We start from the raw sequence: 72,089 nt of genomic DNA, 5'->3' as shown, positions 1-72,089 counted from the left end.
TATATATACATTCTCAAACTCCAAACAAGAAGATGGAATATATAGCAAACCTGAACCCCATCCTTGATTCCAAATAGCCGGATATGTGCTTTGTCATCTACTAGTTTCTGGCCTTGGTAGCTTAAGCAAAAATGACCCCATACATGAGACCTGCACACAAATTTGGTGGCACCCGAATGGGATTTTATATACTAAATATGGCCTGAGAATATTGCTGCAGAGATTATTTGTTTTTTGAGTGTGGTTTCACAAAGAGTGTTTGGAAAAAGACAATGGATATTTGTTTGAATTCTAACCCACCAATTGAATGGGAAAATGTGGTGGATTAGGATATTAATAAATGGAAAGGGAGTAATCTACAAGCTGTTATTAGTAAGCTCTCATGGGGGAGCTACAGCCTACCATGCATATTTGGATTTAAAGAAACAAAATTGTCTTTGGTGAACAAGTCAAGTCTAAAATAAGTATTGTCTAGTCCATCAAGTCTAAACTAAAAACGCATGTAGCTGCTAAAGAAAGGTTCATTCATTCTGTTTTAGGCTTTATGCTGTTATTGGGTTAAAGCTGATTGAATTATTGTAGCTGTAGCTGTGTTCTTATTAGTTGATGTATTTTTTTTTTCTTTGTATCCACAACTGTGATTGTATACTAATATGCCTTTGGACTATGACTTCTGTAACTGAGTTTGATACTATGTTCTAATAAAAGTTCCTGCTTGCTTTCAAAAGAAAACCCTTAATCATACAGTTTATGCCTGGAATATTGAAGAAATTAGAAAAGAAACCGAAAAGGAAAAAGGAATTTAGTCAAGGTTTTGTCATATAGTTTGGTTTAATTAGTATAAAGCTCAATAGAATTTATTTCCACAAAAATCTACTAGTGACATTTACCATATATATCCATATGCATAACAAATTTTTTTTTTTAATGCTTAATTGCTTCATCCTATTTTGGTTCCCAAAAAATTTATTAAAAAAAAATGTCTAATATATAGCTGACAATTCAATACTTACCATGAAATTTCTCCATCCGCCATAAACTGACCAGTAAAAACCTCTTCCACCGCCTCTTTCAGATCCGCTATTGTTGCCTTCCTCCCAACTTGCACCCCTGCTTGACATTAATTAAAAAATTTCCTATTTGTAATCACATCCAAATTAACAAACTTACGCATATATATATATATATATATGTATTTTGCACATTAACAACAATTAATATCTACGAAGGCATTTCTATATACATGTACGTACCTGCCTGCATGCATGCAATATTACACAATTCATGCACATATATATACATATATACACAACAGTATTGAATAGGAGAAAGTATATATACCAAAGCATGAGCCATCCAATTTGAGAATTGAGAGGTTGAGAGGCTCTTGAGGTAACCTTTTGTATGTTAATGTACTTTTCCACACGTTTAGCAATTGACCACGACGAGCTTTGGGCGAGTAGTCTTTTTGCGATGTTCTGGGCAAGTAGTCATCATCATGAGGACCTGTAGCTGATCCCATATGTATATGTATTGCCAATTAATAAAGCCTCTAACCCCTACCCTAAATGGGTTTAAGGTTAGGGCCTTTTGATAATTATGTATATTCTGCACAGGTTCTATATATGGGGTTAAAGTAAAATCCAGAAGAGGTCAAAGTGTTAGAGATACATTCTTTCTTAGTTGGTCGGTTAGGCTTTGAAGACGGAGACAGTTATTTAATTATGTTCAACAAAGGACTAAATTAACGACGTAGTTTAGGTATATCTTCTTTATTTAATTTCTTAAACAAAAATGATTATATATACACATATATATAGCTATCATATGATCGACGGACAAAATATTTTTTAGTTAGTGAAATTATTATTGTTATTATATATGTGTACTATTCATATACTTTTGATGTGCACAATATATATTCCCTAGAGTCCTAGACCCTCTTTTTTTTTCCTTAAATTAATGGGACAAGATAAGAATTCATCAAAATAACAATACGTAAGGCTACACTAAAAAAATACATGCCAGGCCACACTGCCTTAAAAAAAGGGAAAGAAAAAAGTTAATATATATATATACACACTCACACACGATTTCTGTACCTTTGATGTGTACATATTCTCTGACCTTTTTTTTTTTTTTTTTGGTAAACGACCTTCTTTTTCTTAATAGGACAAGATAAGAATTCATCAAAAATAACAAGTTGGTTATTTTGACGCAAGCTAGCTACATGCCATTGCCAGGTATCATCATTGCCTTAAAAAAAGGAGAAAAGACAAGTTTTTTTTTAAGAGAGAAAAAGAACAAATATGTGTAGTTAGAGATCGGTCAGATGGGAAATTAGCACTCCTCACCTAGTCCTCTTCTATTGGGTTAAGGCTTTTGTTAAGTGGCCTTAAAAAAAGGAGAAAAGACAATTTTTTTTTTAAGAGAGAAAAAGAACAAATATGTGTAGTTAGAGATCGGTTAAATGGGAAATTAGCACTCCTCACCTAGTCCTCTTCTATTGGGTTAAGGCTTTTGTTAAGTGGATGGAAGAAAGAAGATAAGGAAGGAAAGAAAAACAAAAAAAAAAAAAAAGACTCCATAGTCCAGAGTGAAATCTCAGACCCATATCCATGAAATTTTGTCTTTTCAATTTGTAGGTAGTAGTAAGATCCACACACATGATCACCTAAGGTGTCTATAAGAAAGATAAATTAGTTTGGTTCCAAACAAGTTTGGAGCCTTAAGTTTCAACTTACAATATAGAAAAACTATAAGTGTTTTTATCATGTGCAATGTACATGGCTCACTTAATTATACTAAACCAAACTAATCAAGTGAGTTATGTATTTTTCACATGACAAGAACACATATCATCTTCTTATTAAGGGTTGAAGTCTAAGGCTCCAAAAATGTTTAGTGCCAAACATTTTCTCTATAAAAATCAACAAACATATCACTAACTTATTTTAGTCTACCTAACAAGGCTTTTTGTCTCTTTTTTTTTTTTTTTTTTTCTCTAGCAATGTTGGAAATAAGGTACCAATTTTAACATTTTCTTTTTTCTTTATTATAAACAAATTTATATATTATTGAATCATTGATTTTGTATTATAAGATTTTTGTTTTTGTTGGGATATTGTTTTGTTAAATACTTTAAAAATATTATTCAATTTTTGCTAAAAATTAGTTTGATTTGATGGGATAAATTTATTTATAATTTCAAGTATATTTTTATTAACGAAACAAGTTTTATTAAAAAAAATTGTAATAGTTGTAGGCAAATCAACAAAAAGTAAAATTTTATAGAGTAGGGCGGGTTTTCACAGGCCCCAAGGGGTGGGGATGGGCAAGAAAATTTTTCCCGTCATATGGGGCAAGGCGAGGAAGAGGTAAGACAAAACTATGTGGGACAGGAGCGAAGATCTCATCCTTCAGACCCGCCCCGCCTACCTAACAAGGCTTTTTGTCTCTTTTTTTTTTTTTTTTTTTCTCTCTAGCAAGGTTGGAAATAAGGTACCAATTTTAACATTTTCTTTTTTCTTTATTATAAACAAATTTATATATTATTGAATCATTGATTTTGTATTATAAGATTTTTGTTTTTGTTGGGATATTGTTTTGTTAAATACTTTAATAATATTATTCAATTTTTGCTAAAAATTAGTTTGATTTAATGGGATAAATTTATTTGTAATTTCAAGTATATTTTTATTAACGAAACAAGTTTTATTAAAAAAAATTGTAATAGTTGTAGGCAAATCAACAAAAAGTAAAATTTTATAGGGTAGGGCGGGTTTTCACGGGCCCCAAGGGATGGGGATAGGCAAGAAATTTTTTCCTGTCATATGGGGCAAGGCGAGGAAGGGGTAAGACAAAACTATGTGGGACAGGAGCGAAGATCCCATCCTTCAGACCCGCCCCGCCCCATTGCCATCCCTACCTATAATACGGCTTACTATATATCAATTCTCATTAATTATTTGTTCAATTATTAAATCTAGGTAAATAATTAATTAATTCCATATATGCAATGTATCATGAATAGTCAAGCATATAATAACATCAAATGAACAACTCATACAGTTTATCAAAAAAAAAACCCAGCTCCCCACTTCTACTAGCAACTATAAACTCTTGCCTTACGTTCCACACCTTCAAATGTTATGTTGAACAATGGAGTGATTTTACTTATGTAGATATATAATTTAAATAGTCTCTTATTGGATTGATATTGTACAAAAAGTACATTCACTCAAAAGAATAAGAGTTTAATTAGTTAAGACTCATGCATACTAAAAAAATTCCAACCATATTTAAGAATTTTAAAGCCATGCTTTAGAGAGAGAGAGAGAGAGAGAGAGAGAGAGAGAGAGAGAGAGAGATGAGATTTCTACTTTTAGAAACTTATTCGGAGTGTGTCCCATACATGTGTCTCTAAAGTAGAAAAGGCAATATATGCTGTAGGGATAAATGGAAAAAGGAAGTCAGTGAGTGAAAAAGTTTAGAAAGTTCTTTAGGAAAGAACTTTTTTGCCAAAGAACTAGATGCACATAGTAGGATCCCATCTTATTTAAAAATATTAAACCAATATATATGTAAGTTAGAGTTCAAGAATACACCACTGATTCCAGTACCTTTAGTGATGTTTGGGCACTAGGTTTCGAACCTCATCATCAGCATTCAGCACCCTCCCCCTATTTACCTAGCAAAATTTTAAAAAAATAAAATAAAAGAAGAAGAAGAAGAGTTCAACTCAATGTTATATCAACCACGTTCACTATATTGTGGGATACCCTCAAATTAACCTGAATACTCTAGATAAAAACAAATACTTTAAGAAGAGAGATATTACATATATTAATGCAATTGACATACATAAAATTGTGGCATGTATGTAAATATATATATATATATAAGGGATAAAACTAGAAGCATAAATATTTTGGTCCGATTATAAAGACAAAACATGCAACATCATGCAAAAAGTAAAAAACTGGATATCAGTTAAAACATGTGTTCAAGAGAAACTGAGTTGTTGAGTGGGAAAGCAAATGAAAAAACTCATACAGAAAGTGATATTGGCGCGGCTCAATCTGAGATCGTCTTTTACGACACTTTCACACGTAAATCCGTCATCGGATTGAACCTCACCAACATCGCTTTCCTTGCTTCCCAATCAACCATCAACTTCCCCTCTTATATACTATAAAGAAAAGCATATATAAAAAAGCAAAAGTTCCTCCACCATATATGAATGCTACAGGAAACAGATGACGAAACTCAAGCCTGCACATGTGGAGGACTGAAGAGTGTACAGTGACCTTTTTGGCTTTCAATATCTTGCAGGGCCTGGTACCGATTACCAACCAGAAAGGAAAAAAGGTGCTTGACTAAATAATAACAGTTATGGTCCCATTTTCCACCAAAGGCAATAATATGATAATTTTGGGTACCCATTGTAGGGGAAAAGAGGCTACCTGGTGGAACAGGTGGAGATAGTGGTTGTAGATGGTATACGTAATTATTGGTGAAGTGGGATCTGCAAATCATGATCTATATTTTGCGAATCCAGTCATTATCAATGCATTTTTATTGCATTTGTAAATTTTTTTAGCTTTAATTAACAAGTATGCTAAAAATAGAAAATTAGTGGAAAATTTACTAACAGATAAAAAGTTTTATAGTTCTATAATATAATACTATATCCCAAGTGGGGTCTTACAATCGTATTTGTATTTCCATAAATCAAGCGAGGGATAGGAAGATGAAAAGCGCGTAAGGAAGAGATGATTTGACGCACATATGCGTTACATGTAGGTTGAAGTTACTAAAGATATGAAACAATAGTAAGACTAAAAAACCACTTAGATTTTTATATTTATTTTTTATCTATATCCATGGTGAACTATTTAAATAATAGTTGTACTACTAGTCATGAATCACTGAATGTTTCTACAACAGTACTAATGATATTGATTGAAATGAAGTGTTTCAACTAGGAACCTAGAAGTTAGGGTTTAAAAAAAAAGAAAAAAAAAAGAGCTTAAATGTGTGATATATAAGCAAAAATAGAATGACCATTATCAATGCATGCATGTTAAACTAAACAAACAACTATATTTTGATAGAAAAAGTGTAGCTAAGAGTGATCGTGGAGTCATGGTTATGAAGAAATACATTGAGAGAGAGAGACAGAAACAGAGAGAGAGGAAAGGTAAGAGTGGAATGTGGAGAGGAAGGGGTGGAGAGGCAGAGAATGTATACTGGTGAGCTAGGTTGTGCCTCGGGATGGGAAGGTGAAGGTGGTGAGTGGAATGATGTCAAGAGGGAGCATCACTTACTTTAGGGTTTGTCATGCTTAGTTTGTACTCAATAAAATCAAACTCCACCTTCTTGCGCATGCACCTGAAATATTCTCCACCAAAAAAACCCCAAACAACTCCTTTTGATTGTACCTCTAGCCTTTTTCTATTGTTATTTTAACCCATCCTCTCACCTTTTTAATTATATCATGCCTTGCATCTATGCTACAGAGAATAACATAGTTGGCTTATATGTGTGCCTTGTATCAGCACACTTGTCAAACAAATTGCCATCCACGCTTTTAATATCGTATCTAAAATGAAACCATAATTTATCTAACACTTGAAAGTATGCTATTTAGGTAAACAAAGTCGTTGATTTTCAATCTTTGCTTGCATGGTACACAAAGTAATTATCCTAGTCTAAACTAAAGCATCAAAAATATGCCTTCTAGTGTAGGACAAAATAGTAGGTTTTTGAGGGCGTAATACACCCCCCACGCCGTGTATATGTTGTTAACCTAAATTTGTTCTTATTTTTCCATGCTGCCCAAACAAGTTGTAGATATTAGTAACATTTAACAATCAATACGTATAGTACTAGAAGACTAAAAGTGTAGAAGCAAATTAAAGATGGTCAAATAGTATGTGTGAGAGAGAGAGAGAGAGAGAGAGGGAGAGAGAAAAGAATCTTGGGAACATGAGTGCAGAATGTCAGCGAAGGGGATTTTGTCTGGAAAGAAGTTTGGGAATGGAAGAAGGGTACGTACAAAGTTGATAGCTTTAAGACACACACACACATTTTAGCACTAAGCAAATGGGCAAAATAGCCAACAACCCAAAGCGGGGACACCGGCGCTAAAGGAGTTCTGCCTTGGGCCTGCATTAGGAGACACTTTCCTTGGGTTTTGCTTACCCTTTTCCCTTCACTCTCTATTCTTTCTTTCATTTTTTTTTTATATATAAAATAAAATAAAAAAAGCCACCCACTTATTATTCTCTTTGGAGATTTTGGGAAGTGCAAAAGAAACTTTTAATAAAAGGGCTTAAAAAAATTAATCTGCTGAGTCTATTTCTTTCTCTCTCTCACTCATGATTTGAGGCGATAAGTTCGCGTGCCACTACCCAAATAAACAGATTCCTTCACGCCTTAAACCATTGCACTTCTTATTCTTCTTTACACACCAGATCCTAGGACTTTTTCTCTCCCAATTTAGACTAATAGACTGAGAGGAGGTCAAAAGCTAAGCTAAAGCTTTAGCTAGCTAGCTCTATACTATACTTCTTTGGCTTTCTGTGTTGGTGCCTGCTTTGCTTGCTTTACCTCTAATTATAACATTGTCCCTCCATCCCATGTGTGTTGTTGCAGTAGAAATTTGCATAGTGTGTAAATATATGAGTTCCAAGGCCCGGTTGCTGCTGGCTTGGTCTTTGAGAGACTTGATTGAAGAGGTGGACATAAAGACACCCATGTTTCTACTCATAACTGAGATTTTAAGAAAACTTTTGCGGGCCATATTGGCCTTTTCTTTAATTTAAAAAGTGAACACACTTTCTTAAGTGTTACTCTAATTCAAGGGAATATTTGAATCACTTTATTAATTGACTTCCTCCTTTATTTTTATTTTTTTCTTCTTTGGCCCGTATGTTCCTCCTTTGTTTAATTAGATTGAATATTGTTATTGCTGTCCGGAACTTGAAATTTTACTTTTGTTAACTTTTTTTTCCCCTCATTGTTCGACAAATAATAGACACCATCTTGGAAATTTGGGTTGGTGGGGTTGCAATCTCTCTTTTCTCACACACATTTTGGCATGAAATGAGGGTGAATAAAATGTAAGATATTTTAAACTTTTTTTTAGGGGTGAAGGTATGTTTCAACCATGCATGGCATTTAGGCCAAACTCACTTGTCTGCTTGTGGAGACAAGAAAGACACTCTCTTCACAAACTCCAGTTTCTCTCTCTCTTTCTCTGTCATTACTATTATGCCCTGTGTTTGTATGTGTTTGTATGTGTGAGACTTCTCTGCTCACACATGCAGTAGGCTTGCCTCCTAGTAACTCCCAATATATTTTCTCAGTAATGAGTGAAATGGAAGAAGCTTTTCACTTTTTGACAGGTTGAACCAATAATGCCAGACCAAGAAAATAAATCCACTAGGCCACAGACCACAAGTGTTAGTGGTACATAGGTTCACCAATTACTATACGTAAAACCTTATGGGGGTAAAGGGGACACAAACTTCCCCTGAACTGTCCTCTGTCACTTGGCAGAACCTAACTTAACTGAAAGATCAGATTCCAGTCCATTTCCCTTTGTTGAATAACATCATAATGTCTGGAGCTTTAGGCAGCGTGTGCTTACATACCACAACAAACCATAAAGTAAAAGAAATATGCTAAAGTTAATTACTACAAATTTTATCACATAAAAATAGGTGAGGAATAACAGCTTCAAAAACACCCATTACCGACATTTGGTGTAAAGGAAAATGACTTATAATAAAGCTGAGTGAATTCTTGCTCAAAGCTGTAATGCAAGACAATAGCCTAATTATGCATATTCGTTCATATCATATCGCGCATTTCAGATCTCATTCATTTCACACGACCCATTGCAAGCATGTCCACAATCATACTGCCAGTGTCCTCTTCTTTTTTTCCCCCATAGATCTTTTTATCCCATCAAATAATTATACATTATGATTACCATTGCCATAATCACATTCTCACCCTCTCAAAGTTCTCGTCTTGTCTAAATCATTTATGTGCTAGAATCTTCAGATTTTATTTTCAGCCGACCCTTTCCCAGCCATGTGGGTAAAGGGCACATTAATACCTGGAGTAAAATATTTACCAAATTCCTACACATTACAGAGGGAGGACCGTAATTTTCAACAATAATAATTAAAAAGAAGAAAGGAAAGGGCTGGATTTTTCAATTTCATTTCACTAATAAAGACAAGTTGGGAAGTTTTGTTCATATCAACCTAATCCTACCCTCTTTTCTTTAATCTAAAATGTAGATTGCGCCTTGAAATACGACTCCAAAATCTTCCAACAATTCCAATCTAGTTGATAATTTTGTCAAATAAGATAGTTGCTTCATTTGACTCTCATTGGGAGGAAGAAATCTAGTATGTGAAATTTGAAACAAGTGTCAGTTACAAACAAAAATCACAGAGTCAAAGTAAACTCACCAAAATTATTTGTAATATAGCAGTGCACATGCATATTTGAATGGGAGGCAGTGTACATTTAATTTTAAATAGGAGGGGTGGCTCAAGGGTTTAACTCAGTACTAGAAAAAAACTATCAAAACGTTGGGCTGAACAGGTTAATCACAAATGAGATCAAGTTTGCAGAATGGAAAATAGAATTTCAAATTTCAGTAAGATCAAGAATTGCCATCTAGAACTGATTTCTAAAATGAATAGAACCTGAAAGCTTTGCCACTTCCAATATTTTTAAAGTTTTCTCTGAATCTCAATTAATCAAATCAGAAAATGGAAAATGAATTCAAATGCCATTTTAATCTGCCAATCCCCTGTAAGGAGATAACACCCAAAAAAGGCCCCTGTTGTTTCTCTTGAAAATTCAAACAGGAACCCATTAATGCAAATGAAATTTTTATATGTTTCATCATGCTCTATAGGAACCTTTTTATTATTATATCAAAATTTGCAGCTGAGCAGAAACACTGAGCCATTGAGCAATTTACCTCCATTAAAAGGGAAAACTTTCATGCAGCAGCTTAATATACTTATTTTCCTTGGAGTTTATAATACGCATATAAACAGGATCCAAGAAAACCAAGTGACTGGCCAAGAACATTGAACTGGCAGCAAAAGTGACAAATTCAACATGAGAAAATAAGATTGAGAATGGCATATGTTAAGGGCACTGTGAGACCAAAAAAAAATAGTTGAAGTTTATGCTCACAAAATCAAATGGAAGCCCGCCAAATAGTACCCAGCCAAGCCCAATAGTAAGAAGATCCTATAACAGGTAACAGCAGAATTAGAGTCAACAAAATAAGCATCACGAAGAGCTGTGGCAAGGGCACAAAAATTGACAAATATTTAGGATATGCCCCAGAGGTTTGCAAGCCAAGGACAATAATGACCCTATAGGCTATAACCATTAATGTAATTCATAAAACCAGAAATTTAGTTTGCAGAAATATTTTGCTATTATATTAAAATAAAAAAACTTAATAATACTATCAATATTACTGAGTCATTATGGGTTCTAAAGCAACAAATTGAACCAACAGCTACAGGAGCACATCAACCAAAATGCTTGTGATTTGTTTCCATGAAGCTATTGAATGTTCTGGAAACCAAAATAGGGCCTAAAATACAAATCTGATCTAATGTGTGCCATATGTGTTGGGCCCCCCTAAGCAATTTCTTGTATCAGACGGTCCAACTGATAGAGTCAGGCTCATCTAGTCTGTGGCATTTGGGACCCATGAGGGCATGTACTTTATTGACCAAGAGCATATGGCTGGCGAACATAAATTAGATATTCATGATACTAATTTAAATTCTAGACAATTATTTACTTCAACTCAGAATTTGCGAAATAAATTTAGATTAAGAATGACAAGATGTCAAAGAGGTTTGTCGATCAAACAGTTATAATTATCTGAGCAGTTGACTTCATGTTTAAAATGAAACAATCACAAGGTAGCCAAAGACTTGGTCAAAAATCAATAGTATTGCACCAATTTCCAAGAAAAGAGCAGTAATGTTAACATAATAACATCAAGATTAAGAGAGCTCATGTCTGCTTGTTTAAAGGGTAACATGAAGTTGGAAACAGACATTACATACCTTCAAATTACCACAAATTGTCTGAGTGAGAGCTGAATTGAGAGTTGTATTCAAAAATACACAATAGTTTATCAAGAAAGCCAAAATACAGGAAAGAAGAATCACAACCTGCAAAATTCCAATGCAGAAATTTTGAAATCAGACCAAAAATCATTCATTGATGCTATGGCACTCGTATAGTGCTCTGGGGTTACTAAAGTCTGCATTGGTATCTGACTAAAGTGTGAAAGAGGCAGATAGAGCATATATAAAAATAAGAAATTAGGTCTTCATGGAACCAATATGACTTTGTGCACTGAAGTTATAGTCTAGATAGTTTAAGAGGAACTACATAATGCTATCTGACTAGACATTGATGTGTTCTTTCCAAGAAAGGAGTTCAAGGGGATGCAATTAACATCAGAACAGTGTCATCTAAGAAATGTCAATCTAGAGTATGGGGTGATATCATACCAGCACTTAAAGTAACACCTCATCAAAGTCAAGATCTTGATTAAGTTATTAATGTATAGACTACTAAGAATATTTATTCAAGATGAGGATATCAAAATTATTCAAATGCCATGCTTCAAATGAAAAATAAACATAGACTATTTTTGCACTACATTAATCTATTCATAAACAGAGAAGCAAATATGTGTAGATGCCCTTGGGGATTGTTCTGATAATACTGCTGAGAAATTAAAAAGTAACGACAAGTGCATTGATTTGGTGGAAGTTGAAGGCTAATCAATGGTAGTAGAAATCCAAAACAGACAGATAATAACAAAATCCCCTGCATAGGCCACTAGGGGGTATTTACAAGACTATATTTTAATAGTAGATGAGCTAGTAACGCACAAACAGATGGAGTACTGTTGTCATTGCTAAAACTAATTGGCAGAATTAACACTCAGGTTAGCAGTTGTTATAACAACACTTTTGTTGCTGAATAACTAAATCTCAGGAAGCAAAATAGGTAGGACAGAAGACTTGAGAGTAAGAATAATTAAGAAAAGAAGCAGCTGCCAGCCAAATGACATAAGTAAAGAAAAGCAACAGTATTAAGAAAGGAAAATCATAACAACCAATAGAACAAGCAGAGAAAGTGAGGGAGGGAACTCCAGCCAATAGCAAACAAAGTAATGGCATTTTACCATAATAATGCCATCAAGCATTCACTAGGAAACTTTTAAGTGAACAACAAGCACCTGAAAACCAGGGAAGAATAAATAAGGAAAGTTCAGTGTCACTTGTAGGTCCCCTCTGATTAATGTCCAGAACAGCAAGATTGGTGCACATATTATTCCTGCAGAAATCAAGCAACTAAATTTTCATACCGGGTTCTGACAAGCTCAATTTATTTTTTACAACAAATGGAGCTAAAGGTCATGCAAGTGGGTTAAACCCCTTATCATACCATTACACCACATAAGACCAAAGGTATTCAGGCCACTGGATTTACCTGAAAGATTGAGGATAAAGTGAATTATAAAAGGAAATGCCCAACCACAACATAAATGAGCAATGAGAAGACGTTAGATTGAATATATTACCAATATGAGCTATAGAAGCAAGATATACTGCTGTACAGATGTTTGCTATGAAAACAACAGCATAAGCATAGGCATCAAATGACAAGTCCCGAGCTCCGGCAACAAAGGCACCAAGTAAAATTATCCCCACACTGATGAAATCCTTGGATTTATTCAATTAAAACAGGTATAACAAACATGAATTGCATGATAATACTAACATATATAATATATTCTGTCATTTGGTTATCACTCGTAACCTTGTATAGAAAATGATACCCTTTTTTCCATGATTTACAAAATCAACTTCATTTTTTCCAAGACCTAAAATAATTCAAACGTGCCTAACAACATTACTGAAACAAACCTAGAAGTATCAATAACAAGAACATATAAAATCTTGTTCGTTTTGGAATGTAAAAAGGTATTTATAACTAAATAAAAGTTCAGAAGCTTCCAACATATTTATCCAGTGCAAAATCCACCTCTGGGAAATTGTGTCACAACCAATTTAAGAAGTCCAACATATGGCTAATGCAAATGTAAAGATCAAGACCGACCAATACTATTTACTCACCATGAGGAGAGCCAAAACTGCTGAACTGGGGTTTGGCCTCCAAGATGAGATTCTGATTCATACAGCTCAGACCGAAGATCAGCCAAAGTCAAAATGTTAACAACCATTTAATATGATATGAAAGATAAATCACTCGGGAACACCCAACAATTCAGTTTAACTCAAAACCCCATTATTCAAACGAATAGTTGGTCTTTTAGTATATTATGGCTACCTTCCCCTCTCCTCTCCCTCCATCTCCCTACTCAATAGCTCATTCCCTTGTAAGAGCAAGGTGGAAAGTGAGGTCATGGATTCAAAACCCAACAGCTGTGTAGCTAACCAATATTTTTTTCTTAAAAAAAATTTAATTATATCTTAATATTTTTGCCCAATTACTTTCATTTGCTCAATATATTATAATGTTTATAGTCATATTCATTCATTTGGCAGGCACTCTTGGTTATAAACACTTTACTTGAACCCAATTGCACGTTAATACCTAGCCTGCATGCACATGCCCCATGTATACATGTATTGAGTTTGAAACAGATTCAACCATTTTCCTACTTCGAATAATATCAATGACAGTCATTCAATGAAAGTAACTATACCAAAGGGTTGCATACCAGGCAACAATAGAAGGTGAATGCTTCTTCCCAGTCAAAACATACTCCACAATCATCGTAAAAGCCACAGTAGTCCGCCTGAGGGTGGTGTACATCGGAACACTTATGCCCCGAACAGATTCCATCGAGACCAACTTTTACCAAAAGAGAGAAATGGGCATTCTTTAGAATATTACACTTTCTACCCAGGGAAAGAAATGTTTAACTATAATATGCCATTGTATACATACCATGTAAAGCAAATACGAAAATGCAAGAGGAAGAGTGTGAACCAGTGTCCTAAACGGTACAAGGGTTGCTGGGTTTTTAGTAGCGTTTTGTGGTTCATCCGTTGTGAAAGAAATGATCTTCCATAATTTCATTGCATAGAGAAACGAACATGAACATAGCATCTAACACAACCATGAGATCCAAAATGCCCCAATTAGGTTAGTAAAAATCAAAAGGAACTTTCAACCAATAGTTTCTAAATAAGCATCAATATGTCAGGCCAGCATAAATTAACATAATGAAACTTTAATGACACATTTGTGTTGCACAAGGACACGAATATAATTGCAACAACAAAAAAAGGACGACAATTGTTGAACTTGAATTCAACTATGATAATAATTTAAAAGTTAGTGCTAAGTATTTCAGTAGAATTGCAGAATATTGTTAGCAAACACAACTAAATGGTTACAATTCAAGGATATATTGCATAGTTGGTGAGACGAACTTAGCAAATGAACTACCTGAAAAAGAGTGATGACATTTACACATGGGAAATTGTATGATGAAAGGGCTGCTTTGTTGAACAATACCAAGAGAACTGCAGGATGGAGGACAAAGCATGATCATAGTCACTTAAACAGCAATAATGGAAACCCCATTGGTGATGACAAAGTACAAAAAGATAAAAATAATGAGCTTTACAGTAATTAGATATAAATTATAAATGCATTAATTTTGTTTCCTCCCTTTTTGTATCCTTATTAATTAAAAAGTCCTTACAACTAACACACTGAATAATCTTTAATCCAGGCATATGTGTGTTTGTATTTACATGCAGATACACACACATATATGTATATATTCTAAAACTGAAATTGAAAGTAAAACCCATATAAGGGACTTGTTAATAAAACTACCTGTTCTGATAACAGGTTATCAAAGCCATCCAAATTGCAAACAACCAAAACTACTAACACTATTCAATATCAAGATTCCTGTTTCATTGATCGAAATACCTTTCCATGGTACAATTTATTAAGGACTACAACTTTAACTGGGTTCTTTATGCAGCCTAGCATTTTTACAGCTACAATGTTGATTTATTCTATTGGTCTCCAAAGACACTTCTCCATTTCATCCTAATCTATGAATATCATCTCATACTCCTTATCAATTGTTGCTTGAATAAAACAGTGATGACCAACTCAGTGTTTTCTGGGCCTTTAATTATCACCATTAGTCTCTAGTCCTAGTAAAATTTCAGTTTCATATATTCTGTTCGTATCATACTCATTTTGAAACATTGGTTGTCACTCCTCTTGTTAATTTGCACCATCAATTATTTTGTGTCCTTAATTGCACCAATGTATCTACTACTAGGTATGAAGTTATTTCTCACCATTTACCATACTGTCTTTGATAACTCACTAGATTCACCAGTCCCAAAAGTTAAACTTATTATGAAATGGTACTATTATTTTAACACTCCTAATCACGTGTGGGTCCAAACTCTTCTCAATTAGTGAGACCTAAGAAGCACAGACACTTCAAAACACCCGTGTGTCCATGTGCAATGCAATTTAATGTCAAACATGCCATGAACACTTCTGCATGCATGTCCTCATTATGTTGGGAGAAAAAAAAATCTGTTTTCTTTTTATTGAAAAAGAATTTCTTTAATTTTAGATATGTTTTTAAAGTGTTTGATAGTTATTATTATTTTGAAAACATATAAATAAATATAAAATATGCCTTTAAATAAATGAAATATACCTAAAAGTATTAATTAATTAATTGCGGTATCCCCGCACCATGTTGTGTCGTAATTTTTTAAGACTTAACGTGTCCTCGTGTCCTTGTCCATGCTTCAATGAGTGAGACCCAACATGTAGAATTTTTTATTTTTTAACATGGAAAAGATTGGATCATACTCACTCAAGACTACCTACTCTAATACCTTGATAAATTCACTCAAAATCAATATCTATGTCATCAATCAAATATCTAAATTTCAAGTTTTTGCAGTATAAAATTATGCATAAAAAATAAAAGTTTATAGATCAAATAATAAATAACAACTATTTGGTATAAATTTTGACATGCATGTTAAGGACATAAACAACGTGCAATCCCAAGTTGTAACCAATAGCTACAAGCAAGAACCAAGTTGTAGCTAAATTTTGTGCTTCTAGTAAGCTCCTCTTTTTTTTCTTTTTTTTCCTCTCTTTAAACCATTTTGTGAGGAAATACAAACAACAAAATTCTAGTAATCTTAATCAACGTTTAATCCTCACTCAACCATTTTCCCAAAGTTTCACTCATAACTATCAAATTAAGGAACAGATAATTCACCAAACAAAAAATGAGAAACATTGAAAATATCCATAACAAAATAATGCAGAAAGTGAAAACGGATAGGAAAGTAAAACCAAAAAAAAAAAAACCTGCAGTGAGCATGTAAGAGATAGCCGCTTGAGCTCCTTTTGTGGTTATGGCAGAGGCTTTCTTGTGAGTCTCATCACTGAGCAAGGGATCGGATACGGGCAGTTTCTGGTTCTTCTCAGAAGCCATAGCCAAGGCACCAACTCCAACCAGTTCTTTGTCTCCGTGACTCCGTGCATCTGTGACTTTAAATTTCAGAGTCGAATCCATGGACTGTCCTTGGCCTCGCTAAACTTCAAAGTAATAAAAAATATTTAAGAATGCAAGTACTGGAGTGGAGTACCGCACTGACTGGACTCAGCTTTTCTTTTATATTCTCTCTGCTTTTCTTTATGAAAAGATGGTGGAGCTATTTATTTTATACATTTATGGAAAAAACAAAGTTTTATCATTTTTATTTTTTTACTATTTTTATCTTCCAAATATGGCAGCAAGTACTACACTTTTTATATTTCAATTCACTAGTAGTCAGCTTTTTCCCACCACCTCTGCTTTTAACTTTTTAACTTATTTAATAGTTCTTTCTCATCCAAAAAAAATTAATTATCTAAAAGAAATTAACTTATTTATTTATATTTAGTTTTTTTTTTAAGTCTTCTTCTTTTAGGCAATGTTGTGCTTTAATTCAGGAAAAAAAAAAAGTTTTGTTTGTTTAACTTATATGTTTCATAAACTTTAACAATTATTAACATGACAAAAATATTGAAATATATATATTAAAAGATAATCTAACTAAAGAAATTACACATTTTTAACACCATTGATTTTTATAAGATCTAATAGTTAAAAATAGTCAATTACTACATCAGCAAAATTTATTTTAGGATTTTTTTCTCTCACCTTATTTATTACAACCATTGATTTCTCTCTCCTTATTTATTTATTCATGTTGTCCACGTGAGAAAATTTTTTGACAATATACGCAATATGTGAATGCAGTTCACTATGCATAATTCTTATTTTTATTTTACCTTGCCGTGATAAATTTAAAAGCATCTTCAACAAAATAAAGTGGAAATATATTTTGTCTTGTAGTGATAAATTTAAAAGCATTTTTCAACAAAATAGAGGGGAAATAGATTTTGTCAAGACCAACAAAAGTAGAAGTTGCAGTTTCTTTTATAGCATAATTTGTGGAAGGAAATACTTCATAAACAGAGTAGCTGAAATATATTGCTCCTTTTCTCAAATAAAAAAAAGAAAAAAGAAATATATTGCTCCTGGATTGTGGTTATATTACTCTAATTGTAAAATCATGACATCATCAATAATTTGCTTTTTTATTCATTAACCCACTGCTTAGAATTTTGACATCTTAATCAGATTTTTCAAAGTCTTGAATGACAACTGTAGGGTCTCGTTTCTCTACGTAAACCAAAGACAATTAATTTGTAGAGTATGGGTTGAAGAACTAGAGTGGACAAGGGAGTTTTTCCGCAAGAGATTATCACTTCTTTTCTTATTTCTTGATCAGCTTCGCCCACATTCCATGCCTCGTTTCATACCCTCACCCTCTATTATATAGCCACTCTCACTCTCATCCCTACCGTCCACGTGCTCCCCATCCGTGGACGTGCTCAAGTACCTGTCACGTCAGGCAGCTGCTTTTCATCTCTGTGTGAGTGGCGGTAGGTCATGAAACACTGTTCAGGTGTCTTCTCCACATAAATGCGGCCAGAAAAGCTGTTGCAATGCATTGAATACGGTGGCAGCAGCCTTTCCCTCAGATATTTCTTCACCCTTATCGTTTTTGAGTGTGCTTTGAGCTTATCTTGATCAGGTGGGCTCCTCGGACGATCAACTAGGCCTTTCTCCGGCTCAATTAGTCTCCGCTATCATACCAGGGTAAAACTTCCTTCTCGGACAGGAGATGTCCTCCTCGGACTGGAGACATCCTCCTCGGAAAGCAATGATCCTCTACCCAGAGGATTCCGCTCCAGTCTAGACCTTGCATTCTACTCATCCTTCTCTTCGGATGTGAAACAGTTCTCTCGTGGGTGTTCGGCCCGTTAATTTGGGCCTGATCCTTTTATCCCCCACAACAACTATTCAATGTTAGAGATAGTAAATCTTTAGAAAAAGTTTCAGATGATGGCACCAATGCCCCAGCCCGCCTACCCCTTGCTTTAAATAAATCCCAGTAACATCAAAAAAAAAAAAAATATATATATATATATATATATATATATGTACGTATGGCTATATGCAACACAAGTGACAGGAATGAGCACTGTGATATTATGCCACAAGTCTCCATAACAAGAAGGGTAGAATAAAAGAAAATTATATCAGATTAATCTGGAGAAAAAAAAAAAGTACTCATGTTGTAATAAAAAGGGTGGGAGAAAGAAAGAAAGAAATAAGGAGAGAGAAATCAATTGTTGTAATAAATAGGGTGAGAGAAAAAAAAATACCCTTAAATAAATTTTGCTGATGTGGTAGTTGACTATTTTTAACCATTAAATTTCATAGAAATCAATGGTCTAAAAAATGTGTAACTTTTTTGGAGTTAGGTGTAACTTTTTTTTTTTTTTTGAGAATCTACATCAGGTGTAACTTGAACTCATCTCATATATTAATGCTGGTCTTTATTTTTTATTTTTTATTTTTTAAGTGCGGGTTAGTAGAGTGGCATTCAAACAACAAATATAATACACTATAAAAGGTGTTATTATTATTAAAGGATCGCTTCAATCCCTATTAAATATATTATTGAATAATTAGAATCATCATTAAATGTGTTAATTTTATTTTATTTCATATTCACTTTTTTTATGAATTTTTTTTTTTTTCATATTCACTTGGTTATTTATAAACTTTCTTCTTTATAAATTACATAGCATGAAATCTTATGTTATCCATAGTAATGTTTATTCATCAATTGCTATCTTCCTTATATGGCATGAAATCTTATCAATAAATATTAATAATCATGTTTATTTGTTCATTGCTATCTTCCTTATATGGCATGAAATCCTATGGATATTGGCATGAGATCCTGTAGAACACACACACAATTTGTAAAAATATTGTAAAATAGTTTGTGTCTTTAGCATTACTCATATATATATTTATATTATTTAAATAGTAAACTATCAAAATTCATAATAAATATTTATTTATGACTATCATAATTATCAAATTTCATATTTTAATAAAATCTTTAAATGATAGAATATCATTTATTTCATAATAAATACTTATTAATAACTGTTGGGTTAAAATAAATTGACCCCTTATTAATTAATTAATAACCTAAATTAATTAATTAAGTTCAATTACATACAATAGTGTGGCAGCACAAACAAATCACCAAATTATATAAATGCATCAAAAAATAAATTTGACACAAGTGATTTGTTTACAAATGGGGAAACCCACCAAGGCAAAACCCCAGCAGGTGATTTTAAGATCACCACTTCCAAGAATCCACTATTATCAATCACAAGCGATTACAAGTATAAGGAATCTTACCAAACCCTTTGTCCTATCCTGAAATACCAACCTACAGTTGAACCCTTACCCCTATCATCAATTGGATTTGTATTGTAGCGGTAATTTTTCCCTTAATGCACGAATCCTAGTACGTGAATAACCAATGTACACGGATCCCAATACATAACTAACTCCAACAACTTGAAGAGATTGTTGGCTGCAAAATTCTTCAATTCATTAATGATGAAGATCAGGAATCTCCTTAGTCACAAAACCCTTGGCGTAAAGATGCAGTAGCTTCTTCAGAGAGAATAATGAACTAGGGCACTTTTTGCATGTGTTCTCAATGTATAACGACATTTAAAATAAGCTTTATATATGTATAGGGTTATGAAAAAAGAAACTCTACACATACATGTCAGCTAGGGCCAAAAATCAGATCTGAAAATTATAATTTCGTAGATCTCGACAAATTCAACTTCAATCAAGCTTCTGTCGAGCTTCGACTTTAAATCTCGATAGAAGTCTTTCTGTCGAGATTGCTGTCAAGGTTTAATGAACAACACTTTTTCACTTGTTTCTTGGTCAGATCTTCATGGCTTTAACACTTTACTTGAACAACATGTTTCTTGAAGTCTTCAACCCATCTTAGATCTACCTAATTACAAGTAAAGTGCATTTTTTCAAATGATTAGCCAATTACATAAAATATGTTCCTAACAATCTCCCCATTTTGCAATTCATTACAAAACCACAACAAACAAATGAATCATGAGAGAAGTCTTAAATCACTAAACTTATAACCACCTGTTGTATTACAAAGTACATATATCCCTACTACAAACTTTTGAAAAACTTTGCAAGAAAAGAGTTTATGACATGATAGACTTTCACAACCTATCTTTCTAAAACACTTAAGCAAAACTCATCAAGGCATCATGTGTGAAACAAAAATAAGGATTGCGTACATAAAGAAACACGTGTATAAAGATAGAAAATAAACAACACATATAGAGGTAGGTGAAGAAAAATATACATTATCATCATATATGAAAATAAAGTACAATGTATGTAATAAAATGGTCATAAGGCCAACGCACAAGAGGCTAATGTAACTAAAAGAAGGAAAAGTACACATAAACCTCACTACATCCCTCAATGCTATATACACTCCCCCTAAGTGCAAGACTACTCTCAAACCCAAAACTACTCCACCTTTTTGTCACAAATGACAAAGGGTAAGTCATTGAGAGGTCGTCATCTTGTCATCACTGGAAGAGTTAGCATCATCCTCAGAAGGAGAAACTACAAGACGCTCTGGAGAAGGAAAGGGAAAAGGTCCATAGCCGCTGATGCAAGCCTGTTGGCGTGCAATGCATCCTACCATAGTGTTCATCTAACACATCTCATTAGTGAGATAGTCAAGATGACCACCAAAATCAGCATGCATTCGCTGTAATTACTCCATGATGGCATTAAGAGTGACACCAGCTACAGAGGTAGAAGGAGCCGACGAAGAGGGTGGAACAACAAAAGCTGCAAGATCGATCTTCTCCACTCGTGGCCACTTTGGTCGAAGTTGGGCCTCGCTCTGCCGAACAGAACCAGTGCATATGGCATCCATGATGGTGAAGAGATGAGAGAGAGGAATGGGAATGGAGAAGTGCTAAAGGATCCGCATGATAGCTGTAGGAAATATGAGCTTATCACGGGTAGCAGTGTCCTGATACACATCTATAATAGATGTGATGAAGTGAGAAGGAAAGTCGATGGTAAGATCTTCCATCAAAGAAAGAATAAAACGAGTACAAGGCTTAGTGACGAAGTTATAGTGAGACCGTGGAATGAGAGTGAATGTCATCATCATATTAAGGAATCTCGGACCTTTTGCAAAACCCAAGCATAGAGTGTTTTGTTTACCACCCCATGAAGAAGAAGTCTCACAGAAGAGAGAGATAAGCTCATCCTTGGACACAGTCCTAAGACAATCACAGCCAAGGTAGTCAGGATGCGCTACCCTAGGGACGTGTAGTACCTCGAATATAAGATCCGGAGTAACTACAATACGTGTACCTCTAAATGTAGAGACAAACTAAGGCACAAGAGTATCAATGTCGTGTATGTTGGAGTAGAATTCCTATATAAACACGACGGGGATAATGCACGGGTCTCTCACATAGAGATTCCCATCCCCAAGTCCGAATGACATCGGGTAGCGTAGTGTCGGAGAAATCCAACAAAATGACTTGGCATTCCGAATGAACGCCACGGGCCTAGAAGTTCTCAAAGAAGTCCTTTTAGGCCTTCTCATCACGGAACCAAATATGAGAGGATACAAGAGGAATTAAAGAAGAAGAAGAAGACCCAAAACCATGAGGATTCCAAGCCAAAATAGATTTATGCTGTTTAGGTGCCATGACGGCAAACTATCTGAGAGAGAGAGAGAGAGAGAGAGAGAGAGAGAGAGAGAGAGAGAGAGAGAGATAATGTAAATGCATTTTTAGTACAAAGAAAAGAACGTATGCATGAAAAATGCATGAACATGTGACATGAGAATGTAAAAGCATCATAGGAGTCACCCAATCAAAACCTAACAGCACTCAACAACAATAATCAATCACACGCATCTAAATATGCATGAAACATTGTTATAATGCAATGAGGATGCAATGCATGGTCATATAAGATCAGATTCACATACCCCAACCCACAATATTCACAAAAATCTCAAAAACCCCCCAAAAAAAGCAAAAACCCCAAAACCTAGGTCTAATGCGTGAAATGCATGAGAGAGAGGAAGGATTTGAAGATCATACCACAAGATTGAAGCTTGATTAGGCCAAAATCTTGAAAGGAGTGCAGACTAGAGTGAGAGGAGAGTGTTTGGGTCGAGAGAGAAGTGGATCTATCGAGAAAGAGTGAGAAAAATGAAATCTGAATCGTGCTTCGCCTTTGAATAGAAAACGTATCTCGATGGATCGAGGTTTCTATTGAGAATTTGTTGAGCTTTAAATCTCGACATAAATAAATTTGTTGAGGTGCTATCAGGGATTTGTCAACGGCAAAAAAAGAGTGTCTCAATGGATCGAGAATCTGTTGAGAATCTATTGAGTAGACAAAGAGCACGAAAATTTGTCTCAATGGATTGAGGAAGCTGTCGAGAATGTGTCAAGCAGGAACCTAGAAATCTCGATGGATCGAGAAGTTGTCGAGATTCTATCGAGAAGAAACTCAGAAATCTTGATGGATTTAGAAGTTGTCGAGACACTATCGAGTTGGCAAAAAACACAGGAAAAATCTTCAATGGATCGAGAATCTATCAAGGATTTAAGAGAAAGGAGAAAGATGGGCTCGATAGAAAGGAATCTGTCGAGGAGCTGTCAAGCTTGAAGAAAAAGATTTTTTCAAGGAGGAAAAACATAAAGAGATAAATGCAACAAGCAAGCTACTCAACCAAAGATCCAATCAACATATTAAGCTCTCAAAACATATCTCAACATATAAGCATAGCATCCATAAATCCAAAAACACACACACACACACAACAAGTCTAACCAATTTTATATTTCAAAAATGAGTTAAGCCAGTTTAGTGAGCATATATTAAAAGCATTTTAATCTTTTTGCTTTTCATGTTCTTTGCTTCTTTTTTTCTTTTTCTTTTTTTTGAACATTCCATGCATGGGCATACATAAAGACAAAAGAAAAACCCAATTATGTAAGCCAAAAACATCACAATTTTACTATGCCAAAGCATACAAATATTATACATGATTAGTAGGTTTTAGTAGTGAGATGATTATTTATGCATTTCTCTTATAATTTTCCAGTCCTTCTCGTCAAATGATTTCTCAAGAAACCCAACTCACATGGTTGCCAAACAACAAAATCCATTTCGTAACTCATATAAGCAATTTGTCAAACACTTGATAAGCAAAAGACACATGCTCATATTACTTGCACAAATTTATATTTAACACCACAATCACAACCACATATGCCAAAGAGATTTCAAAATGCAAGGAAACCCTTTTTCTAAAATTAACCTAATCTCCCATAAAAGTCAAAAACTCAAATGATTTCTTAAGAAACTCAACTCACATAGTTGCCAAACAACAAAATCCATTTCACTCCATTAAATTAAAAACCTCCAATAAGATTTTTAATGTACCAACAAACACAACAAACTACTTCTAGAACAAAACCCACAACATAAAAAGCAATCCTAACAATATAGGATAAAAACCCAAAGATATTAGAAGGTGGGTCATGGAGATTTTACCTTAATAATATGGAGATTTTACCATAAAAAGCAATCCCAACAATATAGGATAAAATTATTTTTGTTTAATCTAAACTTAATAAGGAGTGAAACTCTATCTTTCTAACAAGTACAACTTAAACTCAAACTCAAATGTGGATTATTTATTTCCAAATTTACGAAGTTAATCATGAACACTATAAAAGCAATGCAAACCCCAATATATATTTTTTTTTAACGTCAAGTAGAGGTATGAGCTCTTCTTATGTTATTTTCTTCACCTCTACTTTGTTTAAAATTTTTTATTTTTTATTTTATGGTTTTTCATATATTTTTTAAAAAGTAATTTTCGGACATGAACCACCAAACTCTCTGTAGCCATTTTTTACAAGATAAAAAATTTTGCAATAATTGAAATTATTCTTTTGAATGCAACCCATCTTTCTTTTATATTTCTCTATTATTTAGTCATATATATTTTATTTTTTTTAATCAATAATTTCTAAACAGTGAATCATCTAACTCTTTAATAATTTTTGGTCTTTCAGAAGTTTTAATATATGAATTTCTTAGTTTTTTTTTTGGGCAGTATCCAAAACTGTCTAACAAATTTTTTGTAAGCCATTGCATGTTCAAGCAATGACTTTTTCATCAAATTGTAACACAAATTGAAGTTATACAAGAACAAATCATGTAATGGTGTAGTTTTCCTAATCAATTTAGAATTTTATAAAATTATTTTAGTCAACTCACGAATAGGTAGATTCCCGTGCATAGCACGAGTTAGTAACTAATTATTATTATTATTATTGCTAGATGGAGGATATTATTCCACGTTTCAATTTCTTAGGTGACAATTTATAAAATCATTTATATGTATTAAATTAGTATGATTTATTAAAATATTTAAGAAAATTATACTATATATTCTCAAAAAAAAAAAAAAACTATTAAAAAGAGTTGATTTAATCCCAAAAAAATAGAGTGATTTTTTTTGGATAAAAAACCATAAATGATATAGGCTTTATTAATAATAGAGTGATTTAAGTAAGGGAAAAGGGTAAAAGAGAAAAGGCAAGAAAAGATAACGTTGGTACTGTAGTTTTTTTTTTTTTTTTTTTGGTTGTTGTTGAGAAAACGGTCTTGTAGTAGTAATGTAGAACCGTAGAATGTAGCCGATAATTGGATAGATCCCAACTATCAAATCACCTGAAATTTGTAACAATTCTATTATATCAAACAGTACCGCATATTTATGATCCAAAAAAAAACAAGAAGTACCGCATAAATCTCAGCCGTCAACATATGTCGATTCCAAAATATTAACGGTTCAGATCCCTTAAAAAAAAAAAAAAAACCAAACGAATATTTCTCTCTCTACAAGTTATCGTAAACTGAAACAACCCGAAACTACCCCTACACTCTCACATTTTCCTTCTCGGTCCCACCACCCTCCCTCTTTCAACCCGCGTTTTGTTTTTGCCTTCGCAACGAAGAAAAAAAAGGAAAATCCCTCTCTCTTTCTCTCTCACTCTCTCTCTATTTCTGTGTGCAAAATCCCTAAGCCATGCAAGAAACTGAGCTACACGATTTATCGGACGACGCCGATTACGCCGCCTCACAGCTACAAGTAACCAAAAAAAAATTTTTTTTTTTTTTTTTTTTCAGGGATCAGCGAGCATGATGCGAAGCGATAGTATTAGCAAACAGAGCTCGTCGAGCGATTCCGACGGCGCTGAAATCGTTTATTCGAAGGATAACGTTACAATTCACCCGACTCAGTTCGCGTCCGAGAGGATCGGTGGCCGGTTGAAGTTGATTAAGCAAGGCTCCTCTCTCTTTATGGTAATTTCAGTTTCAATTTCTGTTGGTTTTAGTTCATTCCCCTCAAGTTTCATTGATTTTGGAGCTTTTTTTTTTTTTTTCATTGCGTGTAATTTGTAGTCTTGGATTCCGTACAAAGGCCAAAGCTCCAATGCGAGGGTCTCTGAGAAAGGTTTTTAGCTTTAGATTTGTAATCTAATAATTTTTTCTTTTTCTTTTTGGTGAGATATAATTTGCTGAACTGAGTTCATTGTTGTGTGGTTTTGCTGTGTAATGTAGATAGGAATCTTTATACCATAAGGGCAGTTCCTTTTACGGAAGTTAGGTCCATTCGTCGCCACACCCCAGCGCTTGGCTGGCAGTACATTATCGTTGTTTTGTCGTCAGGTAAAGCAATCGGCTAGATTTTACTCGGTTAAGCATTTATTAATGTAGATTAACACTGCTTTTGAAGTTTTGCTGCCATATAAGTATTATTGGTTTTATGCTTAGGGTAGACAATTTATCTACTCGTAGTATGGATATGGCTCGATAATAAATGTAGGAGAATGGATATGTAATTATGAGCAAATATTTGTTCTACGCAATCAATGTGTTGTGTACTAGGGAAATACTCTTCTGACTCACTTTGTACACAATTAATGCATTGAAAATATTTGGCGAGTATAAACTTTCAAGTTTGAAATGGTTTTAATTTAATGATGGATGATGGCTTATTTTCTTGTTTTGATGGTTGCATACATACAAAATGTGCTGAATGAACATAGCCTCATTGCAAAAAGCAGCACAATTTATATTGTCAAGAAAGAAACAAAATATGCTAATGAGTTTCAAATGTTTAACCTGGACAAAAGAAATCTTAAGATCTTTGATTTCAAGACATCTCAAACAAAATATGCATATTGGTTTTTTTGATGTAGACGATGAAGCATTCAATTGCTTCACATTTCATTACTCTATTTAGCATGTAGAAAAATGTTTCAAATGGATTTTTCTTTTTTCTTTTTTCATTGTTGGGTCTGTTTTTATTTTTTACTTTTTAATAGTTCTACGTTTTAACGTCATGAGTTCTTGTGACAATTATGTTAGCTTCAATTTTCATGTCTTTTTTTTTTTTTTTTGGTTGAATTTTGCCACTATGATTTACTCTTAGGTTCCTCTATTTGGCTGGTTTGTCCTTTTGTAATTCAGTGTAACCGTGCACTTCTATGCTGTGACTGTCATGTATTTCTATAATGTGTAAATACAATTCTTTTGCAGGACTTGCTTTTCCTCCTCTTTACTTCTACAATGGAGGAGTCAAAGAGTTCCTTGCTACAATAAAGCAACATGTTTTTATTGTGAGGTTGGTTTATATGTGTTGCTTCTATTATTTTTAGTTTTTATAATATATGATTACTTGGTTTCATGCTATGCATGGAAATTCAATTTTGAGAATAAAATCTTGGAACAAATTCCAAAAATACATGCAAAGTTTGAAGAATCTTCCAGGTTTTTCTTTGAAGCCTTTAAAAACAAACAATGAGGAAGAATAAGATGTACAACTTGAAGAGGGGGCTTTTGTCAATATAAATTCTGGAATCATACTATGTTCATATTGTTTTTATTATCATCATTTTGTGTTTCTGGTGTGTTACAAATGTCATTATATTTGTGATTTCTAAGTTTCTTTGATTACTACCCAGGTCTTCTGAAGATGCAAATGCATTCCTTGTGAATGATTTTCAAAATCCTCTCCAGGTTCGCATATACTATCGACTTGTTTTGTTGGTTGGTATAATTACAACTATTTTTCTTCTTTAATTGATGCATAGCATTCCTCTCTGTCAAGTATGCTGGCACATGAGTATGTAAAAATTTTACATAGGAAAAAAAAGGGTTTTTGTTTGTTGCAAAATATCTTGCTGTTAAGATATGGTATATTTAATCATTTAACTATATACTTCTAACACTGCTCCTCACATGTGGGCCAAAACTACATTTTAATAAGTGAGGCCTAACATGTGGGAATTTAAATGAGAGGTAGAGTGGAGAAGACGAGAATCAAATTCAGGATCTCATACTTTGATACCATGTTAAATTACCTATTGTCCCAAAAGCTTAAGCTATTGGGATATGGTATATTTAATCATTTAACCATATACTTTTAACGTTGCTCCTCACGTGTGGGCCAAAACTACCTTTTAATAGGTGAGGAAACACTTGGGAATTTAAATGAGAGGTAGAGTGGAGGAGACAAAAATCAAATTCAAGATCTCATACTTTGATACCATGTTAAATTACCTATTGTCCCAAAAGCCTAAGTTATTGGGATAAGGTATATTTAATCATTTAACCATATACTTCTAACACTTGCTTTAGACTCGAATGGAGAAATACATAAATGTTCGCTTTGTTCACTCATTTTACATGAACATGTATCTTGGTCAACATAACATCGTTGAAGTTTGAAAGTTCGTCTCTTAGGGCTTAATTCCCTAATTGATGTATGTTTTTTGAAGTCTGACCTTCTATATAAGGTTTCTATTGTTTTGTGTGTGGCTTTGTCTTGATATGTTGTTTCCTTAATGATGGACTGTCAAACAGCAAACTGCTGCAATTTATCATATTTTTCTTTTACACAGAAAACTTTGTCTTCTTTGGAGCTGCCGAGGGCTGTTTCCGTTGCTATTGAGCCATCTACTTCCTTTTCAGCTGGTGAGTCCCCTTCAAATGAAAACCAGCAGAGAATTGATGGGGGCTTTCACAATGAAAGTTCTAGTATATCTCAATACAATGCGAAGCAAAGACAAAAGGTTCATGATCCTCGAGATCTTTCAATTCAAGTCTTGGAAAAATTCTCTCTTGTGACCAAATTTGCCCGGGAGACAACTTCACAACTGTTCCGTGAAAGTCATGGTAATGGATATGGTGCGATTGAGAGGAGAAACCATGACCAGTCTTACTTTGATTACCCTGAGAGGGTATCCAGTGTTAAAGAAAACGTTCCTGATGAAATCCCTGTACCCTCAGATCCTTTGGAGGTATCTTTTTCGATACCTTTTCATCTACTAAGATAAGATAAAACGCAGTTTCAGAAAAAATTGATGCCATGAATGTTGAGTTTTTGGATGAGCTCAATGATTTTTTTTTTTGATGAATTGAATGAAATATTATATCTTAGTATATCCTACATTTAGATGTTGATAAATTCTATTGTAAAATGTGAAGATGTGATATTTTCATTCTCCAATTCTTGAAATATGTATAACATCATTAGCATCAGATCAGTATTCTTCTCTGAAGCGGAATTTAGGTGCATCATCTTGCTTTATCCTCTCATATCTGTTTTATTTTCCATTGTATTATAATTTTAATAATCGCTTGTGGCATCTTTTATCTACTTATCTGTTATTTGACTGTTTTCTTTGTCCTTTTTCCCCTCCTGTTGAGAAAACTGAAATATGTCGGTAGTCCCTTTAGCTTTTGGGATCAAGTTAGTCTTTGGTTAAGCAGCCCACTTATATTAGCTAGAAATTGTTTGGCAAATTTTTAGACAAGGTAGTCAATCTGGGTCTGCTTAGTCTATGTTTCATAAATTACTGTATGTGATACTTATCAGTTGTTTTGGGCATATTAGAATGCTTGGCATTTCTCTGCTTTCTATGAGGTATCATGGAACCAACTGTCAGACAAGGGAAGCAGGAAAAGGGGAATTGCACTTGAGATGTACGCGTTAAGCTACCAAATAACCTTTGGCACATTTACTGATAAAAAAAAGAAAATAACTTTTGACACATTTGTTATTAAGCATTAGGAAATTCTGTTTTCATAAATATATGGTTCAAATCGAAGCCTTATTCTCATGGTTCTGCTTAAGCCTTTGTGTTATTTAGTTGAAAGAAGTGAACATCTATTCCAGGACCATCTCATTCAAGCATCTATCCTTGTTAAACAGAAAATTTCTTGTTTGAAACACAATCATGTTGAAGAAGCTGCTACCAATTTGGGAACTTTTGAGCTAATCAGTTGTAAGGAGGTATTGAAAGGAGCCTTCTGTTTAATTTAGTTTCTGGGTTTTCATTTCCTTTCTGTATTCTCTTCCCTTTTCAAATATGGTCCTTTGTTCACAAGGATTTCTAGTTTGTTTCAGACAGATGCTTTTGTAAGCCTTTGGTTATCCTGCAGTTGTTTTTGGTGTGAATTTTGTTTTTTGTTTTGTTTTTTTTTTTTTTTTTTTGGGTTTTGACACACAGTGCCATATCATATATGAAAACTAATCAGACCAACTATGACCCTTGATTCTTTATCTGTCAAGTTGGAACATCCACATATGCTGGAAAGATTTCTCAAGTTGGTGTGTAAAGTATTAAATTGTTACTCTGAATTGGTTATTCGTGATGGTCCTGGGATGTATTTCTACTTGGCTACTTTGTATTGACATGTTTACTATTTATGGGAAAGGAATAAGTTAATCAAGTAGCTTGTGGACTAGCTAGAGCTTGTTCGACAAGAAAATGAACCATGGGTGAACATGTAATCTAGTTTGGTGATAAATTTTAGCTTGGTTTGTGTTTGAAATAAAATAAAATGAACAATCTAGAACTTTTAATATTTGGTTCATCTCAACTTGTATACAGCCCTTGAGTTGAAGGCTTCCTGAGTCCAAACTTTAAATCAATCACACAAGCCAATAAAAATATGGTTTTGTTAGTGTGTGGTAAATAGATCATGTATAGTTTGGTAATGACCTCTGCTAACTATATAAACGCTGGTGATTAGGAGCTGAAATTTCTTGATTGTTTTAATTGCAGAATTCTGTCACATGTAGATGTCTCCTGAGTTAATTCTATCTTCAGTTTCCATTACATTTCATTTTGAATTTGAATACAGTTTGCGTTATCAATCATTGACACTTCCGACTTCTGTTCTATCCATTTTTTTCCCTTGTACAAAAACCTGATATGTTTCATGAGTTTCTGGATTTCCTTCACCCATTAATAAGGAATCGCCCATTAATAAGGAACCATACATGGACTCAAATATTAAATTCTAGAGGAAGAGGCAAACCATAAGGTGTGGTGTGCCTAGTTATTGCCTTTTCTGATGCAAACCCTAGGTGACTTGTTTGAGCATATTTTGCATTCTTGCAATTCAATATTTCCATATTCATAAAGTAATTGAAATGATACTGAAGATTGTAATTTAAATGTTCACAAGGTTATGAGTTTACTACGATTTTACCTATAGAAGAAAACCCCTACCGTGAGTGCCTGTACATGAATCCTACATGTTCACCTTTGTGCTACACCTAGTGCTAATTAGCATAATGGTGGAAATATAAGAGAACATCTGATCGTGAGATATTCAATCTAGATACATTCTTCTTGTTAAGATTTAGCAGATAAAACAAACTTTACGATGCAATTTTTACCTTGATGGCACAAAATTTCCACTTTGGCTTCTCAAATAAATTTTTTTGGCAGGTTGATAAATTGACACTGGTATGGGGAAAACCACGACAGCCACCTTTGGGGTCTGAAGAGGTAAGAGCTGGCCTGAAGCTAAGTTCTCCTTGAAAATTGCAATGACATTTCTATCAAGCACATCCCTTTCATGTTGTAAATTGTGAATTTCTACCCAAAAAAATAATTGCACTTATTTACCAAAGCACTTAACACATTTGTATCATAGCTGAACTGAACCTTCCAATCTAAGAAATTTTTTTGAGTGGCTCTGTATATGGTTTCTGTTCTTTTGAATAAAAGTACTTCTAGACATGGAGTGTAATGTTGTTGCTCAATTAAGATTTAATTGTTTTTGCAGTGGTTTACCTTCTTGGATTCTGAAGGAAGAATTGTGGATTCTAAAGCTTTAAGAAGGAGAGTTTTTTATGGGGGAGTCGAGCATGGATTACGGAAAGAGGTATGTATGTTATAGTATGTAAGGTGTGTAATTTTATTCTCAGTAGAATATGCATGTTCTCACAAATCTCAACAATGAACTTAGGTGTGGGCATTGTTGCTGGGATACCATTCGTTTGATTCAACATATGCAGAGAGAGAATATCTTAGGTCCATTAAAAAGTCAGAGTACGAGACCATAAAGATCCAGTGGCAGGTTTGTATCGAAGTCTAGTGTGTTCTCTATTACTTTTGCCATCCTTCTTGTCTCAGAGTTTAATTTGCATATACTTGCATGAGTGTGCATGCACATAGCACGCATGTATTATCCCTTGCATCAATGTTAAGTTTGGATATTTTTCATTTTGATTTTTCTGCCCCCCACCAAATCCTTCATTTTAATTGCTTTTATGGCATGTGCCGGTTTGGTGTATCTAAAATTGTACCTGTTCTTTTGCCACATATAACTGGAGGTAGAAACTGACCATGTTTAATGCATTGCCAATTTTAGTAATTTTGCCTCAATCTTTGAGAATCTGCTAATGCGAATTTTATTGTGATTACAACAGGAAAAAATTAAAATAAAGTAGTACCTTATTTTTTCTCTGCCATGATGGTTCTCAAGTAGATACTAATAAAACTACTAAACTAAGCCTTTCATGATGCAATGGAATAACCTTGAGTGCTTCATTAGCAGTGGTCTTTTGTTTATCTATTGTATCTCTAGATAACTTTCTGTGGAAGGAATGAACATTGTATTTCTAGATAACTTGCATATAATTGGCACTCATATTTTTTCTTCTTAGATGGTGGTTCAGGTTAGCAAGCCAAGCTAATTACTTAATGGGGAGATTGAAGCTCTATAATAATGAAGTCCTGTATAAGAGACAAGACTTGGTTGAGATGATAACTGATAGAATAATGGTTAAATGAAACTCACCATTCCTCATAGCTTAAACTATTGGGATAACTAGTAAGTTATCATGGTATCAGCACAAGTGGTCCTTAGTTCAAACTCAGTCTTTGTTTTACCTCCCATTTAAAAAAAATTAAAAATCTCAAGTTTTGGGCCTCACTTATTAAGTGGTAGTTTGGGCCCACATGTGAGAGGGAGTGTTGGAATAATGGTTAAATTCATTATTTCCTAATAACTTAAGCTTTTGGGATAATTGGTAATATATCAATGACCAATTGAATGAGATATGCGAGAATGGAATGTAGCTGTAGGGGTTAAGTTGATTTTATTACCCTTGGAGATGTATTAACTAGTCTTTGTTTGTAAAGCACTTCAATTATTTGAGTTAAAAATAAATGATGTCGGCCAGTAGGAATGCTTAACATGTATGGCAAGTGTGAGTTTTACTGTCTGGGGCCCAAGTGAGACATGCAATGGAGACAAGTCTGACCTGACTTCTGGATTGAGCTCAAGGAGCCTGGGGTTAATGGGCATCAATGGGCAAATTCTCTTAGAGAATTGTGTTGAAGGAAATGGATTCTGACATGGAATTTTTGGGTTTGTTCATTCTGTTAGTTTGATCATTTTTTTCTATTATTGCAAAGTGAGGTATAGATGCTTGGAAGTCATTATTTTGTTCCTTTAGTTTGTTAGGCTAAACAGTGTCAGTTTCATCTAAATTTGTGTAAATTGGTTCACAACACCTGGTATGGAGCCTATGAGTAGCATACTGATATGAACTATGCATGTCACAGTTTACACAAAGATTGCGACAGCAAGACCAAAAGTATAATATCATATATTTACTTTTTGCTCTTAGCTTGTGGTTTCCACTGCATTCTGTATACAGATGAAGATTGCCCTTGCCTCTCTTGAAATTAAGCTACTGTTATTACACTGAAACATTTTTTTATATCTCTCCTGATTATGGTTATGTCTGAGGATTGATATATGTATACATATTTTCCTCTGCAGAGCATCTCCCCAGAACAGGCAAAAAGATTTACAAAATTTAGGGAGAGAAAAGGCCTTATTGAGAAGGACGTGGTATGCATAAAACTATCAGTATTCTAGTTGTTTCTGAACTTATAAATTGAATTCAATAAATAAATATAATAATGCAAGTTTAGTTACCAAATGTATTTTTTATCTGTTTTTAAGGTAAGGACGGACAGATCGTTTTCTTTCTATGATGGGGATGATAATACAAATGTGAATCTATTACGTGATATTTTGTTAACTTACTCATTCTACAACTTTGATCTCGGTTACTGTCAGGTAATTATTTTTCATGAAATGTAGATTCTGCTGTTTGTCTGATATTAGTTTTGCAATATCCTTCAGTGATTGTTTTAGTTGGCATATCTTGGAAAGCACGCTTTCTATTTATATGCTTTTGCTTGTAATGACTTGCATGTTAGAATAAAACAGTTCATTTAAATGCAAAGATTTGAAATACTTCTTTACATATAACAGTTCAATGCACTATAGCGCTGCATTTGGTTATTTACTATATGTATGCATGTGGTGGCTACAATAAGTAGGGTATACACCTTGGGGATTCAAATCCGGACCCTTTCATAAGGGGAAGGTCTGAGGGTACCCTTGAGCTAAGAGGCTCAGTCTATGTATGCTTGTGTGTTGACTGCAAATAGAAACTTTTTTCTTTAACTGTTGTTAACGGGTTTAAGAAAAGATATATTTTTAAATTCTCAATGCAAATAGAAAATTTTGTTGCAATGATACTATGAAGCTGCATTTGGCTTTTTACTTTTTGTGTTGAGTGCACATAGAAACTTGTTGCTATAATTCTTATTATAGCTTGCATTCAAAAAAGGTTGGATTTCAAATTCTCAATGCAAATAGAAATTTTGTTGCAGTTATGCTATGAAGGTGCATTTGGCTATTCGCTTTGTGTTTGCATGTGAGCTTGATATTTGTTGGGTCTGTTTCCTCTCAGCTTAAGCTTTTGGGCTATTGATTATTCAATATGGTATCAGAGTCTAACTTGTTTGTTTGATGTTTCAGAGTTCACATGCATTTTTGACTCCCGAATAATATGTATTGCCAGCATTGATCATTGTTCTTTTTTACTTAGAATTAATAAATCTTCTTCTAGATAACAATTGTTGTTCTCAAGATTATAGTTTATTGACTCTTACTGGTACTTGTAAAGTTTATGAATGTTTAAGGTTAGTTATCTAATTGCTGAACTGATGTTATTGGATTCTTGGTCTATGAACCTTTCTTTTAGGTCCTGCATTGCTTCATATATTCCAGTGCATAGACAGAAGTTTTCTTCTCCTTGTTTGTGGATGGTCCTTAATTTGCATATTATACACATTTTTGTGCTGTCTTTCAGGGTATGAGTGATCTCCTGTCCCCAATATTGTTTGTAATGGAGGATGAGTCAGAATCATTTTGGTGTTTTGTTGCACTGATGGAACGCCTTGGACCCAATTTCAACCGTGATCAAAATGGCATGCACTCTCAACTTTTTGCATTGTGCAAGGTCTCTCTCTCTCTCTCTCTCTCCCCAGATTTAAACATATCCTTTTTTAATTTATATATTGGGGTGGGGGGGGGGGTTGTTTGTTGTTGATTGTATCTATTAAATAGTTTGGAGCTGTTGGTTGGAATTGGCATTTTTCCCCCTTTATTTTATTTTATTGTATTTTTCTATTTGGAGCTTGCTTGTTTCAACATTTAGAGTGGAACAGATGATACTTGCATTAATCTTAATGGCATGAAATTTTGCATGAGCCATGAGTTGTATTAGGCTTTTTTCTCATGCATCATGCCAAGCGATTAAGGATTTTTACTTAATGGTATTGTTTCATGAGCAACTATTTTAGTCATTTCTTCTATAAAAATTGATATTGGAAAAAACTGAAAAAAAAAAAAAATGAAGAAAGAAATCCGTTACATGTTGCAGTTTTGTTGTTTTTGAGAATAAAGGATTGTGGTACAGCCTTAGCAGACCCCATTTGTCTGGCGTCATTCACAAAGTATAATTGATAATCTGATCTTTTAATTGCCGATGAACTTTATAGTAAAAGGCTATTACTTTGATAGATTTAATTGAATTTGGTGTTTAATCTATTTTGATCTTTTGGTCTGTTACCTCTTGCTTGCTTTTCAATTTCTTCTTTATTGATATATTTGTGTGGTCTGATGAGGTTCCTATATGGCTTTTTGACTGCTGGATGGCACATTATGAAGCATTTATTCTGATGAGTGTCTCCAGCGTCCCTAGTGTTGTTAAAAGCGTTTAGCGCACTTAAGTGCAAAGGCCTCCTGGAGCCTAGGCACGAAGTGCAAGCACGCGCCTGATTGATGTGAAGCGCACATTTAAAAAAAAATAAAATAAAATTAATGATTAATACAACAATCAAGTGATCAATTAATCATATAAATTACAATAAAACATTTTATATAATTTATATAACATTTATATAATTCTATTGTGCTTTACAAAATATATGCAACCATTATATTTGATGGCCATTATTACAAAACATGGCTGAATCAAAATAGAAGTATAGAACCAAGAAGGCAAAGGCTAAAAAGTACTAGAATGTTAAGTAGTGTTATCTTCGTGAGAGTCTGATTTAGTGTTTGTTTGTGTGGTTGTGGTTAAAAGTTCAAAAATATCTAAAGAGATAGGCTTAGGTGTATGGTAGCCCACCACACTACTAGTTTTTATATATTAAATCAATGGCTTATATTGAACATATTGAGATCTAATGGCTAAAAATCAAATCAGGATTTTTTTTAAAAAAATTTACAAAAAGCTCAAAAAAGCGCACTTTGTGCATAATAAAAAAGCTCAAAAAAGCAAGCTTAAAGCGCGCTTTTGTGAGGGCGCTTCGCTTTAGAGGGAAAAAGCCCCAAGGGCTATGCGCTTTGCGCTTAAGTGCGCTTTTAACAACACTGCATCCCCCTTATGAACGTAAAGAAATGGAATCTTTGTCTCATGTCATTGAATATGATGGTCAGAGAAAGTCAATTTTCTTTCAGTAATTGCATGCTTATATTTTATATGCAAGGCATTGTTCTGGTTGGTGTGCTTTTTGTCTAAATCAGTATTCATGTCATTGAATATGAAACAGCATAACAAGCTTGTGAGAGTTACATGTGCAATAATTTGGAGTCAAACTTCAAATACTATATTTAAAAAAGTTAAATCAGTTTCTGGACGTATGAATGAACATTTGGTGCCTCAGTTGTAAGCTAGAAAATTGTTTTGCTAGCAGAGCAGTTGGTTCTGATTTTCTGTCCTAATGAATTCTCACTATCCTTGTGGCAGTTGGTGGAATTGTTAGACAGCCCATTGCATAACTATTTTAAGCAAAATGATTGCTTGAATTATTTCTTTTGCTTTCGCTGGATTCTAATACAGTTCAAGAGGTAAGCTCTTTAATTTACTCATTGATTTATTTATTCTTTGTTCCATATTTCTGTTAATTTGGGATACATGATCATTCAAGCATGTTGTCAATATTTTCTACAAGATTTATTTATACTGTTGTGCAAAATGACGGTGAAAATATGCTAAGGCATATGTTGGGAAATGAGACAGACATACAGTGTGCATACACACATGCACAGCCTATTTGATATTCCACTTTTGTTGAATGGACGAAGTTTAACTAAATTTTGGGTTTTTTTTTTTTTTTTTTTTTTAATGATGGTGGAAAGAGACAGGAGCAGGAAAGGGGACTTAATATTATGGAACGATTTAGTGGTGTGTGTTTTTATGACATTTGAGTTCTCTTTTCTACCTGTCATCTATACAACCAAGCAGAGTGGTATTGTGTCCTAGATTAAATTTCCTGGGGGTTCCTTTCTAAGGATTAAAATGTTTTGAATTTTTTAGAATCTCATCATTCCTGAGTATCATTGAGGCAAAATACATTTTTTGTAAACTATATTTTCACATCCAACATTGTAGCCATTAACATTTAGTCAACCACAATCATCTGGAATTTCAAAAAATTTCATTTCAATTACATTTAATTTTTCAATTTTTGTTGATACATCTCTTTAAGAAATATACTTAAACATGGTATCTGTCACTGTATTTGACATTTGCTTGCCTGATATAATATCTTCACTTTTTTTAGGGAATTTGAATATGAGAAAACAATGCGTTTGTGGGAGGTACTGTGGACACATTATTTGTCTGAGCACCTCCACCTGTACGTATGTGTTGCAATCTTGAAGCGATATCGTAATAAGATTATGGGAGAGCAGATGGACTTTGACCCGCTCTTGAAGTTCATCAATGAGCTGAGTGGTCGCATTGACCTTGATTCAATCCTCAGGGATGCAGAGGCTCTGTGCATATGTGCTGGTGAGAATGGTGCTGCTTGCATCCCTCCTGGAACCCACCTTCATTGCCTGTTGATGGTTTATTATTGTACACTCAACAAGATGACGTCTTGTAAATGTGGTCCCGATTCCGGACATGATGTATTTGTTCTCAAATCTATAGGAAGATACTTACAGCTGTTGTGCTTTGTAATTGCTGGTTTTTCAAAGCCTAGTTATTGAATCAATCAAATCAGTTTGCCATATCTTGCTATCAAATGCAACCAAAATCTCTTGGGCGGTGGGAATTATTTTCTGCTGCAATATAGATCTCCTTTATCTGACTTTTTTTTTTTATTATTATTTTGGTTTGAGAGAGGGAGAGAGAGTTGTTTGTTTGGGTAGGAAGGAATTGCCTTTCACTTCGAGTCTCTGGCTCTTTTTCCCAAAAAACTGAACAATTATTGACCCTTTTTCTTCTAAAAAATTGTATATATTTTCGGTCGGTGCTTGTCATCATGCAATATGCCATTTACTGATTTCGGGATCTATTCGGGTTTGATGCCATTTACTGATTTCGGGATCTGTTCTGAGTTTGGACTTAAGCAAGCCCCAAGCCTGTTTCTGACACCCATTGGCCATTGTGTCACCTCCTTTGAATGTAAAGGCAATAACTCTCCATTAGGTCTTGTCAGTCTTCCTATTTCAATATTCACAATCTACCAGTGTTTTTGTGTCTGTGCGTAAAGTAGGAAAAACACATTATATTTTAAAGGATTCTGTTAATGTGTGTACTTAGCACACGTTAAGTTAGCACATGTTAAGTTGCACATGTTAAGTTATTTATTTTTAGAAAGATTTTTTTTAAAATTGAAAAGGTTGTTAATATTTTTTTAATTAATTTTTTTTTTAAAATGGTTAATTACAGAGTACACATTAGTAAAATTCTATTTTAAATACATGAGTTATCCTCTTTGTATGGGATAGACTTTACACTTTTTCAGGATAGACTTTACACTTTTTCATAAGGTTAATCGTTTTTTTTTTTAAATTTTCTTTTTATGAATAAGATTGAAGTCCCCCCCCCCCCCCCCCCAAAAAAAACACACTAATATTCAAATTTTTTTACAATCGTGGCTCGTGGTAACATTTCGATAATTGTTATTAATAAATATAGTAATGTATTAACGGATACCTAAAGTTTTTATAAAAAAGAAAAAAAAGTAATTAATATTTTTACTTTTTTATATTTTTTATAAAATAAGCATCAAACTTTCTTAAAATGATCTGATAATAATTACTTTAAGAGTAGCACTTAACAAGACTTATAAATGATATGTACGTGATATATCAAGTGATCAATAAAAAAAAAGTGGTAAACAATAGTTAAAGCCGAAAATGATATTATTCTAATGAAAACATATTGTGAATTTTTTTTTTTTTTTTGTGCTGCTAACTTTCCTGTAATCGAGCTGCTCTTCATTATGTTATCATCGATGATTCTTTAATCTCTTTCCAATTTTTCTTTCCTCCATTGAAATACTGTAGATTTGTCTTCTGATACTTGAGTTTCAAATACATGTCGGATCGATTTGTCAACTGTTCCATTCCCCATGAAGGATCTACAGTTCTACACTGTAAGTTTGTACTGCATTCTTATGCAATGTTACCAAAATTGTCATGCGTTCATTGAAACTTTTTGCTGTGAAAAGTACCTCATTCTTTTACTTTAACCGCGTAGTAATGAGGAATATTATGATTGAACTTGGCAACTGTTTTATCCTTACTTTGAAAGTGAGTCTGTAATGCTGTTCTCTTTTGAGAAGAGAGAGAGATAGAGAGAGAGAAATGTTTGGAAAAGTACATAGATATATATGGCCAATTACATGCATACAATATTATATATCAGAGTGCAACATGCACTCTCAGCGATACAGGGAAAATCACGTGGCATTGCGAACACTCATACTAGTGCTAGACTCCTGGGACTCACTAACTCATAAATCTTCGAAGTGCTGTTTTGTCAGATGAGGGGTCATGCAGTGGCACTGTACAGAGTGTGTGTGTGGGGTTCATTCCTACGACAGAGTAGTACTGCATCTGTGACGTGTGCCTACAACTCCTCTCCACCACATCCAAATGCTTCAAGCAAGATAAAAGAATCCATGTAGGCTATAAGAGGCTCATCGTCAAAGACGAAACTTGCACTGTGCCCTGCTCCTCCTGCTGCTGCTTCAGGCATTATTGGATAATCCATTATGTCACAGTTGAAGCTACTTGCGTCATAATCCATCCAATTACCCTCTGTCACTGTGCTCTCTTCTTTCCTGCTTCCTTCTTCCGAACCCAATTTTGTGGTGCTTGTCAAACTTATAAGTGAGCTTCCATGGGGCTCTGAATGAAATGGTGGACCCAATTTATTCTTCTTGTTCATGTTCTCATCGTTTTCTTCCTCTTCATGGTTGTTTGAGTTTGTCGCTTTTCTTTTGCCTAGAAGGCATTTCTTGTTCAAATGGGTATTCCAGTAGTTCTTCACTTCATTATCCGTTCGGCCAGGAAGCCGGCCAGCAATCAGTGACCACCTACATGAAAGAGATCTAGCTAGGTTGATATGGAGTAATGATTTGTGAAGCTCTTTTCAATGAAATTACTAAGTTTTACTCAAACTGAGGAATTCCAGTAAACATATATAAGAACGTTTTGTGACAATGGAAACATCTTTTATAGTTATGGTTTCTACTTCGGGATCAACCGAAACCCAAACCAATGGAAGTGATAATATCTTCATTATTCGATACAAATAAATTGCATAATTCAAATTAAATATTATAAATTTAACCGTGCATTCAATGTTATATTGTTTAAAAAATTTAAATGACATGAAATGATATATTATTAGATACTGAAAATAAAATCTTAATCATAAAATGAATTCTTTATTTTAAGTGAATGTAGGATAAAATGTAATTTCCCAATTTCTTGGATGGAATTGTAGTGCAGCAGTGAGTCTATTAACTGTTAGCTTGTGAGTGTTTGGCTAGCTTATTACTCATAGTTTATTTGCTTAAATGTGAGTTAAAAAAAGTGAGCAAATAAGCTCAGTAAATAAGCTAACCAAATTCCTGACTATTTTTCCATTGATAACATCCTACTTTAATTTGTACTTTATAGTAACTTGCTATCAATGATGGTGAGAATTATGATATGAATTATGGTATGTATATTCATAATAATTTCATAATAAGTTTTATGTAATAAGATATTATTGGTTTTAATTTAAGTTTATTACATACTTACTTATAATAATATGTTCCTTCAAGATTTGTTTTGAAGAAGTAAAATGACCTACCTGTTGCCGAGAAGCTTATGCATTCGTATGATAAGGTCTTCTTCCTCTTTGGACATCTCACCACGTTTGATGTTAGGTCTCAGATAGTTCTTCCATCTTAGCCTGCAACTCTTCCCGCCCCTCATCAAACCTGAGAGAGAGAGAGAGAGAGAGAGAGAGAGAGAGAGAGAGATAAGAGACATATATATACTCATGCACATTAATCCTCGTCTACATTACAAAGGGAAGTGATAGCAGAGAGTACCTGATCTCTCTGAGACAGTAGCCCAGTTGCCTTCACCGTGAGTTTCCACATAGTTTTTCAGAATCAAGTCCTCCTCTGGCTTCCACAAATTTTTCTTCAGCTGTGGCTTCACTCTATTACTTTCCATGACTCTTTCTTTTTAATTTACCGAGTTACGATTGTGATATAATGGAGTGAGTGAGAATAGGTTATAATTTATAAACTTATATATAAGTGGTGGGGATCGATGGAAGCTTATTGTAAGCATTCGTGCATGGATTAGATTACACCATAATGGAGTTAATAAAGGAGGATTGAACCCGAGGGCCCCGTTTTGCTTCCCCTTTTGCTTTCCTTGGAATTTTCCCCTTGTAAAAGCAAATCAGTGTTCCACTTTTAACACACGGACAAATTCTCTCTCTCTCTCTCTCTCTCTCTCTCTCTCTCTCTCTCTCTCTCTCTCTATATATATTTTATATATATAATTTTATATGAGACAGATTCAAGTTACACCTGGTGTAACTCTAGAAGAATTACACATTTTTCTAACCATTGATTTTAATTAGATCTAATGGTTATAATACACAACCTATCATGTCTTCAACTTCTAAAAATAAGTAATCTAAGTATCTAATGCATTAAAAATTAGGTCATGCTAACGAGTGCCATTAAGGTATTTATTAATAATCAATTTTAAGAAAGTTTTGATTTCACTTTTATGGGAAATGAAAAAAAACTGTCAAAATATTAATTACTTTTTTTTTTCATTCCCCCTAAAAATTTTATTTAAATGGATTATTAATGAATGCTTTAAGGACACTCGTTAACATTTTCCTAAAAGTTATTAATACTCTTCTTTAAGAAAATCATTAACTCCCTCCGCTTTTTCTGCCTTCTTCTATTATTCCTCTCTCTCTCTCTCTCTCTCTCTCTCTCTCTCTCTCTCTCTCTCTCTCTCTCTCTCTCTCTCTCTCTCTCTCTCTCTTACCCACATATCTCACAGAATTGATACATTTGTATAATTCGAATTTTCATATCAACTATAATTTACATATTTTTGGATCTCATGTAAATCTGTGCATATATAAAATAAATCCCAACTCTCCCTCAGAGCTTTAAAAGAAAAGGACCAAGTCTAATAAAATCTCATGGAATCACAAAGAATAAAGCTTACTATTAAATTGCATTGAAAAACATTAAAATAGTTCTTATGTTAAAAGCCATTGGAAACGAAGCAAAAGAACAAACAGAAAAACATCTATGGATATTGGCTGGCAGTAAATCTATGGAGATTGGCAAAAGAAAGAAGGGAAGAGAGAAGCCATTATTTGGAGAAGAATGTGGGGAGAGAGAGAGTGAGGAGAACTAAAAAAGTTGAATACTAAGAAAATGAATTTTCTCTCACCACATTAAAAATGGTTTGGAATTTAATGACGAAGAGAGAGAAAATATATTCTTAATTAAACAAGCTGATGTGAACAATAATGTTTTTTTAACCATTATATCTAACTGAAATCAATGATTAGAAAAATGTGTAACTCTAGAGGAGTTACATTATCCCTCTCTCTCTATATATATATGGTACATATGCAGAGCCGGAATTTGACTTTAGGGAGGTAAATTCTATAATTTAAGTATGTCTCTATAAACCAGCGGACATACATAGTTTTATATACATTATTATAGACAAGCACAATGCACACATATTATCTATACGATATACAATATTCATCAAAGCTTTGCAATTAATTTTGTTAATTCTTATTATGTAACGTGATGCGAACCTCAATCAACACGCTTTAAGACCCAACAAAAATATTGGAATACTTGCCTAAGAAAGCTAAAATTTAGATTTTTGATAGAACCTTGACCCAATGTTTATAATTGAAACGCGAACCAAAGGTATAAGTAATAGATCTTGACCCAATTATTATAATTGAATTACGAACCAAAAGTATAAAGTTTGAACGCCACAATGAAGAATCCCTGATAAGTTCACAGTTCTTAAAGAACCAAAAGAAGAGCAAAGCCTCACATTTTCTGATTTTTATTCAATAATCTCTTAAAAAACGTTTACAGACTTAGGAGCCTATTTAAGGGCTCCATAAATCTTGACAAACAAGAAAATATATTCTAAAATAACTCTTAATTGATACCTAACCATATCAAGAATCAAATTTGACCTAAAAAGTATTAAATGCACCTAAAAACAAGGAAATAAATCACCTAAACCTAAAATAAAGTTTTTTTTTTTAACATAAAAATACCAAAAATAATAAATTACAATAATTAAATGGTAAATTGTGTCATACATCAGACCCCTCCACTTGAATCAAACTCGTCCTCGAGTTTATCTTCGAAATTTGAAATCTTCTGCTCCAAGTAGACAAATACTTCGAATGCTTTAATAACTTGATCCGGTTTTGTAACTTGAGTCCTTCATAAAGTGTAGCGTAAAATTTCTGCTCATCTACTTTCAATTTATTTGTAACATCAATTAACAAAGGGTTGATAAAAAAATTAAAATTTTCTACTCCAAGAAAATTAACATATTGTATAGTCATCTTCAACAAATCAACTGAGACTTGAGGATTGTGAGTTGTGGACTCATCTTTATATTTGACTTCAATTGAATCTTCCATAATATTTTCAATAATTACCATCTCTTCTTCTTCTTCTTCTTCTTCTTCTTCTTTTTTGGGAGCTTGGTGCACGATTTTAACCTAGTGCACGTTACAAAATAAGAACGAAGAATAAAGAACACAAAAGGAACAAGACAGGATAATAACAGGAAACAAAAGATAAAAAAAAAGATAAAGGGATATAAAACTGATTTTAGAACCTGTGCTCTGATACCAAATGATGCGAACCTCAATCGACACGGTTTGAGACCCAACAAAAATATTGGAATACTTGCCCAAGAAAGCTAAAATTCAGATTTTTGATAGAACCTTGACCCAACATTTATAATCAAAACGCGAACCAAAGGTATAAGTAACAAACTTTGATCCAATGATTATAATTGAATCATGAACTAAAGGCATAAAGTTTGACGCCACAAGGAAGAATCCCTAATAAATTCACAGTTCTTAAAAAACCAAAAGAAGAGCAAAGCCTCACATTTTCTAATTTTTATTCAATAATCTCTTAAATTTTTTTTACAGACTTAGGAGCCTATTTAAGGACTCCATAAACTTGACAGACAAGAAAATATATTATAAAATAACTCTTAATTGATACTTAACCATATTAGAAATCAAATTTGACCTAAAAAGCATTAAATGCACTTAAAAACAAGGAAATAAATCACTTAAACCTAAAATAACGTTTTTTTACATAAAAATACCAAAAATAATAAATTACAATAATTAAATAGTAAATTGTGTCATACATCATAATGTCAGTCACCTATTTTCAAATATCTCTACACTTTTTTAGCTTTTCTTCCTATTATTTCATCTTATTGTTACACTCTCTTTCTAACATTTCTCCTTCTTCCTTCTCAAAAAAAAAAAAAAAAAAAAAAAAAACAAAAAAAAACAAAAAAAAACAAAAAAAAACAAAACATTTCTCCTTCTTGTATGCCTATTTTTCTCCTCCATTATTCCCTACCTTATCGTACTCTTCTTCCAAATTTTCATATCCTTTTCTTGACTCTTCTTCTCAGCGTTCTCACCATCTTCTTTTCTATAAATTTGCTATTCTTTTTCCCATTTAGTCCATATTTTTCTCATAACTAGTATATTTAATACTTAAGACTAATATGTATACTCACATGCCACTCACATGAATATTAAGCAGTAATTTAATATTAGATTTCTTATAAAAAGATATTATATCCACTATATTTTATCCATTTGTTAACTTTTTTTTAATCTAAATAAATTGTGTTAATTTTTCATAGTAAAAATTCTCATATAGTAATTTTAGAAATTAGATAAATCTCAAGTACAACTTGTATCAACTTTTGCTAAACTCATAAATAATTAAATTATAACAATTTAAGCTATATAGTAACCATTTGTGCATCTAAAATTTTAGGGTTTAACCTGGAAAAAAAAATCAATTTATGAATTTTATTATATAATTATTTTCAATTTTTATTACTCATACACATATTTTTCTGAATGGAACTTATACACAATTTTATGAAAAAAAATAAGTTAATGCATAAACAATTTAAAGCCGTCTTGAAAGGTAACAATATTTTTACTTTCCTTTTCTCTTGAATTAGAACTTTTACATTTTTCTTTCCTTTTTTCTCTGTCCTTTTTTATGATTTTGATATAAAGGGAAATAATATTTGAGGATGTGCTAATTAAGCTACAAGACTCTTCGCAACATCTTTTTCACTTAGATTCATTAATGATATCACTTTTATTGTACACTAATTATAAAAGATTATGACAACAATTGTGAAATAAATTGTCTCTCTATATTTATTAATTGTGAATTTAAAGAAGTTCCATGATCCAAGGCACAAAATGTAATGCAACAGTGAAAAGTACATCTAATGATGTTTCTAATAAAAATATTCAGAATTTAAATTTTCTCTCTCTAATTGTAATTACGGAATTACAAAAAATAAAAAAAATAAAAAAGAAAAGAAAAGAAAAGTTACACCTCATGCATATCACTATCAGCACATATTTTTGGACTAAAGCACCATCAGTATTACTATTCACTTACACAGGATGTTAGACTTGGCATTTATCAGGTGCTCCATTTGAGTTATTATAGGACTACAACAAATTTCACATCAATTTTCATAACTATTTTATATATGTGACAAATTGTTTCTGAATGCTTATTACTTTCATATAAACTAATCACTGTTTTTTTTTTTTTTTTTCTTCATTAATCAAAGCCAGCCACGTCAAAATAGTTGTAAAAATGGTTGTAAAATTAGTTGTTGTCTTAAAATTTTTCATTTCCTTTTTTAGACGCACGAATGTGACCACTTATAGAAGCTTTAGGCTGTGGGCCTAAGCTTTATCACGTGTTTCTCGTCTTTGCTACAGTTTATAGTGTAAAGTAAAAGGTTAAAGGTTGTTAGGAATGGATGCATGCAGCTAGTGTTGTAGATGGTCACAAAGCATTCCTTTACTCGCTCTTTTCTTGTCAATTGCTAGTATACTACTAGTCTTGTACTCAAGTAAACCTTTTTGGTGGACACAGATGTACGAAAAAGTTAGGACGGAAAAGAAGGGGTTAAAATCTTTTTTTTTTTTTTTTAATAAATAAAGTTTTGTTATTAAAATAGAAGGGAGAAAATTCACAATTTACAGAAAGGACACAGAGCATAAGCAATGGTTTATGTTGTTCGACCTATAATATCCACAACATAAAATCCTTAATAACTACATTTTTCTAATCTGAATTGAGTATTGCAAGAACCCAATATGAGTAGGGTTGTATATAGTATATACACACAAAAATTGACCTATACGGACCATTGATTACGCCTGAATAAATGATAATTGATTTCTTTAATTCATAGCATAATAAGGGATTATGACTAAGGTATAGTAGATACATTAAGTCATATAAAACATGTGCATATATATACTAACTAGCATAAGGTCGCCTGTGTTAACCTCATCATCATAATGTTCTAATCCAGACTAACCAACTATAGGATAGAGATTTTAATAGGCTCTAAAAATCCTCCACAATTTTTTAGCTCAGGTAGGTTGGCTGTAAGTACATGTACAACATCTCAAGTTTACGTCACAATGTGTTACTATATATATATGAGCATGGAAATTAAAGTAGGATGGCAAAGTATATAGCAAGTTAACTAGCTAGGAGAATACTACCACACACCCTTGGTGCGATGATCACTTCATAAGTATAAATACTTATAGGGTGTGGAGGATAAGAACCGGGGTTCAAGTCTCCAGGAGGGATCTTTCACACACATATACACTTAAATTAAATTAGATTAAAATTTTTATCTTGTATTAAAAAAAAAAAAAAAACTAGCTAGGAGAATACTAAAAAATCTTAACCTCAGTCATAATCTTCGGCCTGTTTAGAAGCACTAGAGGCTAGAGCATTCATTGTAACAAAACAGTAATGATAGGAAATAAATGACCCAAAATCATAATTGTGAGGCTAACTTTTAATTAGTAGGGCCGAGATGGCTGCTTGCTTTTTTATATTTATTCATACATGAAGTGATCAAAGGGCACCATTATATGAGAAATGCAGCTTTATTAATTTGTAAGCCCCACCACATGCAATGCATATAACTGGTGGATGATTTTCCTCACTTTTGTTAGTACTGGATTGCCGACGGGTTTAAAAGTCATTGATTTCTGTCTTCTTTGGGTCATAGATTTGGGGGGAATTAATGACACGTCTGCACGCATTAATTTTGAAGTTTAACAAAGCCAGGAGCCGAGGACACAGAAAAATACAAGCTCAAAATTGCATCTCTCTCTTTCCCTGTCACTTCAATACACAGATATTGCTTTAATTTGATGAAGCTATAATTTCTCTCTTTTCAGGGTCTTGCAGTCAGCAATTTGTCCCTGAATCCTGACCAAACAAAACAAACAAATCATCTTCGTTATCATTGTGGGGGGCAATTAGTAATGGGGCTCAGTTTTTTTTACCAAAATCTACGTACTTTAAACCAGTGATTTGCATGTGAATGCCATGCTACCCCAGTTCCCATAAACAGAAGTGAGAATCATTCATGCTTGCTACTATATATTTGTCTGACAAAAAAAATCATGACCCTTCATTGATCGATTATTATGTTTCCAAAGTTTTCGGCTTACTCTTCTTTCACTTGATTCCCAAAAGGTAGTCATAAATTTACAGACTCTTTCGATAGTCATCATAAGTTTGCATTATCAATAACTATTGTACATTGGTTGCAAAAATTAGTGATCCATGGATGATATAATATGCTTAGGCTTCTCTGTGGGGTACAAGAAAAGAAGGAAAAAGAAGGGTCGGAGGGTACTACAGAATTAGTAGAAGGAAATGGTAACCTTGCCAACTAGGCAACTACAGTCCAGACAAACCATTTAACAAGAACCATTCAGCATAATCATGTTTTTTACAAGAAAAGATAACAAATAATACCCACTTGAATGTTGGAATTTGGTCCTTGAAATTTGGCAGGACTACTGCTAAAATTATTCTCTTGTACTATCTCTTTGCTTTTCCAGCCCCATTATCGCCTTATAAAGTTCTCCACTCAGCTCATATCACTTTACTGCCTCACTACAACAAAATAATAAAGAAGCTTAGATTGAGGGGGGGAAGAAAATGACAAATTTGTGCTGTGTGGACGCAATCGATACTTTTAGGTTAATTACTCTATATGGTGGGTTTTTTTAGAAGAGATATCAGACATGTGTGTCTACATAAGATATGGTCAACATTTTTGACCGAGTTTAAGCTGCAGTTTTTTTTTTTTTTTTTTGGGGAATAAAAAATGGATAAGGGGTGACTTGAATTGACGTCTTCCATTTGAACGTAATCATAGTCTCATATCCAAGAGATCTGAATGAGTTATAGTTGTGTACTCAGTCTCGTTGATTGGACGCTAATGACCATAAACCGAGAGCATGAAGTTTTTTTCCAAACATTTTCCATTGCAAAATTCGAACTTAGAATCTCCACCTCTCAAACCCATAGTAGTGAACTTGGGTGGTAGTAGTATTTTATGTTATGTTAGCCGGCTTTGAGTTGGAGTATGATTATGATTACTACTATATATATATGTATATATATACCACTCTATTTTTGTTCCCATAAAAAAAATAAAATAAAAAAACCTACTGTTTTGGTTTTGTTTTTTAATTAAGTACCAGTTTTTTTTTTTTTTTGGAATTCTTTTCCTTGTGCATGCACCTTAACCCTAGGTACTATCTATAATAATCGTTACATTTCTGCGATGCCTAAAAAAAAAATTTATTTCATAAAGTAATATGATGTATAACTTTTATTTTGAGATTTGTTGAGGAGTTCTATTTTACTCCTTAAAACTTTAAAAGAAAATTGATTTTTAGTTGGGATTATAAAAAAAAAAAAATTCCAAGTTAATTTTTTTTTTCATGTTCCATTTTTGTCATATTGATTGCTTATGTGACTAATGAAGTGTAGATGCGGCCTTTTTCTTTTTGTTGCAAAAATTCTACAGTTGGACTCAAAAATTTGTTATATATTTCATTTTAATCCTTGAAAAAGTTCATTCTTTAATCTTCAAATGAAATGTACCAAATTATTCGTTTTGAATCGAAGTTATTGGTGTCAAAGATGTTGTGCTGGTGAGTGGGGGAAGTACTTGTCACTTTGATGTTAAAATTTGTATTAGAAAAAAGTGCAGGTCAATTTTTATTACAAATATCTTCCACTCTAATGCTGGAGCTCCTGATGAATTGAATTTGGACGGCAAAAAGAACTGTAAACAAAATCCAATCAGTATGGCCAACCATAGTAAAATTATAGTGAAATTCTTCTAAATTGCATCAAGCATTTAGAATCTCACCATTTGTCATAATTTGATGATATTTACAATTGTAATTGGTAAACCATCATTTTTATATGAACTTACCATATGTTAAGATTGGTGACAAATATTGTATATAATATTGTCTTAAATTGTATAAGATATTTACCACAGACTTTTAGAATCATAACATTTGTCATAATTTGATTATATGCATAATTGTGTTTGGTGAACCATCATTTTTATATGAACTCTATCACATTTCTTATCATTACTAAAAGTCGCATATGTCAAAATTGTGACAAAAATTGTAGTACAAAAATTGTATATGTACAAGACTCTCAACTTGGATTCTCCATCTTGGGTAAAGGAGAATTTAACTTTGTCAATAAAGAAATTCTGTCTTTAGGAAAGACAAAATCCATTGTTATGAATCTAGCATTAGAGCTAAAACTTCGAAGGTAAAACAAAAAAAAAAAAATTAGAAGTAGGTAAACGACGGGTTAAGTTTTAGCTTTTAGCTTATGAGGCTGTTATACCTAATCTTTTAGTTTATCATACAAATCATGTGATGAGAGTGAGATGTCACACAATATACTAGAAATCACATTTTATATAAGATAAGGAACGGTAGTGTGAGAAAAAACCAAAATGGATGTCATTTTCCTTTACCTTATTAATTACTAGTTACTTAAATTAATATATTGCATCATTTTTAATTAGCATGGATAAAAAGTTGATGTTACACAATCATGCATGCACACATTACGAAGTGTACATTTTTAGTCACTTTTAAGCTGGCATGTATTAGTGGCTTTAGATTTCGATTCCTTTACTTTTCCATTGTTTCCACAATGATATTCCCACCTATTTTTTTTTAACCTGCAAATCACATGAATCTTCGTTCTGTAAAGTATAAAGTGAAAGCAACACCTTCAATCATTCTATCTTAAAACCCCACCTGCTCCTTCATCCAAACCGTGTCTCGGCCAACCTGACAGCGCGAGAGTATTTGCTTGTATAATTCTTCTTTGCTTCTTGCGCAGCCCCACCTTAAGAAATAAACTTGAACAAAATAGTGTACAATACTTTTCATGGATATTTTTTCAAATTTTCTTTTCTTTTCTTTTTTTTGAAAATAAGAAAAAAAAAAGTATGGATGTCTTTGTGTTACTTTGTATAATCAATACTGACAAGGGTTGTAAGGGAGATTATTTTATGGATATCATCTAAAGGGTCTTTTGGTTTTTTGTACATTTTTTTCTCTGCTTAAAAAATTTAAAGAATTCTCTCTTTTTGAAATGATTTTAGTCAATTCTTCGTCGTAAAAAATAATCAGAATAATTTTAGTTACCAAAATATAAAATATTAATATTAATTTAGCTTTAATCAATCATATGAAAATAGAAATATTTCACCATCTTTTATATATACACACACACACACACACACACATATATATATATAAAACTAAGTATTATACCAAACTCAATGTGACCACGCATACATCATACTTATCAAATTTGAAGATCATTGGGAATAAAAAATAATATCATATATAAATGGTTCAAATTTAATTTTTTATCATTTTTTTAAGTACTAATTTTTTTTAATTGAACAATAAATTACATCTAATTTATATAAAAATCGCTTGTAATCCCATGCATAGTAAAATTTCAAATATGCAATTAGATGCATTTTATAATTCATACATAAGCTAAACATGGTCATTATTATATTTTTTTCAACTTTTAAAAAAGTTTTGCAAGAATATTCTTCAGTAGAAAATGCAAATTTTGCATGCTTTTGTATTTTATTCTAGGAAAAAAATTATTTTACTTCTTAACTTAATTTTTGTTATTGTGATGCAATAAATTATGATTTAATTTAATTTTTTAATTATAATTTTAGAAATATTTTTGTAAGTACTAGGAAATTGATGGCCCAAGCCCACTAAGAGCAGTGATACATTGTCCCTCAAACTAAGTCTACACAATAGAATTTTTATAGAGAGTGGGAAAATAGTTCTAACATAATTTTAACAAGTTTGTTTGTTTTAACAAGTTTTATTCATAATAAATCTAATTAACAACTTGGGTTTAAAACTTGGTAATTCTATCAACCGAAGTCTAAATTTCCCAACAAGTGGTATCAAAGCAGGCATACTCTGATTATGTTTTAATCTTTACAATGTAATCCATTGACCCCTACTTGTCATGGATAGAGGACAGTATCTCATTATACCTCCCTTATTTGATGGCACTAATTATACGTACTAGAAAGTTCATATGAAAGTCTTTTTACGGGCTCTAGGTGAACAGGTATGGCAAGTTGTTGAAGTTGGCTGGATTAAGCCAAAGGAAGCGCTGGTGGATTGGGATGAAGAAACAATCAGAGCGGCAAATTTCAACAGTAGAGCCTTGAATGCTCTACTTTATAGGGTGACCAATGAGGAATTCAAGAGAATATCATCCACAGAAGTTGTCAAGCAAGCATGGATCATTCTTGAGACTACCTATGAAGGTATCAAGGCAGTAAAGACTGTGAAGTTTCAAAGACTCACTAGTAGTTTTGAAGAAATAAGGATGGAGGAGGATGAGACCTTTGATGAGTTCTATACTAAACTCAAGGATATTGTGAATTCTGCCTTCAACCTTGGAGAATCTATAGCAAAATCCAAAATTGTTAGGAAGATCCTTAGGTCCTTACCTTATAGATTCCATGCCAAGATCACTGTCATTGAAGAAGCAAATGACATTGATCAAATTCCTTTGACTAAGCTTGTAGGGAACCTTCGAACCTATGAGATGGGATTAGGCTTAATGGGAAAAGGTGGAAAGAGTGCCAAAACTTGGGAATTTTCCCTTTTCAGCAAATTTTCCATTCTTCTTGAACTTCAAGAACTTTCAAAAATTCTTCACAAGATTTGCCTCATCTTTATCAACCTCATCCTCATCCGATGAGTATTGAGCTTCCACCCTCCCATTAATTGTCTTAAGAGCAAGGGATTTGCTCTTTCTTTGTGATGACAATGACAGCTCATATGTTTGAAGTGTGCCAATTAGGTCTTGAACTTTGATATCATCTAAGTCCTTGCTCTCTTCAATTGCAATAACTTTTGCACGGAAGATCTCCAGCAATGATCGAAGGATTTTCATCACTATCTTTGCGTCCTTTGTTTTCTCACCCAAGTTGAACTTGCCAATAACCACCTCATTCAGCTTGCTATAGAATGAGTCAAATGACTCGTCATCACTCATTTTCAGTTCTTCAAATCGAGTGGTTAGCATTTGCAACTTAGTATCCTTCACTTTCTTGGTTCCTTCATACGTGGTCTCCAATATTTGCCATGCCTCCTTGGCAATTATAATGTGGAAAATTATGTGAAACTCATCTGGAGAAACACCATAAAAAATAGCATTTAGTGCTTTGCTGTTCGCATTAGCTGTTGCAAGAGCCGCCTTATCCCATGTAGATTTAGTGGCCTCCAGCCTAGTCCATCCTACATCCACTACATCCCAAACAGTTTCATCAATTGAACATAAGAATGCCCTCTTCCGGACTTTCCAAAAGGCATAATTGCTACCATCAAAATATGGTGGAGCATTTAAAGATTGAGATCAATCCATCTCAATGGAGTCAAGGATCGCACTTAGATAATTAAACCACAGCAAGTGCACCCGCTCTGATACCAATTGAATGTTCAATATGTGTGAAAAATGCCTATGAACTTTTAGTCCCCCAAATTACAAGTTACCAATTCAAGCTTATTATCAAAGAATGTATGTGCGGAATATGAAAATAAACTAAAACAGAATTGATAAAACAATCTAAACCATAATTAATCACAACCACAGCAATAATTAAAGGGCAAAAATTAAGGGAATAGAGATGAACCTCTCTGCCGCCCTCCAAGTAGTCAATAATCCACTAGAGAATAAAGTTGGGATACATGAATAGCAGAAGACCCTTCAAGCCTAATCTACCCAGTGCACCTAAGCCCTCCAACCTTCTTGCTCCAACGAGGTTACACCGAACCTCTGTCTTCTCTAGCGTACTGGATCCTGCAATTAACTCATTGCATCAACCAATATCAATTGGTCCCTTCCTAACTGCTTTCCAAGCTCCAAATAACATTCTCACAAATATAAGTATGGTAAGATAAAGATTTGGCTAATGTACCTCTCAAGGATGTAACCATGGAGAGGATGAGAGTAGAAGAATTTGGAGAATCAAGGATAAAGATTGTGTATGAGTCAATCTTGTTTTTCTCTAGGGTTCCTCTCTCAAAATTCTTTTTAGAAGCTCTCTACAATACGTGGGTATAAGGGTTTATATATAGTAGGGTGTGTATGGAATGCGAAGAGTCAGTTTTGTAACAAACAGAGTAGTCTGGCGACTCAAGCTTGCAATTAGAACGAGTCACGAGTTAACGGCCTGGCCAGATTAAAAGTTTTGTCCTGTAGTGCAATAGCTGACATGACTCTTCAGCTCCCCTACATACTTTACACGTGTGCCACTATTGGCGACTCGCCAGTCATGAGATCTAGTTGCGAGGCCCTTCTTGAGTCCACACTCTTGAGCTTTTCTTTACACTCTCTCACACACTCTACCCTTACATGATTCCCACCTAAATATAGGGTTTCTAAATGCTGAATTACTAGCAAATTTGGCACAGAATAAAGCCAACAAAATGATTGAATAAATTCAACCTTACAATAATAATAATAATAATAAGGACCTACAAAATAGTATAAAGGATGAGGATTGTTATAACAAAGAAAATCCAAAAAGAAGATGATTTTAATTTGTTATGAGGCTACAAGATCAAGCTAATTAAATCCATTCTATCTGCTTTTTCTTTTCTTTTAATAAAAATTATGATATGGACATACAATTAAATTAAATTGGACCATCTTCTCAAAAACAAAAAAAAATTAAATTGGACCCCTCAAACAATTTTAAAAGGAAAAAATTAAGTTAAATATATAAATTGAGTACCAAGTAATCTATTTATTAAATGGAATATATATATATATATATTAAACCTGAATTAATTGAGAGGAACATTTAGTTTTTTTTTTAAATCATTATGAAAATAGAAATATTTCACCATCTTTTATATATATATATATACATATATATATATATATATAACTAAGTATTTTACCAAACTCAATGTGACCACGCATACATCATACTCATCAAATTTGAAGATCATTGGGAATAAAAAATAATATCATATATAAATGGTTCAAATTTAATTTTTTATCATTTTTTTAAGTACTAATTTTTTTTTAATTGAACAATAAATTACATCTAATTTATATAAAAATCGCTTGTAATCCCATGCATAGTAAAATTTGAAATATGCAATTAGATGCATTTTATAATTCATACATAAGCTAAACATGGTCATTATTATATTTTTTTCAACTTTTAAAAAAGTTTTGCAAGAATATTCTTCAGTAGAAAATGCAAATTTTGCATGCTTTTGTATTTTATTCTAGGAGAAAAATTATTTTACTTCTTAACTTAATTTTTGTTATTGTGATGCAATAAATTATGATTTAATTTAATTTTTTAATTATAATTTTAGAAATATTTTTGTAAGTACTAGGAAATTGATGGCCGAAGCCCACTAAGAGCAGTGATACATTGTCCCTCAAACTAAGCCTACACAATAGAATTTTTATAGAGAGTGGGAAAATAGTTCTAACATAATTTTGGGACTAAGTTCAGGTCTAAAGCCGAGGAACCAAGAGTAATGGAGACAGGTAATAATTGAGGATATTGTTGTCCTCGGATGAGTCCAAGGACTAGTTCTTATATATGAATGACACCAATTATATTCCAAATAATTCACTGTTCACTTTCTTGTTTGATTCATTCTTAGAGAATCATCCTCCCTTTAATTGGGAGGTTCCTCTCTTTTATATATCCTTCTTCTTTGCATCCTAGCCCTCTACCTGTACGCCTCAGGGCTTTTCTTAGGTCACTTGTCCCATCAGAGTTCTGTTGAAGGTGGTAGAAGGGGCTGCTAGCTGTGAAACTACTATTCAGGTGTTATTTCCTCATCAATGCAGCTGATAAGGTTGTTGCAATGCATTCAATGCGGTGGGGGAAGGTATACCCTTTACAGGAAGCTTCCTTCCACCGTATTGACCCTTTTCCATAATCCTTTTTGCTCAAAATGGGTTCTCCCAAAATGTTATCTCGCATCTTCCTCCCTTCTTGGGTCAATGAAGTCCTCGGGTCGGATACACTTTTGTGGGTGGAACCTTGCGGCATTTCATGTTCAATCCTCTTTGGTCCTCGGACGCCCTACATTAGCCCCTTAAAACCGTGCTATTAAGGATCCCTCTAAGAGGAAGGTTTTAGTAACAACGGGTGAGGCAGTATGTGCCAGATGCATTCCCACATGTATACGTCACTTCATTTGTCTTCTACACATTCCTGACGATTTAGTATCCACAATTCTGTAGTTAATGCACCAGGCGACTATTTGTCCCCCCACTTTCTACAGTATGATGATGATCCTACGGTCCTCATTTTCCGTAATATGAGCAAGAAATTTACCACTCATTTTTTTACTCCAATATAAGGAGGGGATGGGAACAACCCTTTCCCATTTACTTGTTTTCTACTATCTTTCATTGAAGCAGCAGTCCGAGGAAAACCCTTTACAGTGCTTATAGGTGCGTTTGGTTTTTCATCCCATACTATACATAAGAAAACTTTCTTCCCTATTTAATTTTTAACCCTATAGGAACGTATGGGTAGACTTGCCAGACTAGTTGATACCCCCGAAGGTATGGCTACCTTTAGGGTGCAATATAGGATTCTTGACAATGTTGAACTCCAGCATTGCGAATTAGGAGAGTGGTTGGTCCTTAATAAACCACTTGGGGTAGTAATTATTCCTATGATCACCTGTATAGAAGCTAGGATGGAAATTCCCATGGGTAGGGTAACTAGGGATTTCCTTATTAATTTTAGGTTATCCCAAACTCAATACTCTCCCAACCTCTTTAGGGTCCTCGGTATTGTGGACATGATAAACCAAAAAATGGGGACCCATCTTATGTGGCACGACGTAAACTGGGTATACAATAGTCAAAAGGGAAAAGACACAGGTTATTACTTTAAGTGTAGAGTTCCCTCTATTAAGTTGATTTCCTGTATACCCGAGTCGAATAAGGGCATGGACGAAGATTTCCTTATCGTCTCGGGTGGATGGCACGATGGTTTGCACTGCCCTACCCAAGATAAGGAACCAGGTGGGGTTCCCAAGGTCTTTAGACTAATTTAAGGCATACATCTTCCCATAATATGTTGTTCTTAGCTTTCAATAAATAATTCTGTGACTTATAGTTTCTTTATTCTTTTGCAGACGAGTTCCACACTGCTCCGAACAAAAGTTTGGTGAACTTTGTAGACCTCAACTGAATTCTCAAGTCAGAGATTTTTCTCCACCGAGACGGGCAACTTCAGGCAGTGCATGTGATCCTTGGATTCACACCTATCTCCAACCATTTTCAAAGTCCCAAAAATGTGATTAGAGTGAAGGATCCAAGGCTAGCCTTAATCGACGTGGCTGTTCCTGGATTTTTGACTAAGCCTCCTCTTTCTGCTACTCAAGACGCCCAATTGCTAGCTTCGCTTGTAGCCAAACTGCTCTATTCCCAAGAGCAACAAATTCCTTCTGACGACAAGTAAGAGGAACACACACATGAACCTACTCAGGAGGATTTGGACAAAGATTTTGAAGTCTTCTATCACAAAGATCTCGAAGACTTCCCTACCCCTACTTACCACCACTACTCAAGTTAGCACCAGTTAGGAAGCAACCAACATCCCAGAAGCCATGGTTCTAGAGGAAAAGACTCCTGATCTATTGGCACTACTCACTGCCCATGCTAGGGGTAACTCTCCCGTGGTGCCCATAGTACCTTGGCCACCAACCCTTGCCCTAGCTTAGGCTGCCACTGCCAAGGCTGCCGAAAAGAAAAGAAAAAAGGGAAAAGCTACTGGAGGCTCTGAAGAAGGGGAAATTCCTCAACTTGTGCAACAACCCCCCACCAAAGAGCCTAGAACCACAAGGGTTCATCAAAAGAAAGTCATTGCTGGAATTGGCAAAGCCATCAAAGGGGAACAACGTCCGAAACCCACCATCTGGAACCCGGCTTTTGTCCTTAGCTTGGGAGACCCTGTAACTTCCAAGGCATCCCTGAAGGATCCCTAGAAAGGAAGATTTGGGTTGGTCTCGGAATGCCTGGAGAAGGCTCTTCTACTCATCGAGGACATGCAAGAGCTTCAAGGGTTAAGGAAACGTGAATTATTCCTTTCACTGAAGAGGGACCTTGCCAAGGTTAGATTCCATCCTCTTTCCTTATTATCACTTTGCGCTTGACTTCGTTCGATCAATCGTTAATGTTACTATTTTTTCCTAACAGGGTGTGTAAGCATCTTTCGTTGCTGAGGAATGGGTGGATCATGCCTTATCCAAGTCCCGCAAGGCAAAGGGCAAGCTTACCCAATCAGAAAAAGCCCTAGCTGATTCTGAGAAAAGACTTAAAAACACCCTTTTTCACTTAGTCGAAGTTGAAAAAGGGAGCAAAAACATTGAAGCTGCCTTGGCAGGGTTTGAAATCAGGCTAAGGAGTTACGAGTTTCCTTAATAAAATCTTAAACGCAACTGGCCTTGGCCATGGAAAAGACCAAGCAGCAGTAAAAATAGCTCAAGGATAAAAATGCTGAGAGGGCCAAGGTTGAGTAGGTTGCCTATGATGCTGGGATGACCAAAACTGCCTAGAGTTTGACTATTCAGCTCATGGATGTAGCTCAGACTTTTTGTGCAGAAGTTTGGAGTGAAGCCCTTAACACTGCAGGAGTAATGGCAGATTCTGATTTGAGGGGAGCCGATTAGGTGTACTATCCTCTCGCTCTTCGCCTCAATCCAAGTATTGCTCCCCTTCCTCCTAACCCGAGCTCTACCTCTTTGGTGCCCCAATCAACCATCACTTCAGCCACTAAGCCTGCCTCTAGGAAAGACAAAGAACAACCAACTTCCACTCCCTTAGTGTCGTTAGAATCCGAAGAGGTTGCTGAAGTTGAACAATTGAAGAGGAAAAAGAAAGACAAAAAGAAAGAGGTTGCTGCTTGACTTCTTCAAACATAGAGTATAGATTAGTCTTGATAAGGCTTAGGTTTAGATGATATCCTCTTTTGTAATCTATTCCTGAACTTAAATGAATATATTTCACTTTTGTTTCCCTCGTATTTGCGTAATCTTTACTTTCTTACATTATTAAGTATTTCCTCGTACTCTTCTGATATAAGCATATGACCTTAAATACATTAGATTTCTTCAAACTCAATTTCAACTTTTAAGCATATCCCTATAGCTCGTATAAACCTTTACTTAAAATGCTTGGGATTTAACCTCATTTGCCCTAAGATTAAGTTTGCTCAACCGTTGAGTCTCTCTCGGACTTTCAAATTGAGGGGTACAATATGACTAAGAATCATTTGGCTCTTTGCCTCTGTTTCACCCAAAAGTTAATTTACTTAAGGCGTGTCATCCGAGGAGTCGAACTAAACCGAGGATTCATTTAACACTTAACCAATTTTCATGTAAGAGTTAATTTACCCAAGACATGTGACCTAAGGAGTCGAACAAAACCGAGGTTTTGTTTAACACTTAACCAATTTCCATATAAGAATTAATTTACTCAAGGCCTATGACCTAAGGAGTTGAACAAGACCGAGATTCTGTTTAACACTTAGTTTATATATATATATATATATATATTTACATAAGAGTTAATTTACTCAAGGCCTATGACCCGAGGAGTCAAACAAGACCAGGGTTCTGTTTAACACTTAGTATTTAAGTTGAATTCAATAAAGATCCATTTATGAGTAAAAAGAAGAAACCAATCAACAAATAGATGAAAATCGAATAGAACTTGTATTATTAATAATAATACCTACGTAGATTATTTACATTCCATGGATGCAGGACTACATTCTCATTCAAGTCTTCTAAGTAATAAGCCCCAATGCCCGCTACCGAAGCTATCCTGTATGGGCCTTCCCAATTAGAGCTTAGCTTTTCCCATGACGGGTTCTTAACCGTCCCCACTACTTTCTTCAAGACTAAATCTCCAGGTGCCAATGGCCTTGCCCTAACTCTTTTATCATACCTTTGCCTAAGTTTTTACTGATAATGTGTCATCTTGACTATAGCTACTTCTCTTCTCTCGTCTATTAAATCTAGGCTCGCTAAAAGTAAATGATCATTCTCCTCTACACTAAATTGATTAGTTTTCGAGGTCGAGAAGCCTGTTTCAAGGGGTATAACCGCTTTGGATCTGCAGGTCATTGAAAATGGGGTTTCCTTTGTTGATTTTCGAGGTGTGGTACGATATGTCCACAACACATGGGGTAATTCATCCACCCATCTTCCTTCCACGTCGTCTAACCTTTTCTTCAATTGGAATAGCCTTATTAATTACTTCTGCCTACCCATTTCCTGTAGATACGCCTGAGTAGAATACTTGTTTCTAATGCCCAGCTCTCCACAATACTTTCTAAAGGCCTTGTTATCAAATTGGAGCCCATTATCGGATATTAGGGTGTGAGGAATCCCAAATCTGGTAACAATGTTCTTCCAAATGAACCTCTTCACATCTAAGTCCCTAATGTTAGAAAGGGGTTCGGCCTCTACCCACTTTGTGAAGTAATTAATTTCGACGAGGAGCCATCTTCAATTACTAGCAGCCCTTGGAAATGGCCCCATAATGTCCAAGCCCTATTGGGCAAACGGCCAAGGACTTGAGAGCGGATTTAAGATTCCTCTAGGTTGATGTAGATTCGGAGTGTACCTTTGAAATTGATCACATTTCCGTACATACTTTTGGGCAGCTTTTTGCATACTAGACCACCAGTATCCCTAGGTGAAGGCTCTATGCGACAAAAACCTTCTCCCGGTGTGGCTTCCACAAATTCCCTAATGCAGCTCCTCCAACAAGGGTTCTATAGCCTCTGGATGTACGCATAGTAAGTACAGTTCGGAGTGCCTTTTTTTTTCCTCGGAAAGCCAATATCGCGAGTCTTCCTATGTATCTTCTTGGCCTAACCTTTATCTTCGAGCAATGACTTGTCCTTTAAGAATGAAACCCAAGGGTCCATCCAACTTGGCCCGACCTGTATGCTATATACCCTAATCGGAGGTTGATCATCCCTACTAGGTGCTACCAAGTCCTCCACGATTATAACTCAGGTAGGTTTGATCCCAAAGAAGTGGCCAACATAGCCAACGAGTCTGCATGGGAGTTTTGCCCTCTCGGGATTTGTCTTAAGGTGAAATTGTTAGAACAAGATTAGACATGCCTAACTTTGTCAAGATTCTCTTGCATTCATGGCTCTCTGGCCTCAAACTCACCATTAACCTGCCCAACCACCAACCTTGAATCCGAGTACACTTCCAAAACTTTCCCCCCAAGCCTGACAACCATCGCCATCCCAGCCAATAAAACTTCATACTCAGCTTCATTATTTGTGGCCAGGAAGACCAACCGCATGGACTTTTCCAATATGAGCTTCTTGGGAAAAACTAGTACAATTCCCACTCCAGAACCTTTCTGGTTTGCTGCCCCATCCGTGTATACCTCCTAAGCAATAGGAGAAGAGACTGATTCCACCAAAGTACCTGATACAAACTCCTTATCCTCCATAATATCCTCGGTAAATTCTGCAACGAATTCTGCTAAAATTTTCCCCTTTACAATAGTACGGGGCAGGTATTTAATATCGAAGGCCCCAAGCATGGTTTTCCATTTAGCAATTCTTCCCGTATATTCTAACTTCCGTAGTAATGCCTGCAAAGGAAGTTGTGTGAGCACCATGATAGTATACGCCTGGAAATAATGAGGGAGCTTCCTTGTAGTGTGCACAATAGCTAACACCACCTTTTCCAAGTGCAAGTAGCAAGTCTCTGCCTCTTGCAAAGATTTACTGATATATTAAACAAGCCTTTGCATTCCATTCTCCGTTCTAACCAAAACCAAACTTACCGCATGGTCAGTGACTGCTATGTAGGCATAAAATACCTCCTCATTCTCGAGTCGGGAAAGAATAGGAGGATGTGACAAGTATTGCTTCAACTCTTCAAAGGCTGCTACACACTCCTCGGTCCATTCAAAGTTTTTCCATTTATGAAGGAGCTAGAAAAATGGCTGACATCAATCTGCTGACTGAGAAATAAACCTATTTAAAGCAGCTATCATCCCTGTCAGCTTTTATACTTCCTTGGGATTTTGAGGAGGGTGTAAATTTGTAATAGCTTTGATCTGATCAGGGTTAACCTCTATTCCTCAGTTTGTAATCATATACCCCAAAAAATTTTCCCGAGCTAACTCCGAAAGAGCACTTAGATGAATTGAGACATAATTTATGATTCCTAAGCACTGAAAATACCTCCCTTAAATCCTCCAAGTGCTCTGAAACCCGCTTACTCTTCACCACCATATCATTAATGTATGCTTCAACGTTTCTCCATATTTGCGATTTGATCATTTGAGTCACCATTCTTTGGTATGTAGACTTGACATTCTTTAGGCCAAAAGGCATCACCCAATAGTGGTAATTCCCAGTAGAAGTTCGGAAGGCTAGCTTCTCTTAATCAAAATATACTAAAGGTATTTGATGATATCCCTAAAAAGCATCCAAGAAACTCAACCGAGGATGTCCAACCATTGCATCAACCAATTGGTCAATGCGAGGAATAGGAAAAGGATCCTGGGGGCATACTTTGTTCAAATTCTTGAAATAAATGCAGACGTGCCATTTCCCATTCTTCCTTACCACCACATATTGGCCAACCATTTAGGATAGAAGGCTTCCTTAATTGCCCCTGCCTGTTTCAGTTTGCTAACCTCTTCTCTAACGGCTTCGACATGCTCTTTTAAAGAGTGTCAAGGCAGTTGCCTCCTTGGTATAGCCCCATGGTTTACATTCAGTTGATGACAAATAAACTCAGGATCAATCCCTGGTGCATCATAAGCACTCCAAACAAATACATCTACATTACTCTTCAAAAAATCGACTAATTCCATCTTTTCATCGAAGGGCAGCCGAGCTCCGATTTGAAAGTCCCTATCCTTATCTGTATCAATCAAACTCCTCTCCAGCTCTTCAAAAATTCTCTTAGAATATTCAAAGAGCAATCTTTGTGACTTGGCCCCACATTTAGCTTCGAGGCATGTTAACTGCTATGGAGCCTCCTCTCCCCCCAACAGAAATTTTATCCACTGATTGCTACTTAGTAGCAGCCACCAAACATCGCCTAGCTACTGCCTAACTTCCCATCAATTTGCCTACTCGTCCCTGTGTGGGATACTTAACCTTCAAAAGCAGAGTGGATGACACTCCCCCATAGCATGAAGCCAAGGCCTCGTCAAAATAGCTATATAGGGGGAATAGGCTTCCACCACGATAAAATTAACTTGCACCTCCTCGTCACCTGCTTGGACAGGTAACTTGATCATTCCACTAGGGATTACAGTCCTCCAGTCAAATCCCACTAGAGGTGCATCATACCTCTCTAGATCCTTGGGCTTGAGATTCAATCCTTTATACAAATTTGGGTGCATAATTTCAGCTTTACTCCCCTGGCCAACAAAAACCCTTTTTACATCATATCCCCCAATCCGAAGTGTCACAACTACGGCATCATCGTGGGGTTGATAAGTCCCCACTTTATTCTCTTTTAAGGAACCTAAGGTCGGTGATGATCCCAGTTTAGCCGTCTTAGATTCTAGGGCTTAATTTCTCAACTCTGGACTTAGAACTACAAACATAATTCCCGAGCATGAGGACATATCATTCCTGGGCGTGGAAAAAATCACGTTAATCATACCTAGTGCTGGCTAAGAAGCAGAATCTCTTTGGTACCTAGTCCCAGCCTGTCCTGTCTGCCCCTTAGGCTAATGCAAAAACCACTTTAACTTCCCTGCCTTCACCAACTAACCCAAATGATCATGCAAAGTTCTATAGTCCTCAGTCATATGTCCCTTCTTTTGATGATAATGGCAATAGAGACTCGGGTTCTGCTTAGATAGGTCTCCCCCTATCTTATTAGGTCATTTGAAGTATGTCTCATTCTTTATCTTCTTGAGGATTTTATATACTGGCTCCTTAAACACCGAGTTGACAATTTGAGAACCAGCCCCCGATGGCTAGTTAATGAAATCCCTCCTGGGTTGGTTTTGATTATAACTCCCTGACTGATGATCCTTCTTCTTTGGGAAGGCTTTGGCCCAGCCTTTCCCTTGGGTTTGATCCTCCTCAACCCATTTATGTTCATCAATGCAATCCATAAATTGATGCATACTACGAGCAGGTTTCATCGTTAAAGATTTTCTCAGGTCATGTTTGGTTGGAAGCTCGACCTTAAAGGTCCTTGTATCCACATCCTCAAAATCACCATCTATCTCATTGAATGTTTCCCAATACCTATCAAAATAGGTCTTTAAAGTCTCTCCTTCCCTCATCACCATGGACAACAGGGAATCCAAGGGCCTTGGGACCCTGCTACACGTCACAAATCTTACTCCGAACGCTCTTATGAGTTCCTCAAAGGATCTAATGGAGCATTCCTCTAGCCCATCAAACCATCTCACAGCAACAGGCCTGAGGCTAGAAGGAAAAACTTTGCATATAAGAGCTTTGTTCCTTGAATGGATAGCCATCCTCTAATTAAAGTGACTCACATGCTCGACAGGATAGGTTCCTCCATTGTAAATGGTAAAAGTAGGCTGCGTAAAATGATGGGGAAGCTTGGCTCTATCAATTCTCCTTGTAAAAGGTGATTCTGAAATCTGACGAAAGGGCCTTACTCATCGCATCATTTCCTATGCTCTTAGGGGTTGATCTTTCTCCTCGCCTTCTCCTCTGTTTTTCTAACTTATAAACTCGTGAGGATACAAAGTAAGATTTGCTGGGAGGGGTCCTAGACCTTCGCCTATAGTTTCGATCTCTATCTCTATCAGACCCTTCACTTGGTGGGGATGTTAAACCCCTCTTGTCTCGTTCCCTCCGTTGCAACTTTTTGCGCAGATGGTCAATCTCCAGTTTTAGGTTCCAAGTCACTTGATCATATGAAATGAGACTTCCAGTTCTTGAGTGGCTCCTTTCAGTGTACTCTATGTGTTGTGTTTCCACCCTCACACTTGGGGTGGGATTTTGATCCCTATCTCTCCTATGCTTTAGATTAACAAAGTGGTCATCACGTTGAGACCCCACAAATTCCTCCCTATCATTCCCTAGGTTAGCCATACTCTAAAAAGATTGGACTATAGATGAACTTTCTCATAGATGGCGCCAATTGTAAGTATTAGGAAATTGATGGCCCGAGCCCACTAAGAGCAGTGATGCATTGTCTCTCAAACTAAGCCTACACAATAGAATTTTTATAGAGAGTGGGAAAATAGTTCTAACGTAATTTTGGGACTAAGTTCAGATCTAAAGTTGAGGAACCAAAAGTAATGGAGACGGACAATTCAGGTAATAACTGAGGATATTGTTGTACTCAAATGAGTCCGACGACTAGTTCTTATATATGAATGACACAAATTCTATACCAAATAATTCACTGTTCACTTTCTTGTTTGATTTATTCTTAGAGAATCATCCTCCCCTTAACAGGGAGGTTCCCCTCTCTTATATATCAATCTTTGCATCCTAGCCCTCTACCTGTACGCCTCAGGGCTTTTCTTAGGTCACTTGTCCCATCTGAGTTCTGTTAAAGGTGGTAGAAGAGGCTGCTAGCTATGAAACTACTATTTAGGTGTCATTTCCTCATCAATACAATTGATAAGATTGTTGCGATGTATTCAATGCGGTGGGGGAAGGTATACCCTTTACAGGAAGCTTCCTTCCACCGTATTGACCCTTTTCCATAATCCTTTTTCCTCGAAATGGGTTCTCCCAAAATGTTATCTCGCATCTTCCTCCCTTCTCGGGTCGATGAAGTCTTTGGGTCAAATACACTTTTGCAAGTGGAACCATACGGTACTTCATGTTCAATCCTCTTCGGTCTTCGGATGCCCTACAATTTTATTTTTGAATTATCTTACTCAATTCGAATTCAAAATAATATTCTCTCTTTCAAATGATAATTTTCTTAAAAAAATGAAGTTATATATTTATCTTTAAAAAAATTAAAACTAAAATCTCCATATGCTATAGAATTATTTTATTTAAAAAAGAAATAGTTCTTATTGAGAGTGGTGTCACATTTAACCCATTGTTGCAATTAGTGATATATACTTGCACATAAAATTAAGAAGTACTAGCTTGTAACCCCATGCATATGCATGGATATACTTAAAAGATATACATTAAAATGCATAGTATAATTCTTATATATATAATTTAAATATTATTGATAGTTATTCTTATATTTTCTTTAACTCTTTAAAAAGTCTTGTAAGAATATTATTAGGTAGAAAATATAAATTTTCCATTTAAAAAAAAATTATGTTCATTAATTCTAGATACTTTGGTCTTTGTACGCAATAACTCACTTGGATGGATATTTATGATGTGGTTACATATTTGACTCCAAAATTAAGAATAAAACTCTCTCCAAAAATAAATAATTTAGGACACATGATGCAAAATTAAACTTCAATTGTAGAAATTAATTGAATTTTCTTTAAATTTTACCTATATATATATATATATATATATGAGAAAAATTGACCTTGGGGTTGGAAATAAGGCCCACGTTAATGGGTGAGGACTCGTGCAATTCAACTAATAACATTTAACCCATTTATTAAATCGAGGTTTTTACATGAAATCTCTACTTATCTTATTAAAATTGAAAAAAAATATGGAAACTGTAATAAAAATACATCATTTTATTCATTTAATTGAATATTTACACATGATATAATAAAAAAGGGAAATAACATGGCTTTAATTTCCTAATTACATTTTAAAAACTGGAAAATTACATCGATAAGACCTAGTCTATGTGGACACAAGGGGAGAGTTGCCACATAGTTTTTGTAATGGTCTAGGAACCATATATATAGCGTCCTTTTCGAGGAAGGACCTTTGGTTGTACTACTAGAGCATGGGTTCGAAGTTCAGGTACGTTCTTGGGAAGGTATTAGGCACCTAAGATCGCCCAACCCTAAGGTTAGCCACCCATCATTGTGTCTTATGTCTTAACCCTATTAAAAACAATTCAACACTTGTATTCAAAACTCACACACATACACTAACATGCATCTAACACACAACATGGCATCTTTTATCCCAAAATAACATATCTATCCACAAAGCAAAAGAGAGCCAAGCACACATAAGAAACCCTAACATTCATCTAACATGTAAAAACCCTATCATACATCTAAACAAGGTCGCAACCCCAAACATGGCAGCAAGCATATTATCAATCACAAGATCAAGTAAAACATATAATTGGCATTTGAAAGACACAAAGCAAGGCATTGAACAATACACACTATCAAATGCATGTTCATACCTATGCATGGCTTACCTTCACTTACTTTTAGCAACACAGCACCTATGACCATGGTTCTCAAAACTGGACCAGATCGGGAGGTCAGACTGTGAAAATTGGGAACTGGGATGAAAACCGATTTTTTAAGCCTAAAGAACCGGATTTTTTGTTAATTTCGTGAACCCCTAAAACCGGGGTTGGACCACACGAACCGGTGAGAACTATGCTGTCCAACCCCTTAGCAATTTTTTTTTATTTTATTTTTATTTTTTTATAAAAACAACTTAACACAATTTTATTCTACTTAATTAAATTATCCATTTCTTACAAGGAATAAAAAAAATTATAATTAAAATCCTTTAAAGATATTCAACTTTACTTCAAAAATTAATCATAAATTTTAATGTTTTCATGGTTATTATTTTATTTTATTAACTTTCTTATTTAATTATTAAATATATGCTTGAAAATCATTAAATTTCCCTTACATATATAGATATATTAGTCAATTTTGCTAAATTAAAATCCTTTAAAGATATTCAACTTTACTTCAAAAATTAATCATAAATTTTAATGTTTTCATGGTTATTATTTTATTTTATTAACTTTCTTATTTAATTATTAAATATATGCTTGAAAATCATTAAATTTCCCTTACATATATAGATATATTAGTCAATTTTGCTCATTTTATAAATTTAATATATATATTTAGGCTTTAATTAATTATGACATCATCACGGTTCGACCCCGGTTCGACCTCGGTTCGACCTCAAAAACCTTGAACCTCTCCCTTTTGCGGTTCAATGAACGGTCCGGGTTTCAAAACCTTGCCTATGACATCATAAATGCACATGTGAATGCTTTTTCATGGCATCAAACATAAAACCCTAGTCTAAGCATGTTAAAGACAAACAAGCATGCAAAATAAAGGCTCAGGTATGCATAAACATGTGAAGAAGGCTTAAATAGAGGTAAAACATGTGAGACAAGCAAACCAAACAAACATAAGTAATTTGGATTAGGGTTTCTGGACAAGCAACTGCGTATGTGGCCAGAGGCCTGCGTACGTAGGATGTAACCTATGTACGCATGCTCATGACGTGCATGCATGGGACTTGTTCAAGAACCCTAACCTAGAAACACAAAGCAAAATACAGAGCATGAACAAAAGACCTAATTCTAACAACCAAACATGCTCAGAACATAAAAAGAACTATAAAATTAACCTAAGAAAAGATGTTATAACATAAACAAAGCAAGAAATAAGATCAAAACATAGAAAGAAAAATAGAAAAATGAAAAGGAAGGGTTGAAGCTTGATACCTCAAAAGGAGTTCTCAAGTTTTGATTTTGACCGTTCCCCCCAGTCAAATCTATCACAATTAATAAACACATGATCAGTACTCTTAAATTCAAAGGATTAGGGCCAGAAAAAGGTCCCAATCAAATAAAATTTAATTGAGGGTGTTTTGTGAAAAATTCCTTTTTTATTCACTATTTTCTAGTGAATCTTAGGTTTTTCTTGTGAGAATTCTGTGTGTTTTAAAAATATACCATGTAAGGCTTTTTATAGTGGAAAAAATGGGGTTTGGAATGGCTCCAAGATGATGTGGGATTCATTCCAAGCCTCAGCCATTATTGCAGAAAACTTGCATTTTCCATACTTCTGAAACCCTAGCTATGTACAAAGGAATATGCTTGCGTATGCATGCCTTGGCCCATGTACGTGGGCCGAGGGCCACTTTGGTCATAAACTTTCAAAAATAGATTTTTGCTCATTTAAAATGTTATATTTTCCATTTTAACACTTCTCAAATCAATTTGATATTTGATTGGACTCTAAACTGGCCTTGGGTCTTAGAATTTGAGCATCATTGGGGAACGAGAGCCCGAGTCATAAAGGATATAAAATTCCGTGTCTACAGTCTAGAATCATTGATCTAAGATTGAAGGCTAAGTTACGGAGTGGGAAAGTATTGGACACCTATCTTATTTGATAAATCGGTCTTTTAGAGCATGGTGACCACAATCATGTCATAAATAAGAAAGCAATATGTTATTATCTGAAAATTGGATTGAAAAATTAGAGTAATTTTGATCATGTATCATGTGAGCATATTGGAAATCCAAATTCTACGGTATGCATTATTTTATCATGTTCTTCCAATACCACCAACCGTAAACATGTTTGAAGTAGTTATAAAAAAAGTTTGGATCTACGCTGATTCGGTTGGAGGAATATTATGTGGACATCATAGCCCAAACATTTTATGAAAAAGAAAAAGAAAAAATAGAGGGGATTCCCCAAACATGTTAACTGAGTGTTCAGACGGAGAAATTGATAATTACACAACATTCATAAATGATAAAATTTACATTTCCATCATTTAGAATCTTAAGAATTATTAATTTTAATGTTTAAATAAAAAATACAGATTCAATTCATTTATACTAATAAAAAATTTCACTGACACCGAGATGGATGATTAATTACATTTTAAAATTTTATTCAACTACTACATAAACTCACAATTCTCAAAGAAATCATTACTATTTTTTTTTTTTTTTGAGAATTAAATCATTACTATTGTTAGTTTGAATTGAAATACAGAGATCATAGGTCATTTCCAAAGTTAGTCATATTAAGGTTTTATATATATATATATATATATTTATAACAAGTTAGTCATCTTCTATACTACTATTCTATACTACTATTTAAGGGGCTGCACTTATTTGGACTAGATTTTTTTTGTTCAAAAATACCCCTACAACCTACGTTTAAGTAGGGGCAAAATTTGGTAAACATGTTTCTTTAACTCCCACTAAAACATTGCCTACAAAAGAGATCCGCTCTCCTAATGGTTTTCAAATTGCTTTATTCATTTATTAAAAAAATTAAAATTAAAACAAACACAAGTTTCATGTACCGATAAAAAAAAGTCACACACAACTCCAAACTTCTACCTAGCAATTTTAAATATCCCCATTGTCATTAAGCAATTATTAAGCACCATTTTTAAATTTTTTTTTTTTTAACCCCACGTTTTAGGGTATTGGATATAAAAAAAAAAAAAATTATCTTTATTTTCCTATCTTTATCACTACTTTGGATAATTGTCTTTTTTTTTTCTTTTTCTTTTTTCAATTTCCAAAATAAAACGTTTGAATTTAAAAAAAAAAAACACAATTTTCTTTGTAAAAACACATATGCCTTATTGAACTACTATTTAAGGGGCTGCACTTGTTTGGACTAGATTTTTTTTGTTCAAAAATACCCCTACAACCTACGTTTAAGTAGGGACAAAATTTGGTAAACATGCTTCTTTAACTCCCACTAAAACATTGCCTACAAAAGAGATCCGCTCTCCTAATGGTTTTCAAATTGCTTTATTCATTTATTAAAAAAATTAAAATTAAAACAAACACAAGTTTCATGTACCGATAAAAAAAAGTCACACACAACTCCAAACTTCTACCTAGCAATTTTAAATATCCCCATTGTCATTAAGCAATTATTAAGCACCATTTTTAAATTTTTTTTTTTTAACCCCACGTTTTAGGGTATTGGATATAAAAAAAAAAAAAATTATCTTTATTTTCCTATCTTTATCACTACTTTGGATAATTGTCTTTTTTTTTTCTTTTTCTTTTTTCAATTTTCAAAATAAAACGTTTGAATTTAAAAAAAAAAAAAAAAACACAATTTTCTTTGTAAAAACACATATGCCTTATTTCCTAAAAGGTAACCACTTAGTCATAACATGTAGCCATTAAGTATGCATCCATAACAAAAGTTTCAAATGTCTAAAAAAAATTAAATAGTTTTAATTTAAATAATTTAATAAGATTGTGATTATGGGAAGTCTCTCACGCAAGCAATGATTTCATTTAATTTTTAAAATGTATTTTCTTGAAAAAATGAAAAGAAGTTGTAGTGAAAGGCATGAAAATTGTTAGGGATAATTAATTAATTTCATATGGAAGAGATGTGATTGAGAAAAATAAAGCTAAACTGTACATTAATATTTCAAAAAACAATAAATTGAATCCAACATATAATTACACAAATTAATAAATATAGGCATAGGTAGGATAATAGTTTTTCTTATATACAAAAAGGAGTCATTAACAACCACTTGATAGATGACCACCACTTTATGTGAGCTTGGAATCATACAATAATTTTTGTAAAGTGTCTCACCCAAACTCATCCAATGTGCCCACTATGCAATTCAACAAAATTGTTGATATGTCACCCTAAAAAAAATACAAAAAAAAAAAAAAAATAGAGTAAGGATTAAATATAACTACTTTCTCTAAGTAATCTATAAACATATTAAGTATATT

General features: G+C 34.1%; 5 protein-coding genes and 1 long non-coding RNA gene across 8 annotated transcripts in view; 1 reads left to right on the top strand and 5 right to left on the bottom strand.

Moving 5' to 3' along the window:
• The window catches only part of LOC111988522 (U11/U12 small nuclear ribonucleoprotein 25 kDa protein), a 4,518-nt gene extending 2,858 nt beyond the window's left edge, over nucleotides 1–1,660 (bottom strand). The window contains exons 1-3 of one of the 2 annotated variants that reach the window (XM_065760621.1): nucleotides 1,342–1,620; nucleotides 1,014–1,110; nucleotides 51–150 (exon numbers count right to left, since the gene is read on the bottom strand). In XM_065760621.1, the coding sequence (XP_065616693.1) occupies nucleotides 51–150; nucleotides 1,014–1,110; nucleotides 1,342–1,522 (378 nt within the window). In that variant the 5' untranslated portion in view covers nucleotides 1,523–1,620. Of the gene's footprint in view, nucleotides 1–50; nucleotides 151–1,013; nucleotides 1,111–1,341 lie in introns of both variants that reach the window. The other variant, XM_065760620.1, reaches the window with a different exon arrangement.
• A 2,425-nt stretch (nucleotides 1,661–4,085) lies between these two features.
• Nucleotides 4,086–6,524, bottom strand: LOC136062041 (uncharacterized). Its single transcript, XR_010623871.1, has 3 exons — nucleotides 6,330–6,524; nucleotides 4,623–4,690; nucleotides 4,086–4,140 (listed from the first exon to the last, which is right to left on the bottom strand). It is a non-coding gene; the product is annotated as an uncharacterized LOC136062041 (long non-coding RNA).
• A 2,584-nt stretch (nucleotides 6,525–9,108) lies between these two features.
• LOC111988516 (UDP-N-acetylglucosamine transporter UGNT1) lies at nucleotides 9,109–16,809 on the bottom strand. Of its 2 annotated transcripts, none has more exons than XM_024020313.2 (11): nucleotides 16,486–16,809; nucleotides 14,563–14,639; nucleotides 14,059–14,220; nucleotides 13,829–13,962; nucleotides 12,665–12,795; nucleotides 12,529–12,573; nucleotides 12,320–12,417; nucleotides 11,130–11,237; nucleotides 10,234–10,290; nucleotides 10,013–10,129; nucleotides 9,109–9,425 (listed from the first exon to the last, which is right to left on the bottom strand). In XM_024020313.2, the coding sequence occupies exons 1-10, from the start codon at nucleotides 16,691–16,693 to the stop codon at nucleotides 10,055–10,057; spliced, it is 1,095 nt and encodes a 364-aa protein (XP_023876081.2). In that variant the 5' UTR covers nucleotides 16,694–16,809; the 3' UTR covers nucleotides 9,109–9,425; nucleotides 10,013–10,054. The 2 variants fall into 2 exon arrangements, with proteins under 2 accessions (XP_023876081.2, XP_065616701.1); XM_065760629.1 differs by having other exon boundaries at nucleotides 9,109–9,155.
• An 8,831-nt stretch (nucleotides 16,810–25,640) lies between these two features.
• Nucleotides 25,641–38,431, top strand: LOC136061369 (uncharacterized). Its single transcript, XM_065760631.1, is given in 16 exon segments — nucleotides 25,641–25,808; nucleotides 25,847–26,023; nucleotides 26,123–26,174; nucleotides 26,282–26,389; nucleotides 27,263–27,347; nucleotides 27,688–27,742; nucleotides 28,627–29,025; nucleotides 31,468–31,527; nucleotides 31,808–31,906; nucleotides 31,991–32,101; nucleotides 33,815–33,886; nucleotides 34,001–34,117; nucleotides 35,202–35,351; nucleotides 37,149–37,249; nucleotides 37,966–38,225; nucleotides 38,228–38,431. Coding segments are annotated over 16 exon segments (1,971 nt in total). The 5' UTR covers nucleotides 25,641–25,745; the 3' UTR covers nucleotides 38,290–38,431.
• Nucleotides 38,432–39,987: 1,556 nt separating this feature from the next.
• LOC111988528 (transcription factor MYB82) lies at nucleotides 39,988–42,002 on the bottom strand. The gene is made up of 3 exons (XM_024020328.2): nucleotides 41,746–42,002; nucleotides 41,502–41,631; nucleotides 39,988–40,734 (listed from the first exon to the last, which is right to left on the bottom strand). Exons 1-3 carry the CDS (start codon nucleotides 41,870–41,872, stop codon nucleotides 40,266–40,268), a joined length of 726 nt encoding a protein of 241 aa, XP_023876096.1. The 5' UTR covers nucleotides 41,873–42,002; the 3' UTR covers nucleotides 39,988–40,265.
• A 22,435-nt stretch (nucleotides 42,003–64,437) lies between these two features.
• LOC111988520 (uncharacterized) lies at nucleotides 64,438–64,950 on the bottom strand. The gene has a single exon (XM_024020319.1). It carries the CDS (start codon nucleotides 64,948–64,950, stop codon nucleotides 64,438–64,440), a length of 513 nt encoding a protein of 170 aa, XP_023876087.1.
• Nucleotides 64,951–72,089: the final 7,139 nt, after the last annotated feature.

This window comes from Quercus suber, unplaced genomic scaffold, assembly GCF_002906115.3.
Source record: "Quercus suber isolate HL8 unplaced genomic scaffold, Cork oak 2.0 scaffold_375, whole genome shotgun sequence".
In the NCBI taxonomy this organism is placed as follows: domain Eukaryota; kingdom Viridiplantae; phylum Streptophyta; class Magnoliopsida; order Fagales; family Fagaceae; genus Quercus; species Quercus suber.
The sequence above is the reverse complement of the archived record's forward strand: the minus strand, read 5'-3'. Positions and strand labels throughout refer to the sequence as shown.

Bases quoted from the DNA above. Each gene is read 5' to 3' on its own strand.
- LOC111988516 (XM_024020313.2), bottom strand. From the start codon at position 16,693: ATGGATTCGACTCTGAAATTTAAAGTCACAGATGCACGGAGTCACGGA. The intron at 14,640-16,485 runs GTTTTTTTTTTT...TCCATCCTGCAG, and splicing joins CTCTTACATGCTCACTGCAG to TTCTCTTGGTATTGTTCAAC. The intron at 14,221-14,562 runs GTAGTTCATTTG...TGGTTGTGTTAG, and splicing joins ATGTCATCACTCTTTTTCAG to ATGCTATGTTCATGTTCGTT.
- LOC111988520 (XM_024020319.1), bottom strand. From the start codon at position 64,950: ATGGCTATCCATTCAAGGAACAAAGCTCTTATATGCAAAGTTTTTCCT.
- LOC111988528 (XM_024020328.2), bottom strand. From the start codon at position 41,872: ATGGAAAGTAATAGAGTGAAGCCACAGCTGAAGAAAAATTTGTGGAAG. The intron at 41,632-41,745 runs GTACTCTCTGCT...TCTCTCTCTCAG, and splicing joins TACTGTCTCAGAGAGATCAG to GTTTGATGAGGGGCGGGAAG. The intron at 40,735-41,501 runs GTAGGTCATTTT...TCTTTCATGTAG, and splicing joins CATAAGCTTCTCGGCAACAG to GTGGTCACTGATTGCTGGCC.